The sequence below is a fragment of the Trachemys scripta genome, chromosome 2, assembly GCF_013100865.1.
Source record: "Trachemys scripta elegans isolate TJP31775 chromosome 2, CAS_Tse_1.0, whole genome shotgun sequence".
Classification (NCBI taxonomy): domain Eukaryota; kingdom Metazoa; phylum Chordata; order Testudines; family Emydidae; genus Trachemys; species Trachemys scripta.
The window spans coordinates 196285439-196357527 of record NC_048299.1 but is presented as its reverse complement, the minus strand read 5'-3'; the positions used below and the strand labels follow the sequence as shown (position 1 = coordinate 196357527).

The 72089-nt window shown below is 41.8% G+C and overlaps 1 protein-coding gene across 1 annotated transcript; it reads left to right on the top strand.

Annotated features, from left to right (window-relative positions):
• Positions 1–18700: 18700 nt before the first annotated feature.
• On the top strand, positions 18701–63347 carry VAPA (VAMP associated protein A). The gene is made up of 6 exons (XM_034762603.1): positions 18701–19065; positions 39224–39376; positions 50364–50467; positions 54140–54220; positions 58493–58669; positions 60009–63347. The coding sequence occupies exons 1-6, from the start codon at positions 18990–18992 to the stop codon at positions 60165–60167; spliced, it is 750 nt and encodes a 249-aa protein (XP_034618494.1). The 5' UTR covers positions 18701–18989; the 3' UTR covers positions 60168–63347.
• The last annotated feature ends 8742 nt before the right edge of the window (positions 63348–72089 follow it).

Genomic DNA, 72089 nt, shown 5'->3' with positions numbered 1-72089 from the left:
AAGCTTCAGGTAATTCTGCAGTTGCCTTGTAATCTCAGATTTAAATAAGAACTGGCAAACGATGCCAATCTGTGTGATATAGATTTTGTATTAAAGTGCGTAACCAGCTTTCACAGCTAGCATTGAGTTATATGTGGATCAGAAACAGATCTGAGTCTTCTTATGTTAAATAGTTTGAAATTAGAAATTGTAGAGACAGCTTTCTGGCTGACACAGACTTGCAAAATTCTAGTATTTCCAAAGTAGGTTTACATTAGATATTTTTACATTTCAGGGGGCCAAATCCTGAAGTCCTTATTCTGTTTTTATTCAGTCAAAAACTGTTAAGTCAATACAAGTTTTGAATGAATACTGTTTCAGAATTTGGGCTGTGGTCAGTTTCAGTATGAAGGCAGAGATGAGAGAATAACAGGTCACTGTAGTATACAGTGTACCTATGTTTTTTTGGATGCAAGAGTAGCTTCCAACTGTTATTCCTCACAGCCAGTGTTTTTTCAGTCTTGAAATGTTGCTTTCTTCTGTATTTTGGAATGAGGTTATGGCTTGGTTTAGGAGCGTATGTGTTCGATAAATCCTGATGTTAGCTTTTTGTGGTTGCCCTTTTTGTTTGTGAAATGTTGCCGTTCTTTTTAAATACTTGGAAAAATTACAGAATACCAAAAATTAACTCAGAGCAATGAGTCTCAACACCAACTATAATTCTTACCAACTGTTGTTTAAAAAACTGGCTGGTTTAAAAACAAAAAAAGCTACTATACAGAAGATCTGAATCTATCACTAATCTGCTCTAATAATAATGCAGCACTTCTGTGTGAGCCAGCTAGACTGGACTTGTCAAGGGATTGGTTTCAGCAGGATAGCCAGTAGCTGGGCTAAAGCATAAGCTGTAATTTGAATATGTTATATGGAATTTTTGTATGCACCATAGCTCAAGACTGTGACCATCCAGTTGCAGGTGGCATGTTTTCTGGTATGTCATGAATTACTTACAGTACTTTAGAAAAATTGTATTAAGGAATAGTTTCCATATATGCTGTGTGTATGTGTAGATATATAAATATAGTTTTATATTTTGTTATAGTGACACATAGTACTTTTTTCACTGCTATATCTGGTTCACATATACGGCATATTGTATTCTGTAAGTATGTATTTCATTAGTGATCATTTCACCTTTCTGAATTTAAGGTTGAAGATAGAAGGTAGCAATAAGAGGGAGATATATGTAGGTACATTGTTGACTTGCCATTTTAAAGCATTAAATGGCATATTACTGAATATAAGTTTGCCACGCAGGACAAGGAAATCTGGAGAACCAATTATGATCCATTAACTGGCACCAGTAGGTACCAAAGTCATACCCTCAAAAACAAGATTAATTAGCTGATTATTTTTATTCGTGGTACAACAGGTCAGTTTGAAGTGCTGCATCGTAACATAGGTCTGCATTATTTAATAACAAAAACTACCTATCATTATTTCCCGATTTTATGTTGCTCTCCAGTGTACGTGGTAATTATCATGCCTAGATAGCTTGTACATGAAAGCGCTCTGATTCGTAATCAGACCTTGATTATATATGTTACTATCCTACCCTTCATTATTTAAACCAGATCCAGTGACCAAATGTCAGTGTAAAGTTGTGCGCTAAGTACTATCACTCTGTTTGTTTATGTAAGGGCTTTGACTGGGCTGGACCCACTCGCTGCATGTATGGGATGCTGCAATCTGTTAATACTTTATCTTCTGTTTACACATTAATTGTATAACATCTAATAAGATTTTTGCCTAAAACGTAGTTTTGTTTTTATTTAACCTTCAGTGATTAATGCTAATAAATATTTTAAATACTTCTGATTTTGAAACATCTCTGGGTTCAATAGCAGAAACAAAAAAGTCACAGACAGGGCCAACTCCAGGCACCAGCCGAGCAAGCTGATGCTTGGGGTAGCAGATTGTTCGAGGCGGCATTCTGCCCAATCCTAGGGCGGCACGGCTGCTTTTTGTTTGTTTGTTTGTTTGTTGTGCCGCTCCGGCTGCCCTGTAGGGGGCGGCGGCGTGGAGGACGGGAGCGCCCTACAGTCAATCCATCCATCCATCAATCAATATATAAATATATCATAGATTTGACATAAGGTTCATTGCATTCTAGTCAGGATGTTTTAGCTAATTCTAGTTAGGCAGTTTTGATGCATATACCAGTAGTACTTTACATTATTACAGTCCTGTATTCTAGGACTTTGATGATCTGGGACCCTACACTTGTTTGTGAAGTTTACTAACTTAAAAAAAAAACATATTTCCATTTGAACACTACAGATTTTATCCCCTATGTGTTTGAAGACATTTCGTACTTCAAAAGTACTACAGCTTCAATCTCCTTTTGCAAGGAGTGTCATTCTGCTCATAGCTATGACCTTGTAAGAGATCAGAACAATAAGTCTGATGAAATACTCTGTGTTTACTTCAGACCTCCACCCCCTCAGTCTTATCTGTTAAACTGTTGAGGCTGCCACCAGGTTGTGAAACGTGCATACCCCTGAAAGGCAAACCTAAAGCTCAGCATCAGGCATAGTTTTCTCCTTGGCTATGTTTATTTTCTCCTTGACTATGTAATCTTCTTAAAAGCATTAAAACGTTAGTGGAAGGGTAAAATGGCTAAAAGTAGTTGTATAAATGCCTCTAATATTTTTTTTTTCTCTTACTTAATTGGCCTCTCAGAGTTGGTAAGACAATTCCCACCTGTTCATGCTCTCTGTATGTGTGTATATATATCTCCTCAATATATGTTCCATTCTATATGCATCCAAAGAAGTGGGCTGTAGTCCACGAAAGCTTATGCTCTAATAAATTTGTTAGTCTCTAAGGTGCCACAAGTACTCCTGTTCTTTTTTCTAATATTTAATGCAGGTCAGTTCGTAAGGACTCAGTTTTAATAATATATTTGCGCATAGCCGTGTTCTTGATCAATACTAAGATCTGCTTTTGTTTAGGTAAATTATTAAACTTCTGGACCAGTGATGACATGATTCCTTATTTGGACATTGTCTTTCACTACAAAAATTAAATTCTTTACTGGAAACCATGTTATTAGTGGGCAGGCAACAAAGGGTGTGAGAGTCAAAAAGGATATACAGTTGTCAATATACTAGTTTTTTAATGCTGAAAAGCTGAATTCAAATGTTCTCTCCATATTAAGTATTTTTCATATTGCAAAAGTGTTCATATTTCTACTCTCTTGATTCTGCAAATCTACCACGCAGTTTGGCTCAGTACGTTGGCTCTGTACCTTTCCAAACTGTGCCTGTCAGTACTGTGTGTTTCAGCCAGTACTCGGAATCACTCGTTTTATGAATAGTAATACATTATAACGACAATGATAGGGTATGGGTGTATTTTTGTTCTTTGGTAATAAGGAGTAATTATTAAGGATTAACCATAGCCAACTGACAAGATTTGAAACGCAGCAGTCCTAGTCTTCCTTAATGCTAAATTGTGTTTAACATCATGTTTGTTAACACATGGTCTAATACAATGTCCAAGGGTAGACCAGTAGGGTAATACGCTGGAGGGATTTGTGGAAGCTCCTTGGTCAATTACTGCTGCCAAATTAAAAAGAGTGTTGAGGTGATTTGGCAGTTTTTGATGGATTTTCCTTCTCTGAATATTGCTAACATGCCTCTGGCCAGGGATTACTTTTATCCCTGAGGCTCATAAAGGTGATTTAGAGAAGGATGTTTTTCTTTTGAAAAGTACCAGACTAGTTTTCTGAGCGAGGATACACCAGCTGCCCTAAAAGGTCTGTGCCCCACCGCTCATTTCCAACAGCACACGCCAAACACTGTGCTATACTATGAGTATACTCTGTTGTATATTATAGGGAAAAAATATGTTTCCAGTGAAGTGCACTTAGTTGTAAGATTATTTGCCCAGTGGTGTTGCCCCATTGGTTATGGTAAAATGATTTGTTTAAATGGGAAAATAAATTAGTAGACTCCCCACTTCCACACTCTTCTTCTTCTCTTCAAGTACAGCACTCCTGCCACACAGGATTGATTACATACTAAGAGGGGGACATTTTTGTAGGAGCTCCTTGATTCCCTCCAATTTTGTGGGAGTTTGTGGCAGACTCATTGGCAGAGCTAAGTTACAACTTTGATGCCTAAATGTTCAGGGTTGGGGAAAATAGGTATATTCTGCTTGTCCAAGCAACCTGATTTTTGACGCATAACGTTTTGTTTTTAGTAATTTTTGTCTCTGGAAATTAATGAATGAATGAGTTTATGTCAAAATTCCTGCTTTGGTGTTTTAAATATGGTGAAATTTAGGTGGAAACAACTTGTACAATTAAAAGTCTGGACTTGTGATCTTCAGCGTGTAAGTATTTTGCTGACAAACACACATTGGGTATCTGAGTGAAAGAGCAATGATCGCAACATGGGTGACATGGTGCATTTCGAAATCCTTTCCCAGTCTGCTGGCTCCGTAGAAATCAAGTCATCAGCAAGCCTAGAATTATTTCTGAATATCACAAATGTAATCCCTGCCAACATTCATCATTAATTTACAATGTAAATATGTACCACAAAAAACATTAAATGAATGCTAAGGATCTGCTGTAAACCCCAAGAAAGACATACATTCACAATAAAGGCTTAATTTCTATTGTGCTAGATATTCTTTGCAATGTGCAATATGTTCCTGGCAACATTCCTTTTAGAGACTCCATTAGCCTCCTAGGTTTTGCTGCTGCAGTGATTATTCTTTGTTCTGAGAGGGCACTTCCTCTCTGAAGGGGGAAATGTGGATGTTATGTGGCCATCTAAACCAACACATCTTCCTGTGTTGGAGTCTTTGAAACTTAAAACATAATAAGTCTATCTGTGGCAAAAATTCCTCAGTAGTGTATGAGACATTTCTTAAAGGAAGATGACATGGTTTTGTGACCATTTTGAATATAAAAAGGAATGTTAAGGTTTCCCCGTGAGGTGGATTGGTGAACTCAAAATGCTCCAGTTTTGTTTGAGTCCAGAAAAAGGGCTCTCAGCAGACACATTAGTTTCCTAACATCAGCAGGACATAACCTACTGAAGTGTTTTTTGTTAATAATGCTTGAGAAATGTTTTGTTATTTTGTTTCAAAATGCCAAAGTTTTGATTTTTTTGGTGGAATTCCTGGAGAGGGAATGCTTTGCATGGAAGCAGGACAAAATTGGAAAAGTCACTTGCTAAAAGAAAACCCTTGCACTTGCAAAGTGTTGACCTGCAGAAGAAGAAAGAAACGGTGATGCTGTAGAAGGCTTCCTGTGTTGTGTGTGGCAGTCCCTTGGAGCAGAGGATATGGAGGGAATGCAGGGGTGTTGTGCAAAATGTAAAATTTGGGGCAAAAAAAGAGAGGGAAATTCAAAGTTGAAATGATAAAAAAAACAAATGGATAAAAGCCTGACAGATAAGTGCCAAATTGATTTGCACTGACTGATTTGAAACCACAGCATGCAGTGTATTCTGAAGTGCAGGCTACTGAGGGTATAAAGGCTTAAAAGTAGCGAAATGGCCGTCACTGAAAAATAAATTGGAGGATATTTTTTTTTTTAGGGAATATCGGATGCTTTGTAAAATCAAAAAGACTTGAATCTATCGGTGTCAGCATGTATGTCCTTCATGCATTTATCTGGTATCTATTTGAAGCACAGAACAGTGAAAAGTGCATGCTAATGCAGAAAATTGCATCCTTCCCTGTGCGATAGGCATGGTTTAAAAAAATTATAGGGCCTGAAGCAGCTACCATATTGGAAACAGAACCTTTGTCAACTGACATTATTTCACATCATGTCAGAGATATGGATGAGGATATCTGAGGGCAATGGCTTTCAAAACTCAGCAAAAGTGATTACTGTACTTAGCAAATCAGCTTGATGAGTCAGCTAATGTCATTGGTGCTTCACAAGATCTAGAGTTTGTGCAGTCTGTTTCTGCCAGCTCTGTTGGAGATGACTTACTTTTTTGTAAAGCCTTGCCAAAGCACACAAGAGGAAACGCTTATTTAGGCCATTTCAGGAAGCAAAGATTTCCAAATTCAACCTGCCTTATACTGGAGATTTTCTCACCTCCTACATGGTACTGCGAGGCATAATTAAATCCTGGCTGTAAAAGTGCTAAGTAAGTGAAAAGCATTATTTAGGCAAAAGTGGCTTTTTTGATTTCACAAACATTCACATAATAGAAAATGTGCTATATGAAAATTTGTCACTTTTTTTTTTTTAATTCTCCCAAATTTTGCCATTTATGGAACTTTTAGAACATTTAAAACAGGCACATTTTTATCAAAATGTTTATTACCATGACTGTTTTGCCCAGAAACTGATCTAGTTACTAGTAAGTCTAAGGGGCCAGATCCAAAAATGTTCAGAGCAGTGCTAAGATACCTGGAGGTACGGCATAACTCCCTTGGCCCTGATTCTCAACTATGTCCAAGCCAGGGCCAGCCCTAGAACCAACTGGCGCCTCAGATGAGGAGCATCTTTGATACCCCCCTCCATTTGTTAAATATTTGAATACCTTATTTTTTATTGCATTTGTAGACCATTTCATGACTTTGATGCACAATTTGCATGTATGATTTATCCCTGTCAAATAAGACTCTAAATTTGCACACTAGGATCTGTAAATCTGTATTTATTCATGCCATATATAAGCAAATAAAAAAAATAATTTCCTCTAAGCTTATAGAAAGTTTTTAATTTTAAGAATAACTGAAATGTACTAACATCAAGAAATTGAACTGTGCACCAACATTGGGTGGACCAGTATTAAATAGTGCTTTCTATACTGGGCTCCTGAAAGCTTCTTTGGGGGCATCTTTTATTTTCTATGGAGGAAAACAGACAGAATATAAGAATGGCCATACTGGTCAGACCAAAGGTCCATCCAGCCCAGTACCCTGTCTACCGACAGTGACCAATGCCAGGTGTCCCAGAGGGAGTGAATCTAACAGGTAATGATCAAGTGATCTCTCTCCTCCCATCCATCTCCACTCTCTGACAAACAGAGGCTAGGGACACGATTCCTTACCCATCCTGGCTGATAGCCATTAATGGACTTAACCTCCATGAATTTATCTAGTTCTCTTTTAAACCCTGTTATAGTCCTAGCCTTCACAACCTCCTCAGGCAAGGAGTTCCACAGGTTGACTGTGCGCTGTGTGAAGAACTTCCTTTTATTTGTTTTAAACCTGCTGCCCATTAATTTCATTTGGTGGCCCCTAGTTCTTATATTATGGGAACAAGTAACTTTTCCTTATTCACTTTCTCCACACCACTCATGATTTTAGATACCTCTATCATATCCCCCCTTAGTCTCCTCTTTTCCAAGCTGAAAAGTCCTAGCCTCTTTAATCTCCCCTCATATGGGACCCGTTCCAATCCCCTAATCATTTTAGTTGCCCTTCTCTGAACCTTTTCTAGTGCCAGTATATCTTTTTTGAGACGAGGACACCACATCTGTACGCAGTATTCAAGATGTGGGTGTACCATGGATTTATATAAGGACAATAAGATATTCTCCGTCTTATTCTCTATCCCTTTTTTAATGATTCCTAACATCCTGTTTGCTTTTTTGACTGCTGCTGCATACTGCGTGGACATCTTCAGAGAACTATCCACGATGACTCCAAGATCTCTTTCCTGATTAGTTGTAGCTAAATTAGCCCCCATCGTATTGTATGTATAGTTGGGGTTATTTTTTCCAATGTGCATTACTTTACATTTATCCACATTAAATTTCATTTGCCATTTTGTTGCCTAATCACTTAGTTTTGTGAGATCTTTTTGAAGTTCTTCACAGTCTGCTTTGGTCTTAACTATTTTGAGCAGTTTAGTATCATCTGCAAACTTTGCCACCTCACTGTTTACCCCTTTCTCCAGATCATTAATGAATAAGTTGAATAGGATTGGTCCTAGGACTGACCCTTGGGGAACACCACTAGTTACCCCTCTCCATTCTGAAAATTTACCATTTATTCCTACCCTTTGTTCCCTGTCTTTTAACCAGTTCTCAATCCATGAAAGGATCTTCCCTTTTATCCCATGACAACTTAATTTATGTAAGAGCCTTCGGTGAGGGACCTTGTCAAAGGCTTTCTGGAAATCTAAATACACCATGTCCACATGTTTGTTGACCCCTTCAAAGAACTCTTAACAGTTTAGTAAGACATGATTTCCCTTTACAGAAACCATGTTGACTTTTGCCCAACAATTTATGTTCTTCTATGTGTCTGACAATTTTATTCTTTACTATTGTTTCAACTAATTTGCCTGGCACTGACATTAGACTTATTGGTCTGTAATTGCTGTGATCACAGTATTAGGGAGCTCAAAAGTCTATGTTCCACAGTCTTAGAAAGTCATCAAACATTATGTGGTAAGCATGGCAAAAAAAGTAACAGTATTTCTTTTATATTGTTGTATTGATAGGGGTTTGATAGATATCTCTGGCATATCATTAAATATGTCCTTTGTTAGTCACTACTTACACTCTTCAAGTTGTAAAACACAAGTACACTTTCGCAATTGTACACTAAAACAAGATTCATGATATCACAGCTGGGCTGTCACTTCAATTCAGTTCGTTCTGATATCTCATGACTGACTGGTGACGTCCCACCCCTTATATACCTACGAGGGTGTGGCTGACACTGCACTCTAGGAAGTTAGAGGAAAATGTAGCTCTCAGAAAGTCTGGAAGGTTCATGAGATTCTACAACAGTCCAGAACATTCTAGGTCAGTAAAAAATGAATCCAGACACGGAATACCTGAAACATTTTTCTTCAAACATTCTATTCTCTCGTTTGTCGCTAACAACAAGAACAGCACCCCAAGCCCTGCACTCCCCAAGCCTGACACGCCAAGTGATTGCCCGGGTCACTGCCCCTAAATCTGGCCCTTCTCCAAGCTGTAGAGGGTAGCAGCAGCAGCAAGCCAATTCTGGCTCCTTGAACCTTACCAGCCCAGCAGCAGACATGAGAGCAGCAGCAGAGACTGGCTTACGATCCCAGTGAAGGATCAGGTATAGTGGAGTCACTCTGACATACCCGCTTCTTCTTCTTATGCCTCTGCAACAGGAATACTCCATCTGCTAGCTGAGCCACAAAGTAGCCATAGTAGACAGGACAATTTGGCCTATTAGGTTTTCCTTTCCTCCTTTCTTTTATGCTGGTTAATTAAGCCTCCCTCTAATGTAGATTTTTAAAGGCAAGATTCTGATCTACAAGATTGTCTGTTTATTTTTATATAATTTCCTTCTTGATCTCTATGCCTCCTGATTTCAGTTCAGAAATTGGAATCAAGAATAAAAAGAACGAGGAGTACTTGTGGCACCTTAGAGACTAACAAATTTATTTATTTGAGCATAAGGTTTCGTAGGCTAAAACCCACTTCATCAGATGCATGCAGTGGAAGATACAGTAGGAAAATATATATACACAGAGAACATGAAAAAATGGGTGTTGCCATACCAACTGTAATGAGGGTAATTAATTAAGGTGAGCTATTAGGTGAGCTATTATCAGCAGAAGGAAAAAAACTTGTAGTGATAATCAAAATGTCTGAGAAGGGCAGTTTTAGCTGGTGGTCAGGATCCACTAGGGACTTGCTGGTGGAAGTTGCACAGGGCTGTGTTGAACTGGCACATCCCATCCCCAATCCCTTCAGACAGCAATGGCCACTTTTGGGGCTGTACTGGCAGGCCCTGTAAGTAGGGTGGGTTTCGTGGGTGCCTTATGATGGTCCAAGCCTCCCAGTAAAGCAACTGTAGAAAAATTTAGTATGGTTATCTAGTATCTGCTGATAGCAAAATGGAGTGATTGATTGGATTTCACTAACTACTCAAATCCCATTAAGGGGTCATGTGGGACCAAGACAATTACACTTTAAAAGCATAAAAGCCCATGTTGTCTTAATGTTTTAAGCTCATGGCTCTTTATCTTGGGTTCATTCCACTTGATTTACTACTGTCCAAATAAAGAGTTAGGGACCCTGAAGGTTACATTATGGTGATCCACTCAAGTGAGCCACTTCTTGGATATAAGAGGCATTTCATTTAATATTCTCCCCAGTCAGATTTCAACCAAAGGAAAGCCTCATGAATTATAAACTGGCAAGGCCTACACCTCACACCAATGGCGGGGAAATAAGAGGTTACGGAACCCTATTAAAACTATTTGAATCAGTGACCCACATGAGACATACAGAAACCTCCATTCAGCTAAATTTTCCCTCCAGAAGATGAACCTAAGAGATTTAAAATATAGTTTCTCATTGGAGACAAACTTAAAGGAAAAACCTGAAGACATGTCATATTTATTTATTTATTTATTTATTTTATCCTGTGTCACTGAATTACTAATGATTACTCACACCTTCTGAAATCGTGATCTAGGAATTTTGGAGAAAAGTCTCCAGAAGTATGGGCTCTATTCTAAATAGTGATTCTGAAAAAATGGAATAATGGGACTCTGCTTTAGGCAATCTTAATTCTGGCATTTCCTAGTTTATGAGTGCTTGACTTTGCAACCTTAATAATGATCTTTCAACTTTTTTAAAAAAGTGTAATAGGTATGTAGGCTTAGAAACAACGTAGTGTATATCACTGTATGTTAAGTAAACTAAGTCAATGTATAGGAGTGAAGATTAAAATGGTTTAAGGGGAGCATGAAGGGAACTAATGGTTGTAGACTGGGAAGCAGAGTTTATGGCTGCTATCCTGAATAAGTTTCAGAGTGGAAGCCATGTTAGTCTGTATCAGCAAAAACAACGAGGAGTCCTTGTGGCACCTTAGAGACTAATAAATGTATTTGAGCATAAGCTTTTGTGGGCTAAAACCCACTTGCATCTGATGAAGTGGGTTTTAGCCCACAAAAACTTATGCCCAAATAAATGTGTTCGTCTCTATGGTGCCACAAGAACTCCTTGTTGTTTAACCTGAATACGTGTTCCAAAGCTTTGTGCACATTCCTAATGCTTGGCCACAAAGAGATAAATCTTATGGAATGTTTTTTTTTTCTGTGACGCTGCAACACATCAAAACAAAGTCTCAGGGAAGAATATGCTAGTCCTCGCTTATGCACAATGTATCAATTGCATGTTGCAACCTAACAGGTTCTCACTGGTATCACTTGCACAGTAGCTCTATAAATAATTAAACCCAAGGTTGTCAAAGATCCCATCAATAGAACTATACAGGCTTTTTTTCCTGACTGCCAAAGGAATGAATATTTCATAAATCATCTCTCAGGTAAAAATGCAATGCCTATAAGCCTAGTCTATGACTAGTTAAATGTAAACATGGAACACATTTGCAACAAACCAAATTTGGAAAATTACAGAAACTTTGTCTTTGGCCCACAGCATATTGACTGCATAAAGTGTTGTGAGACGTGTGACGGGTTGGATCACAGAAACTCCTTTGGGACTGCCAACTGATGTGCTGAGACTACCTCTGAGCCTGTTTCCCCTGGCAGCTTAGGACTTCAGTGCCCTGCCTGGTTTGAGCCAGACTCGCTAGTCTGCTGCAAACCCAGACCCAGGTCTGAACCACGTCCCCCAACAGCTGCAGGCTTAACTGAAAACAGCTTAAGAAGTGTTCCTGTCTCCAACACTCGGATGCCCAACTCCCAATGGGGTCCAAACCCCAAATAAATCCGTTTTACCCTGTATAAAGCTTATACAGGATAAACTCATAAATTGTTCGCCCTCTATAACACTGATAGAGGTATGCACAGCTGTTTGTCCCTCCACGTATTAATACATACTCTGGGTTAATTAATAAGTAAAAAGTGATTTTATTAAATACAAAAGGTAGGATTTAAGTGGTTCCAAGTAATAACAGACAGAACAAAGTGAATTACCAAGCAAAATAAAATAAAACATGCAAGCCTATGCCTAATACAGTAAGAAAGTGATTACAGATGAAATCTCACCCTCAGAGATGTTCCAGTAAGCTTCTTTTACAGACTAGCCTCCTTCTAGTCTGGGTCCAGCAATCACTCACACCCCCATGGTTACTGTCCTTTGTTCCAGGGTCTTTCAGGTATCCTTTGGGGGTGGAGAGGCTATCTCTTGAGCCAGCTGAAGACAAAATGGAGGGGTCTCCCAGGGGTTTAAACAGACTTTCTCTTGTGGGAGACCCCTCTCTCCCCCTGTGTAGAATCCAGCTACAAAATGGAGTTTTGGAGTCACATGGGCAAGTCACATGTCCATGCATGACTGAGTTCCTTACCAGCCAGGCCACATTCCTGGGAAAGCTCAGATGTGAATTGATGTCTTCAAGTTCATTGTTGGCTTAAGTGTTTTTTGATTGGGCACTTACGGAGAATAGTCTTTTCTCAGGAAGCTGACCAACTGCTTCACTGAGGCTACTTAAATTTAAACAAGTACATAGCCAATATTCATAACTTCAAATACAAAAATGATACATGCATACAAATAGGATGAATGTGTTTAGTAGATCATAATCTTTACAGAGATATGTTACATGGCATATGTAGCATAAAACATATTCCAGTTATGTCATATATACAATCATAAGCATGTTCCCATAAAGCATTATGGGGTGTAACGTCACAAGAAGTTGCTTTATTAATGGTATGTTTTACTCGATGGATCTGTTCCCCATATATATTAGGTCACAGCTCTGCTTAATTTAGTGACAAAAGTAAGGGCTCTTTACCTTTTTTGTTTGTCTTCTCCTGTAAGTACTGCAGAGCCTACACACTTCTGGGAGAGAGGTTGTTATTCCACTCATTCTCAAATACAATCAACAGAACTGGTAACTGAATTCCAACTGCAGCTCCATATTACACATTCAAATAAGGCCTGATCCAATGCTCACTGAAGTCAATGGAAAGACTCGTTGATTTTAACACGATGTGGCACAGACCCTTGGGAATGTGCAGGCCCACCGCAGATACAGTACTTAGTTGCACCTGTGCAACCCCTTTGAGCACTAAGGAGGACTGTGGACATAATTTGAAGACAATCAAACTAAGCTGCACTAACTACATATGAAAGCAGAATGTGACCCAATGGACAGGTGAAACCAAGGGCAGAATGAGCATTACAGATTACTAGATGTCAGAGAAGAAAATCTGAAGCTTGACTTCCAGTTCCCAGTGTGAGTTTTCAAGGCTGCCACTTAGAAAAAACACAGTTTTATTTGTTAATATATCAAATTTGTTATGAAAATGATATATTTGGATACTACCTGGCACTGCAGAGTCCTTGTCCATGACTGGGGCTTCTTGGCACTACAATAATACAAGAAAAAATAATAATTAGAATGATTAATAAATAATAGAGATGCAATTAATATGGAACCCAACAATACAATTTTTACAGAGTCACGTCTCAGACTAGAACCACACTTTAGGACTGCTTGTCTGATCTGGATACCAGCTTCAATCACCTACTTATTTTACTTTGTCTTTTGGTCGCTCTATAATCCTGCTTTTATTCATTGTTAGAAATGTAAGGGTTTGGCTGGAGTCTAGTCTAGCAAACTGCTTGTCTCTGCGCAGATTATAAGAGTGGGAACTGAACTCCAGTTTTAGCTCTGTTATGCTAGCTGCCATCAGAATCAGCATTAACCTCAACTTGCTCCTCTTAATTTATAAAGGTCTTCAGAAAGTTGATCCAAACTATCTGTTTGAGCTGAGAGCTTTGATTGGTCACCCTTTAGGCTGTGTCCAACCTAGACTTATTTCCCTAAAATTTCCTGACAAAGCAGCTACCAGTAATTTTAACCCTTCCATCTAACACTACTCAGAGCTTGACATGGTGGTTAAAATACTGTTAGCCACCATTGCTACAATTGTAGTGGAACTAAACCAGTAGTAACAAAGGGAGAAATTTCAAGAAAAAAGCTAGTAAAGACAAGGCCTTAGATTCTCAGTTGCCAACAGAGTTATTTTGATACTAGTCTGCTTGTCTCATTATTACTTTAATTGGCTATAGTGCATGGCTATTTCTTCACCTATTTAGCATGTTCTCCTTGGAACACCGTGCAGAGTGCCAAGTATCATAAATCTTGTGTAATACTCATGCACTTGACAGCCCTATTGCACATTCCCACACCTCAGCCCTCATTCCCAAGTTGTAAGAGCCCAGGGACTAAAACCTGTGTCTGCAGAGCATAGGACAGTTGCTATTCCCACACAGGGGCAGCAAGTTGTAAGGGGCTGTGGTGCCCAGGCTCCAGGAATATTCAGGGCCCAGAGGCCCAGCTCCACCAATATTCGGAGCGGGGTCTCTCCCCCGGCCCTTTCTGCCACCACCATGTGCTTCCTCCAGAGCGTCCCCCGACCCCCACATGCCTCCCCTGGGCCCTGGAGCATCACTGCCTCAAGTGGGTGGCTGCCCTGCCGCTCCGCACTGCGTTCCCTCGCCACCGCCGGCAGCCACTGCTGCCTACAATACAAGAGCAGTGCCGGTGGCAGGCTGAGGTGGCTGCTGCACCTGCGGAGGTAGGAGGGGAGGAAGTGCACACATGATTGGCAGACCTCCTGTTGCCCCGGCACCCATCAGGAGGCAATGCCAAAGTGGCTTTCGGGAGATGGAGTCTGGACCTCACCTGAGCAGCTGCTGGGGCTTGGGTGAGTTTCCGACTGTGATATCCACGCTTCCCACCCCTGCCCACTGCCACCACTCCTGCCCCATGCAGGGGGCAGCCCCATTTCTCATGAGGCTACAGTGAGGGACAGCAGGCTGCAGCAGGGGAGAAGGCCACACGTGATGGCAGCCCCCTCCTCCTGGCACCCACCACAGGTGAGGCCCCTAGGAGCACGTGCAGTGTCAGTGTTAGGTGAGTGTGCTGCTGGGGGCGGGGGGGGGAGGGGAGCCCTACCCCAGAGCTTGCTGCTGCCAGCAGGGAGAGGGCTGGGGGGACTGTGGAGTCCTGGGGCCCTGGAGCCCTCACCCACCCCCCGCACCCCAACCTGAGCACCCTCCTGCACCATGAAATCCTCATCCCTGGCTTCAGCCCATACCCCAACCCTCTGCCCTAGCCCTGAGCCCCTCCCACACCCCAAACCCCTCATCCCCAGCCAGAGCCCTCATCCCCCAACACCCCAACCCTCTGTCCTAGCCCTGAGCCTTCTCCCACACCCCAAACCCCTCATCCCCAGCCCCACCGCAGAGCCCGCACCCACAGCCAGAGCCCTCATCCCCCCACCCTACCCCACATTGTGCAATATAGGGAAACTGTTAAATGCTTACTGTTTCCAGTCCATTTTTACATTATTTAAAAAAATATATATCAGCTTACAAGGCACGTGTGGGGTGTGGAACTGGGGGGGACTTGGACCCGTTCTGGACACCACCAAAAATTATACAAACCTGCTGCCATTGTTCCCACAGTGATACTGGGAGGTCATGTGGAGGTATAGCCAGGGAACACTGTGGAGAGTAGGCGCAGCAGGATGTATTGCTCAAGAAACCCAGAGAGACAGTACCCTGAGGTCCTCTGGTTGGCCAAGTGCCTGAATTAACCCCAGGAGTTGGCCCAGAAAGTTGTCTGCGAAACCACAGAGACTTTGGCCTGCTTTGTCTCCTGATCTCTGGCTCCAGCCTGTCTCTGAGCCTGATTTCTACCTCTGATGTCCAGTCTCCAACTCCAGCCTGACTCTGATTCCTGCCTCTTGACCTCCAGCACATCTCTCGGCCTGCGCCACTTCCTGCAGTCCCCATTAGCCTGGGACGGCGAACTGCGGCCATTGGGAGCCGCGATCGGCTGAACCTGCGGATGCGGCAGGTAAACAAACCGGCCCGCCAGGGGTGTTACCCTGGTGAGCCGTGTGCCAAAGGTTGCCGATCCCTGATTTAGATCTTCTTTGTGGCTACTGATAAATATTTCATGTGATCTGATAATCCATCCGGTATAGGGAAGTGGTGCACAGCTAGTAGATTACATACTCAATAGTCAATTGTCTATTTCCATCCATAAAGCGTGTGCAATATAAGCGTCAGTTTCTGAACATTTGGCTAAGAATGTATTACCTCAACAACTTTCTCCTTTTTCATTTGACAAACATGGATGTATCCCTGGCTTTCTAATGGATTTCAGCACAGTGGAAATTGACGTAGGGTTAGTGGAATAGGGTTGATTCATTAACTGTTGCTTTAGAACCAAGTTGATGGAAGCAACAAAAATGCTATTGCCTGATTTCTTCATATCTTCCATACTTTAAACAAAAATTAGCATCAAACTAATGGATTAAAAAGGGGGCCCAACTGAAGTCAATGAAAGAACTACTTTAGTCTTCAATGAGAGCAGGAGGAGGTCTCAAATATTAGAAATATTAAGGTACATTGAATTTTAGGCCCATGCTATTTGACAGAACCCCTTTAACTGTTATCTTACTGATTATTTCCCAAGTGTGTATTTTTTGTTTTTGTTTTTGCCAGTTGAATTTTAGAATTATGTTGTATGTTTATGTAATGCCACTATTATAAAAATAAATACACAGTGGTTGAAAAAACCTCAAGGATGTACAACAAACCATTTTTCTAGACTGGTAAATTTAAAAAAATTAATAATGCTATAAATCTACGGTAATAGTGTGGACTTCAGATTTATCTTTGATTTACAATACAGCTAGGCAGCTTAAAACTACACTGTGAGCTCATTAACAACCAAATAAATTACACCAATAGTACACTGTAACTCATATGTATCCCAAGCATAACTTTATATTTCAGAAGACAACAAATAACAGCAGGTCAGCAAGGCCCCAGAGATTTGAATTTTGTATTTGAACAAAAGAGAGAACATTAACAAGTAAAGGTTCTTACATAATTCCATGAATCCACCCATACTGCACCTATGTACCAATTTTGCTATTACTACAAGACTAAGTGAACCCTACAAGAATCACATAATACATCTATGCTTGCTTTGCTACATCTCCCACCCAGGCACAATCCATTCACTCACTCTTAGCATGATGATGGTGGGAACGGAAAAAAAAAATGATATTCACACATCGACAAATACTACATCTATCTCAGATGCAGCCACACATAACAAGATGTCGGTGGTGGAAACCATGATTGCAAAAGTGTAAAATCTGTAACCATATTAAGGAGAGACATCAACAGGACATAATCCCAGCCTTTCTTCCCCTCAGTGTTTTGTTTTGATGATTTGTGTCTAAGAACTTGAAAATGGAAGGTATTTATCTCTTCTGAATCTACTTATTATTACTTTGAATGTGTGTAATTTATTGTTATTTTGTACCTCTTTAAAAGGAAAAAGGATGGAATGGTGGGAATGGAATAGTCTGTGTCAGTTGAAATTTTACAATTGTTCCCCAACTCTTGGTCCTTAGAAAGTTAGGCCTTTGAAGTTCTGCAAATAGAGACAAATCTGAGTAATTGGGAGGCCATCAGGGTATTCCTCTCAGTCAAGAATGACATAACAAAAATTCTGATCTGATTGGAATTTTGAGGGGCTAGTTGTCTCCTCTGGACAGCTTACAGTATGTGTTGAGCTTTGGTAGATTAGTGAATACAAAGACGAATAAAGGGGAAAGAGGGAATGTAATAGAATAAGTATCCTTGTAAAGAAGAGAAAAATAAAAGAACATGACAGAGAAGATATTTTTACCTACCAGTCTGTGTGTAACTCGAACTGAGGGAGAAAAACACACACTGAAAGAATATAGGGAAAAAGTGGAAAACTCTTAATAGATATTGATAAGGAGACAACTTGAAATGTTTTACTGTAAATAAGTTTGGTACAGTCCTCATCTGGTTTGGGAGGGGTTGAATGGATTATGGTTGTTCACGTTATTTTAATAATCTTTTGATTTAGCCTTATTTTCTCCTACACTGTTAGTAAATAATGTTATCCTAGGTCTTGTTATCCATTGAGAGTACTATTTTTAAGTACAAGTATAAAATGCAAACCTTAGAAAGGAGAGCGGGGAAGGCAATGGTGAGAGTGAAAGGGAAAAATACATTTTCTGTCTAGGAATTTACTTTATGTTTAAAGTCAGGAGAAGTGGGATGAATTGCCCTGCTTTCTATCTACAATTAAACTGTTGCCTGTATTAACTTTAGCTATTGGACACTCTCTGATATGAATGAGGCCATATTCTTACATCCTGGGACAGTCGAGTTTTTGCCCAGCTGAGGACTGACTACACTGGACCATTGAAAAGCCCAAGCTCCAGTTTGCACATCTATAGCAATGTGAGCTTATTTTCCTTTGCACCGACCTTTTCCTAAGACAGACGCTCAACCTGCTCCACCCAGTGCTACCTTCAGCAGGGGACTAATCTCCCCCTTTTACCAGGCATCATTTGCATAAAGGAGAAGCCAATTTAAACTACCCGCCCCTTGTGCACTGATGTGGCCCTTCAAGACTACTATTCCTAGCATGCAATGCTTCCACCGCCTGCAGAGTATTGAATGCTGGGATCTATAGTCTTCAGATGGAACTTTGGCCACGTCGAACACCAACTTCCTCCGCCTCTATACGTTGCGCATGCGCTCTTCTTTCCTTCCCCCCGAACCGCTCCCCGTCTGTCTCTTCCAGCTCACGCGCCCCCTGCTGCTTCAGCAGAGGCTGCGCGTGACTGCTGGGCCGTGAGGCCAAGTCTAGCGAACTGTCAACGGACGGGGGGGGCGGAAGAAGAGAGAGGGGAGGAAGCGCGCATGCGCCGGTTGGGTTCTGCCACTGCCATCGCCGCCCTCGTGCCCGCGGCGAGGTTGGCGTTTGATCGCAGTGCGCGCGACCGCCGCGGGGGTTGAGTCAATTCTTGGAGGAAAAGGGGGAGAGGAGCACGCGCGCCCACGGAGGGGGAACGAGGCGGCGGCCGCTCGGTCCGGACCCCAGCCGAGTTCGGCCAGACCTGCTCCCCTTCCCCGGCGTGAGCGAGCGGCGCCTCTGCCCGGCTCCTCCTCCCCTCCCCCCGCGGCAGCGAGCGAGCGAGCGAGATGGCGGCCGCTGGGACTCTGGCTAAGCACGAGCAGATCTTGGTGCTCGATCCGCCCACCGACCTCAAATTCAAAGGTACGAGCGGTGGGGGCCGAGTCGCCCGGTGCCGAGAGGCTGCGGGGTGGGTGGGAGCCGGGCCCGGGTTGCCCCTGCGTGGGTATCGACTTCCCCGGGGTCGCGGCGGCGGCAAGGCCCCGTCCCGGTCTCCCTGCGGAGCGGAGAACCAGAGCCGGTGACCGGGACGCGGCTCCGCCGCCGCCATCTTGAGATCCCGCAGGGAATCGTGTGTCTCGGGCCCGGCCTGCGCCGCCTCCGCGGGCCCGGCTCCGACCCAGGCCGCTCCCGGGGAGAGGCGGGCAGGTGCCGCAGCAGCCGCCCCGCGCTGCATGCCGCCCCCACCTAGTGCCTGGAGCGGGGAGCCGGGCCCCTCCGCCCTCCCGCCGGGAGCGGCTGCGCCGCAGCCAGGCCCTTAAACCTCCCCAGACTGCCCAGCCGAGGGGACGGGGCAGCCCGGCCTCCATCGCCCGGGAACTGGTGGGGGACGCGCTGCATCTCTGCCCTGTCCGCTCTCGGGGCGGGTCTCTGGGCACCGGCGGGAGTGACGGGGGGCTCACAGCGGGGATTGTCCCCTACCCCAAACCAAAACCTGCGTGGCGCGTCTTCCCCGGGGAGCAGGTAGGAGAGGCCGGGGGGAAGGGGGATGCAGCATGTGTGAGGAGAGACGCTCCCCCTTTCCTAGGGTGTCCTCAAGTCTATTTGTTCCCTGTCCGTAGGCGCGCTCTGCTTGCGGCTGGGTTAAGCCCAGCTGTTAACAAGGGTTTGTAGCGGAGAGGGAGTGGTGCTATTTTGCACCATTATCTGCTGGTATCACTAGGGGATCTGCAACGGCACGCTCCTTTCCCAGATGGAGTTTGACCCTTTTGGGAGGGCAGATGACACGATGCTGGCGTCTTTCAGAGCAGTTTTAGGTTAATCCTTCAGAGTGTCTCAGCAGGCAGTTCATTAACTTTTGGTAATGAAGAAAAGGAATGTGAGAATTGCAAAAGCTTCTGTGTGTCAGATATTTATTTGTGGGGAGCTCGCTATGTAGTGTTACTAAGACTGGCTTAAAACAGTTCCGTTAAAATAGGTTCTGATTAATTACGCTGTTCTCTGATAAACCCCAGCTTTAATAGCGAGGGGGGTTCTGAACAGACACACATTCAGTTGCTAGGACGACAGGCCCCTTGGAAGGTGAGGACCAAAAGAAAGTTGTGCTGTGATAGTCATAATTATGTGGTAATTTTCAGTGCCCACAGATTGACAATGGGCACTAAGTGTAACAATTTATTAGTTAAAGCTTTTACTCTGAAACAAAATGGTTACTGTTAATTTGGGAAAATATAAATAAACCTAATTGCATAAATATAAATTCCTTAATTCTTCAAATAGCATCAGCAGTTTTTGTACTTCTTAGCTAATCCTTTAATCTTTCTTTGTATTTAACTTTTTACTTTTAACAGTGTTAATTTTTCACATTCATTTTCTATGTATAGTATTTTGGGGAGCAGGGCAGTCTTTTCTTGTGTTCTTTGGGAAATTTTAGAATCATTTTGGTGGCTTATTTGTAGGACCCTTTAAATGGGCTAGCAGAATAAACTGATGGGATCTTGTATCTTACAGAGAACAACTGTGTTCCTGAAAAATAGCTTTAGGTAGCCCACATTTTCTCAACAGTGCTTAAAGCTTGCTTATTAGAGAAGAGAGTTTTATAACAAACTATAATTTTCATATCAGAGATTTGAATTATTCTCTACCCATTTAGTCAATTAAAAAGAAACCTACAGGAATGCGCTCACTTTAATATTTTTGGTAGAACTTTTTTAATTGCATATTTTCTGATACACCCAAAATTGTAGAGGTTTTTTTTTTCTTTCTATATTGTTAAAATACTGCCAGGTTTTATAAAGTCTCTCTGAGTTAGCACGCCCCAGAATTGTACATGCTCTTAGAGAATGGCTGCACTGTATTATACATTTCAATACCCTGTTGTCTCCCAAGAAGAGTAGAAAGAGGGTACACGCATGCATACTAAACCAAAGCTAGTATGTACAATTGCAGGCATATCAACCTAGAATGTCTCACTTAGCCAAAAGTAAGCAACATTTACTGGGTATAAACAGAACTGTTGAGATGTAAGAGATGCTGTCCTTGAATCATCATTGGATTGCAAAATCTATAGGACAGATATGAGTAAGCAAAGAAATAGTCTCAGGATGTATCTTCAGAATGGGAGATATATGAATTATTTTAAGTGTAAACTTAAACTTTATTTAGATAAGTACAGGTGTTGGAAAGACTTTTGTGGAAGGGAATATTTAAATAGAACATGAAGCAAAATGGGGCCTTCGATGACTGTATAGAAGGACCAAACCTATTGCATTTCAGATACAGCAGGTCAGTTCACTGACTCTACATGCCATCTCAGTATGTGTACTTTTATGTTAAAATACATCAGAACAATGTGCAATTAACAACCATGTTTGTGTATTACAAAACACTGTTTCTCCAATAATATAACTTAGAAAGCTGGGGGCGGGGAAGAGATTGTAAGTAATATATTCTCCTTTTATACCACTTAGACAAGCTGATAATAGGTAATGTACCTTAAAAGAGGTTCTCTTTCAAATCCAATGTGGCAAAAGTGTATTGCGTTGGTAAAAAGAATAGTGTTTTACTGTGATTGCCACTGATTTGCTGAAGTTCTTTTGATGGGGCAGAAAAGAAAGTGGTTGATTGATATAGCATTCCTAAAATCAAACATTTGATGTGCACACTAGACATCCAGATTGGGATTTTTACAGAGTCCAGAACAAAAACAGGTTATTTTTTTGCTCCCAAAGGATTTACTTTCTGACATTGGTGATAGTTGAATGAGGGTATGATATGTGTTAACATACTTTGGCATAAGCAGTGAGTTGCATTCAAAAATAAGCATGTACCAGTCTTGTCAGGAAGCTCTGAGCAGCGTCCAGTAAAATGTTCCTGGTTTTTGCTTTCTTTACAGATGAGAAAGATGGTCAGCATCTTCGCTAACTGATTTAATTACTCAGAACCTTAACAATTGCTGCATAAGGTCTGAATGGAAAGGTGTTACCATTTGGGGTTCATGTAGGTTGAAGAAAATATCTGATGGTGGCTGATGTATGAAATATCCCCCCCTCCCCCCCGCAATGAATGAAAGACTAGCATCCAGTATTTGTAGCCCCTAGATATTTCAGTCTTAATAGCCTCTTGCTTGCTGAGGCAAAACTAGTTTTCTCTTCTGATGTAGTGGGCAATAGTTGATCCTATGAGATTTTGGCAGTCATCAGATTTACTCATTACATGGTTGTTCTCATAAGTAGATCTCAAAACACTTGATGAAAGGAAGTATAATTAAAACCTTTTTTAACAAATGGGGAAACTGAGGCACAAAGTTGACGTGATTTCCTGAATGAGCCACTGACAGTGCTGAGAATGGAACCCAGGTCACTTGCCTCTTAGTCAGATGCTTTATCCACTGAACCATACTACCTTCCTAAACCAGTGTATTCTTCCATCTATCAGCCTAAAACATTTTGTTTATAACTTGAGATCCGAGAAGGTACAGCTATAGTGCCTTGGTATTTGATCGGAAGATTGAAAATATATTATTTGCTTAAAATCCACTAGTTTGGAAAGTGGAACAACTTCACTGTATAGTTAAGGCTCTTTCACGTCAACCATGCAGATACTGATACATTTAGTAATTGTTGTTAAAGCTCTGAATTGCCATGGGATCTCAGCATGGTCTTCATTAAATTGATAAAGGCTTTTTTTTAACCTTTAAAAGGTATTTATGATTGTGAGAGTTTAATTGGAGTTACTTTTTACGTGTCAGTCCTTTTTTTCTTATCTAAGAGCTGCTCCAGCTTTTAAAAATATAATTGTCAATAATAAACAAAGTATGTGTTTTGCATACACTACCTACATTTCTTCAAATGTTGTGTCAGGGTTCACCATTAACAAGTACATTTCCCAGACCTGAAGTAGAGCCCAGTGTAAGCTCGAAAGCTTTTCTGAGGGTACGTCTATACTTACCTCCAGGTTCGGCGGTAAGCAATCGATCTTCTGGGATCGATTTATCGCGTCTTGTCTAGATGCGATAAATCGATCCCGGAAGTGCTCACCGTCGACGCTGGTACTCCTGCTCCGCAAGAGGAGTAAGCGGAGTCGACGGCGGAGCCTGCCTGCTGCGTGTAGACCCGCGCGGTAAGTACCTTGTAGTTCGAACTAAGGTATTTCAACTTCAGCTATGATATTCACGTAGCTGAATTTGCGTATCTTAGTTCGAACTGGGGGGTTAGTGTGGACTAGCCCTGACTCACAATAGAAGTTAGTCCAATAAAAGATGTTACCTCACCCACCTTGTGTCTCTTAATATCCTGGGAATCACTTGGCTACAACACTGCATTAACAAGTCACTCGTTTTGCTAGTATTTAATAGCTGTGCTCCTGGCCATGCTGGTAAAACATTACTACTTGTTCTAAGTCTTTCAAGTAACAATGGAATATTACACACATTTAATTTTGAGTAGTTTGTATATTTATATCACCAAATATTTTCTCACTCCTTTTAAATTTTAAAAAAATCCTTTAGTTACTAACATATCAAATTATTAAAAATGAAAAAAACCTAAAATTCAGATTTTATAATGAAGATTTTTTACCTTTCCTCAATTTGGACAATGAAAATAGATTAGTCACCTTCATTTTCTGGCTCTCTTACATTAGCATAATACTGCTCTATTAGTTGCAAACACTGCAGAGGAGTGTTTAAATATAGTCTCTTCACTGGAATTTTAAAAAAAAGGTATGAACATTTCTGTTTACTGAGCCTGAATTTGGGAGTAATTGACTTGATAGTGGCCCTTTAAAGGATTATCAACCAGTATCTTATTTAGGGTGTATATTTAAAATAACTTATTGGCATTGCATAGGAATATTTTAAGATTTAAAAAAATGTTTTCTTTTGAGTAGGGCTTATTCTTGATTCATGTTCTTCATTGAAGATCTTGTTACAGGAATGTGAAATCCAGTTGTTTTTATTGAAAAGGTCACTTACTGGAAAGTGTAAACAAAGTATCATTACAAATATGAGCAAGAGTACAGTGGTGGTGTTTTTCCATTTTGTTCCTGATTTTGTTATGTTTCGGGCTAGAATAAAAACATAAATAAATAGACTGAAATCACCCAGTTACCAGTAATGATCAGTATAGCAGATCAAATTTCATTTCTCATTATCAGTCTGATTTGTAATCTAAACTCATTAGAAGAGTGTAAAATTGCCTCCTGTTATAACCAGTATTCATGAAGATTAACATGTTCAGGTTACATAAAATATTGCAAGGAAACACTTTCTAGTTTGACAAGTATAGATGTCCTTCTGGGATTTCTTATGATTATTAGAACCATATCAAATAAGTATTGGAGTTCAATAGTATGCTTTGTAATCACTGCCTTGCTATTGGTAATGTTGAAAGCTACAGGATATGCATTACTGCAAATCGAGAAGGTTGAATTTAAGAGTAAAAATAGCTCACTGTTAAATCCATCCCCCTGCCTTCAAGATGTGTTGCCAAAATTGGCCCAGGCTATTTCTTTTTGTGTAGGCAGGATTTGAACTCAAATGTAATATGACTGCTTTTTTGAGTGTGCCTAGATTGGGTCATCTTTTGGCTCTGCCCAAAGTGCCAACAGGATTTGTGGCGGATTAGTATTGAATTGTGCAGTCTCAGACTTCACTGTGAAGTAAATGTTCCTGAATAAAAATAACAGAAAATAGTCATACTAGTTGCATTTTAAAAAATCAAAATATTAGATTGCACAGGGAAAATTTGATGAAAATGGTTATGTGCACAATTGTGATTTTATTATTTATAAAATGAACTCTTTTATGCTTAATGTGTTTGTATGCTAAGTGTTAGTAGTGTGTACTGAGATAGATATATCATTCAATGTGAAGTTGAATAAAGTTCAGTGAATAGTCACTGATTTTTTTTTAAGGCCAAAAATGTGACACCTCATTCACAACACAGGCTATAGAGTTTCACCAAGTGATTATTGTCCCAAAATAATCTTTAGTAAGATGAACAGACACTCTTTCCTTAACCTGTGCATTATAGAATTTTAACATTAGCTTTAATAAAATTCTATAATTTTTTGTAGTAGCAATGAAATGAAATGTATGATAAACTAACAATGATTTGTACAGATGTGTTAAGAAAAAATAAAATTCAACATTTAAAAAACTTTGACCAATCAGTATTTACAGGGAAGTGTTGTGACCATTGTCATCTCATAATCACACAATTAGGACAGAACTCAAAATTGAGTAATTGATGGGTTGTACTGCTTTGTCAAGTTAGGAATACTGTAGGTGTATTTGATACTGACTGCTGTTACATTTATTAAAGCTGAAAATAGTGTGACAAGTTATGTTTGTAATAGTGGTATGTCTTACTATTTATTCAGATAGAAAATTTTATCAATAAATATTTAGAGTATTTGTTGTCAAAGGGCTACCTTCTTCTTTCATTGGAATTAACAGGAGTTGTGTTGCTCACTTTATCCCACCTCCAGATGCTTGAGAAACACTATCTATACATGATCCTAGATTTCTCTCAAGTTCTCCTAATCATAGTTTGGGAATGAAACTGACCTTTTTTACTGTTTAAGGCCACTATGGAAAACAGAACCTTGAAGCATAGTCCAAAGAGAGCACTGTGCTGGGAATCCTAGTTCCTTAGCTAAGGGAGTGGCTGTTTCAATGCAGCGCTGTCCTCTAATGGTTCGTTGCTGAATGAGGTGGTTGGTATCCTTATAAACTTCTGGCCAGTTTAGTTATTTGATTGATAGCTGTCTTGTAAACTTCTAAAGCACTAGCCATTTAAAGGATTGAAATATACTCATCTTGCCAGTTGCAAAATCAAGTTGGAAGAAAAGGCTGAGGAGAGCTTAGTTCATACTAAAATAGTAAGGAAAATTATGAAATATATGAACCGTTAAGGGACTAATGATAGATTGGTATTAACTTTCTCCACCCATACTGGAAGTTCTCAAATGAGACAACTGTGATCTTAAAGTAAACCAAACACAGACACATTAATTTCACACAAAATCAACAGAAAGTTTGCCGAGTAATACAAGTTGTAGCATTTTGCACAGTTCTTACTGAAAATAGGAAGGTAGAAACACGAGTATGGTATATTGTAGTTAAGAAATTCCACTTTTTTTCCCCCCTTAAGTTATAAAACTTAATTTCTGATATAACAAAGATGCAATTTATTCTTGGGGTGGTGGGTATTTATAACAATCTTTGATTATAACATACTTGATTATAATGTATTTGGGCATTGATTTCTGAGGGGAGAAGAGCTTTCAGTGAAGCTTTCTTGTGCTTTTTAGCCCAAAAGTGAAAGTTTTGATAAAATTTTGTTTTGTAAAATTCATTTTGCCTATGTTTTGAATAATGGGATGTGGGCTTTCGGGGAGGGAGTCCTTCCCCCTTGACTTTATTATGCTTTAAATCATTTAATTTAGAAATGAAACTACCAGCACATGGTATTCAACTTGAATACAGTTGGCAGCGAGGTTTGGAGAAGTCTTTCTTGTATGCAGCTGTGGTGGCAAAAAAAAGTATATTAGATACTTGAGTGAATTTTTAAAAAGATAAAGAATAACACAGAAAATATATGTTGGCATAACTGAGTATAGTCTTGCTTGGAGTAACATCTAGTTTGACACTTAAGAGCCCAAACATGTCTGGAGAAGGTGGCTTGAAGTATGGTGATAGTTAAAGATGCCTAGAGATCATAAAAAAATAGGTTTTAGCTTTGAAAGAAGTTGGAAAAGCTTGCCTGAAATATTTAAAATTCTAGATTGTATTTCTACATTGTCTTGTAATACAAAGTGTGGGCGGGGGGCTCTCAGTGAAATCGGTCATGTAAACTTAGAACAAATCAGAAATACTGTTCCATGCACATAGCCCCTGGAGTTGAATTCATTGCTTCAAGAAGTTACAGTCAAATACCGGAGCTAAATTTAGAAAAGGATTAGATAATTCTATTAATGCTTTTGATGTTGTTCATGCTAAAATAGGGGTTATAATTTTGATTGAAATGGAGGTTCTTTTATCTTTGCGGTTTTCATGATATCTAGCATATGCCATTTCACTTCCTTGTCATAATTTTGGTTAGGGTTTTTGGGTATGGAGATGTGTGTAATATATAAAATTAAGATACCCAATTTTGAAATAAACTGTGGTACTATTGTGCAGTATAGACCTGATTTTTCCAAAATCTTGTTATCTGAACCTAGTCCCTCATGCTGGGAAGGGATTTGCATACCAGAGCATCTGGTAAATAAGCACCCTGACTTTCACAGTAAGCCAAAAATCAAGCTAATCCCATTTCAAAATAAGACCAAAACAAGCCAATCCCTAAGAACCCCAATAGTTTGTAACTAGATCCCCCGGTGTGCAGTCTGGGACTGTGGTGAGCCCGCTATGCACCCCGGAGTCTCTTTGCCCCTTTGCCCCTGCTTGCCCCCCTTTGCCTCTGCTTGCTGGGAGCCAATCAAAAAAGAAACAACAAGCTAAAGACTAGCCAACAAGCAACTCACAAGCCAATTAAGCCAAAACCAAGCCCAATTTCATGCTTTTTTCCCACGGGTTTGGCATGTCAGCTGCAGGGAAGGCTATCTTACTGTGAATGGTTCCTGCAGCAGCGCAGGTACCCCCCTCTGGGGCTATTTGGAGGTGCAGGAAAGGCTGTGGTCCTGGTGGGAAAGAGCAGAGTCTGGGCTGAGGGTCTCGGCTCTGCTCTGCCAGGACCTCAGCCTCCCTCCTGCAGCTTGTGCCTGCAATAATGGAGAGGCAGGAATGGCAGCACAGTCTTCTGTAGCTTCACTATCACTGGAGTGAGTGAGCAGACAGACCTGTGACCGTGGAACTGTAGAGGGCTTCCTGTGCTGCTGCTCCTACCTTATTGATAATCTGAACTTCTGATTATCTGAATAAAATCCTGAGTCCCTCCTGCTATTTGGATAATTGGGAGTATGCTGTATTAGTTTTACTTGATGGAATGTGATTTGAGGATACTGAGAATTGTTTCATAGTTCTATATCAGATGGAGTAAGTTGCTAACAAGAGTACTATTTTTTTTTTTTAAAGCAGATGATCTAGCACTTCCCTGAGTAACTTAAAGGCAGGTTCCATCAGTGCCCTAAAAACTAACTGTTGAAGACATGAGTATCAGTCTGTTTCTTTACACTTCGAATGAATCTTTGCACCTCTGGGTGAAAACTCACAATGTGTTTGACTTCTGCCCATGAGCCTGCAGTAAGATATTTGTACATTTAGAGAGCTTGTACTTAAATGGCCTATTGGATAGAGCACTCAACTGGGAGTCAGGAGACCTGAGTTTTATTCCCAGCCCTGCCACTCTCCTGTTTGTTGACCATGGGCATGTCACTTCACCTCCCTGTTTCCCCAGCTGTAAATTGGGGACAATTATACTGACCTCTTTTGATATCTTTGATATCTACTGATTGAACATGCTATGTAAGAGCTAGGTATTATTATCTAGGCCTGCATTTAAAAGATATGACACTGAAGCCTGTTGAGAGTGGACTTTGTGCATTGTGTCAGGTGGAGGTTGGAGAGCAGCAACAAAAAATGAATCTCATTTGATTTAAAAAAAAAAAACAAAAAAAAACTTGCATGGGCTACTTGCTGTTAGAGAGCAAAAAAATCTCACTTCCAAAGTCCTCAATAACATAAATGTATACACGTGTCTCTGTTCACAGCAGGAGCAGAAATATGAAACTTGCAAAAAGTTGCTTTCACTCTGTTGCTGAAACTTAACACATAAGGGAAGCAGTGATGACCCGGAGAGTGCTTTTTGAGTTCTTGCATTAAGTTCAGTACTTTGAATGTTCCTTGCTTTGAGGCTGGTCTCCTTGATAGCAAGTTTTTGTAGAATGCTAGTCCCCGGAATAAGTGTCTTGAGGTACAGTAGCTGATTTTGATTAGGCTTTTTGTGGAGAGACTGAGTAGTTTGGCACCAGGGCCATAATAGTTGGTAGTCTGAGATGATTAAAATGAATTTTTCTGATTCCTTCTATATCATTTTAAGAATAGTTTTCCTGTTGCAGCAGAGGCTAGAAATATGTATGAGAACTAGCCTGGAAGTTCCATTTTTGAGAAGGCACTTATGCCTTGTGGTGCTGCTTATCGGACATGTTGAATAAACTTGAAACCTTCGCTGTGCTTCAGCCCCACCAACGGTTAGTAGTATATCAGGTGAAAACCTTATGGGTCCTCTCTTTCATTCTCAGTGGTTCATTCAGTTTTGTTATACCAGTCTGGCATTCTGTGTGTGGTTTCTAGAAAAAGAGTTCCTGGGAGTATCTCTGCTTAGTTCATCAGTTATTTGGTTTACTTGGATTAGGCAACATGTTGCAGTTCCCGTGGTAAAGGATCATGCCGTGGCCAGTACACTACCGAAATATAATGGTTGATCACATATACTTAGCAGTAGCTGACCTGGCCTTGGAAATCACTTGTTTTATTAAACATTCACATTTAGCAGTCCTAAAATATTTCTTGCCACTCTTCTGTTGTCACAGCAATGAGAGAGCTTTTGGAAGGGGAGAATATTTTATCAGTGTAAAATTTTGAAAGACTTATTTTCTCTCTCCCACTGTACCCTGGGAGGAATAAGAATTGTTCAAAATGGTAAAAGTTTACAATAGATGTGGAGTCATACTATGCAGTAGGAGTAACATTACCATCAAGTGAAAGTAGGATGTGAGTTTGGAATTAACAAAAAGAGATGTGGACCTTTAATATAAATAACTGAAAATGAGCCTCAAAGAAAACTTGTCACTCTGCTAAATGGATATTTGAGGAATATCTTTCAATAAAGCCGGGAAGGTGCAGCAATTGAATATAAATCAGGCTTACTGTCTTGGCTTTAGAATTTAAAAGCACAACTTAATTTAAGACTTAAGTAGTTCTCGCAAAAAGGTACTTATTTTCTTACTAGGTATTGGTTTGTTTGGCTTATCACCCTGTCAAATTACAAATTTGAATTTGAATTTCAATTTTAAAACATCATAATATTGTATTTACACAATAAAGCATAACTGTTGATTGTGAGTACCGAAGCACTTCATTAAAGTTCTGTTGAAGTGTAAGCATGCATAGTTATAGTAATATAAATATTTCACAGCTGGGATAAAGGAGTTCTCCCCAATGATGTTTCAAATTACCATCAACTATACAGAGTTGTTTTGAGTACATATGATCTTTTGCGTATTAAGTGGTTAATGTTGTACTTATAGGATTCATCATGCCACTGACACCATCAACTGAGTGTCAGGTTTTTGGACCAATATGAGGTTATAAACAAGGATTCTTTGAATGGGAATTTACTGCTCTGTCAGGTTTGAAACTGCTAAGCTTTTTTCTGGCTAAGAAGCAGGCAAAAAGTTTCCCTTTTAGATTTTTCTTTTTCCCCACCATGTGGCCTGTCAGTACCCCCTACAGGCATGCCTGGTAAACTGCACTGCTGTTGCTTCTCAGTTTTACCTCTGCCAGAGGTAGACAGGATCTTTCTGTGGGTTAAAAATAGAGCTTGTCCCCCTCATAGGGAAAATCTTTGGCAGATCTACTAGCAATCTGCATGATGACTGACAGCCCGTCAGGATGGGGAGCTAGGTGGAATCTTATATAACACATGGCAAGTGGTGTACTCTTCTGGAGTCCTAGTCTAGACTCAACCTTCTGGAATTGTGTGGATGCAAGTGTCAGGTTGTTTTCAAAGGTGCTCTGAGTCACACATTTATGAGGAGAATGATATAACTACTACCAGAGCTTAGCTCATGTTTAAGAAGAACAAACAGCAAAAGATTGTATTGCAGATGTTGGAATACCTGGATTTGTGACTCAGATACCGATAGGCTGAATGTCAGCCATAATGAGCTGGAATTGGGAGAATCAGAGCTAACCAGCAAGTCTTCAGGCAAATTATATAGAGTCGGTTCCTTCTGCAAGTGGAGACTCATGTTGCAATCCAGTTCAGAGGGAAGATAACCAAATTCTGCAAATATTTTCACTAAGAGGCTACAGTGGATGCACTACCACTTCCCTAATTTGATCTGCGATCATGCCTTTTTGCTGTTACCCTTTGCATCCAGATGGTCAAAGGGGTTAGCTTGGTAATACTGATTTCCTCTTCTGTCCCACATGCCCCTGCCTTCCCAGATAGAGTGTCCTCCGTAGGTTAGTACTAATCTCTTGAGATCTCATCTACTGCACACCTTTGACCTACCCAAACCCGCAGTGTGTGAAGCTTGCCTTGTGGAAACTGAACCACCGTGCCTCCTAGAGTAGACTGTGAAATACTCTCAAGTTGCTTGATTTCCTTGTTAGATTCAGAAAATTTTCTACCATTTTGGCCATCCATGGAATTTCAGGAGGAAGACAAATCCCTGGAGATTGTCCATGAAGGACATTTTGGACATCTCTTTAAATTGTTTGCAGAAGGATCTGAGTTCCAGTTTCTTGAAAGTGCAAGTCTAAGCAGCAAATAGTAGGTATCTCATTATTTCCTGTGCCATCAAGCTATTTCACCTGTATGTAAGGCCCTACCTAACTTGTGATATTGCAGAAAATAGATAACGAAACAAAGAAATAACAATTACAAAAACCCCAAATGCACTGGCCATCTCTATTTTTTCCCTTAGAAGTGAGCTTTCTTCCAAACTTTACATGCTGTCCAAACAAACAAAAATCCACATCAGACTGTTGGGGTCTCAAAACTATCAGTTTTTCCACAAACATACATTCCCTTCCTTCATCCATCTTTTCATCCTTCCTTGCTCTGGGACCAGCAAACTGGCAGTGAAGAACAGCACTGCAAGCCTCATTTCTCCATAAACATTCGCTCTTTTTCCTGAAGATATATATTTTTTTGGAGATGCTCATTCGAGACATTTTCTTAATATTGGTCTGGCCCTATAACTAGTGTGTAAGGTGGGATCTTTGTGGGGGATAGGATGTGTTCTGTGGTCTTTCCTGGAAACTCCACACAACTAGTTTGTCTGATGTGATCGAGAATGGGGAGCCAGTGGAGGGACCCAAAGAGAAAGGTGACATGGTCAAGCAATGAGTCAGGAAAATAGTCTTTGCAGCAGTGTTTGGAATGAATATAAGTGGGGCAATATTGCTTAATGATATAGAATAATATGACCTATTACTCTGTTTTGCTTAAAGCAGTACATCTAATCATGTTTTTTAATAATTCTGTACTGTATTTAAAACATGATATACAGTATCAATCCTTTGCAGATCAAAAATACTGACTTTACATTGATTTGAAGTCTTATTTTACTATTTGAAAAATGTTTACAAAATGATAGAATGATGCCATAATCGTTTATGGGAAATGATTGTATTCTTTATACAGAACCCCATTAGTGGGATCCATCTGCACTAAATCCAGGAGCCCTCACTGTTTTGTATTTTTGGTTCCTTAGGAAACATCCCTGGGAACTCTGTTACATTAGTTGTTGCCGGGTGCAATGGCAGAAACTGGGGGAAAAAAAGATCAGTTTTAAGACTTACCTGCCTTGTGGGAAAAGAGTATGTATATCAGACCCCTGTGCCCAATGACTTAAATGTTCGGGTGACGAGCACTTGTACAAATGATGCTCCATCTTCCTCCAGTTTGTTTATTAGAACCTGAGAGGTGAAGGAATACTCTTTCCCAGTTCGCCATAATACAAATCTTCTTAGGTTAATGGCTCCAAAAGGGACAAGAAAAGGCCAAGGAAATGCAGAGGATCCTCATATTTGTCTTCTGGGAGCAAGGGCAATTTTCTTTCAGACTTGGGACTAGAACCTACAGAGAAGGAACCTCAGAATCATTTTTTTTGAGTAATTTGGAACTATTCTCAAGAGTATTATGTGGACCTTATATACTCCTCCAGATAACCCTCTGAAAAAAGCATTGGAGGAAGTGGTCGAGAAGAAGAGTCCACTACAAGTTAAATCTGTTCTGATTTATACTCCCTAAAGTTGATGGGAACCCTAATGTCTGGTTAAAGAAATGGCAATAATAAAGAATAATATAGTAATAAAAAATGAGGTAATGTCAGCAGCCCTTCATACATCCACTACCTTTACATCTTGTGCTAGAGCCATGCAGGCATGGTCAGACTCCTGTTGCCTGTTGTCATTCAAGATCATAGATTCCAAGGCCAGAAGGGACCATTACGACTATCCAGTTTGACCTCCTGTATAACATAAGACAGAGAACTTCCCCCAAATAATTCCTAGAGCATATCTTTTAGAAAAACATCGAATCTTGATTTAAAAATGGTCAGTGGTGGAGAATCCACCAGGATCCTTGGCAAATTGTTCCAATGGTTAATTACTGACCATTAAAAAAGTGTGCCTTATTTCTAGTCTGATTTTTGTCTACCTTCAGCTTCCAGCCATTGGATTGTGTTCCACCTTCCTCTGCTAGATCGAAGAGCCCATTATTAAATATATGGTCCCCATGTAGATACTGAGGCTGTAATCAAGTCACCCCTTTACCTTCTGTTTGTTAAACTAAGTAGATTGAGCTCTTTGAGTTTGTCACTGTAAGGCATATTTACTATTCCTTTAAATCAGTCTCATGGCTCTTTTCTGAACTGTGTTCAGTTTATCAACTCCTTCATGAATTGTGGGCACCAGAGCTGGACACAGTGCGAAATAAAAAGAGGTAAAATAACCTCTCTACTCCTTCTCAAGATTCCCCTGTTTATGCATTCCATTATTGCATTAGCTCTTTTGGCATAGTATCACACTGGGAGTTTATGTTCAGCTGATTATCCACCATGACCCTCAGTCTTTTTCAAAGTCACTGCTTTAGTCTTGAGAAAATATGCTACAAATGGCATCCTCAGGGGCCTGGTCTGAGTTTATGGCATGTGTTGTTAGCATGGATGGATCCAATCCATGCAAGGGCAAAGCAATTTTTTGAAATTTTCAGCATAAATTCTTAATATGGGCCTCACATTCTAATCCAAGTGGTACCCATATGCACTCATTGGAGACAGAAAATGGGTGTAGGATTGTTTTATCCAGATGCAAGAGGCATGTTTGAGTTGTTGTGCTGCTCAAATCCCACACCAATTAGAAGAACTTGCTCCTGGAAACTACTGTAAATATTAATTTTGAACTTCCTATTGGGAAATAGTCCAGACAGTACAGAATTAAAAGTTTACTTCATCTAATTATCAGTGTCAAAGACAACCATGTTGTAAACAGTTTCATAATTTAGACTATTTGAATGATGGCAAGAGGGGCATGGTGGTGTGATTTCTTCCCACTGCCACCCCTGCCGGATGAAGTGTGCATCAGCAAGATAGACAGCACTGGAAAGATGTGTTCCTTTCATTGATGGTGTACTTAAAATATTAAGTATGTAGCAACCATCATAGTTATTTCATTGGTTATGACAGTTATCCTACACTTTGTCCTTGAGTTTTTCACATTTATAGACATCTGTAAGACCTACATCTTGTAGCTGGTAACCTCCTGGAATTATCATTCTTCACTTGAGTGTTAAGCAACTGTCATATGAAAGGATGGCTTGCTTTAGGTAGTCATATATTTGCACTGGCACAAGTTTGTGCCCTGTCACAGATGACATGTAACCACTTCTGTTGTGTAGTTGTAGTTGTGCTGAAACATGTAAAAATTGTGCGCTGCATTTTATGACATTGTCCTTGCAACTCAGCCTTTCTCTTTAAATGCTTCTGTGATTTGTAGTTATTTCATTTCATTTCATGGTTGAGAATGTTACATATTTTGCAAAAGAGTTTTCCTCTGTCTTTTAAATGCCTCTCTAAGAAAATATTTTTTGTCTTTTGCTGATTTATTTGCAAGATGAGACTTTTGTTGTGGCTTTTTTTTTTTTTTTTTCCAGAATTGTTTTTTCACAGCTGGGCTTTTTCTTATATAGATCCCTATTACCCTCCACCCCCATCCCGATTTTTCACACTTTCTATTTGGTCACCCTAGGAGAGACCAAATTTAATGGTTCTGCAGACTTTGCCGCTAAAAAGATTTTCCTCCTATCCTGTGTCTCTTTCACCAGAATAGAGTGGAACCAGGTGGTGCACAAGAAACTTTTGCTGATGTAGCTTTGTGGTTTAGGGGTGTAAATTTTTGAGGGGTGTTATTTCAGTACGGGCAAAATCCGAGTGTAGCTGCAGTTTATGCTGGCAAATGTACTTTATGCCTATGTACCTTATTTTGCTTGCCAAACCAGGATAAGTGTTTTTTTGTTTGCAGATTGGATTGACTTAAATCAAAGTGGTTTTAATCACCCAGCAGGAAACCTTGATTTTAAATAATCAATTTTAATAGTTTTTTGCATTTGTAATTTTTATTATTTTCCTAAAGAGAGAATGATTCTCATTAGTTGGTAACCATTAGAACATATTGATTTGCAACTAAATATAGCCTTTATACTACATTTAGTGCTCTTTTTGCTAGTCAGCATGATACGATATGCACATTTACTTCATCAGTTATATAACATAACTTATATTCATTCAGATTCTTAATTTTTACTCTTTTATTATGTTTAGAAAATGGTGAATGATGCATTTTTTATTTATTAGATTAATTTTTTAATTGTTTTGTGTCAAGCTCTGGATGGAAATTCAAATTCAATTAAAATTCACAAAAAAAAAAATTATTAAATAAAATGACTTTAAAAGTGCTGGATAAACCTTTTGTGTGTGTATCAAAACGTTTTGCATTTAATATGGCTTATTAAACAAAGGAGGTATTATCTGTAGTTAGTGAATTGAACTGTTTTGTTTCTGTTCATAGCGTCCTGCAAGGTTTTAGAACTAGAAGATCTCATTCTTGCATCTAGTTTTTATTCATACACTGGGAGAGAAAAATAAACTTTCCTGCTTTTTCAATTCCCAGTGGTTTCTTAACTTTGAACAGAACTAGTTGTGTAAACTGAAATGAAGAAAGCATTCTCTTTGACTCTGCAGAAGAGGCTACTGCTATCAAAAGCTGGTTTAGGACTTCAGCAAACTTTGTTTCCGGTTGCTTAGCAAATGACTTCCATGAGTTCAGCGGTTTGATTTGCTTTAAAACTTGGCAGGAAATATTTATTGCTTAATATTAAAGTTTGTAATTAATTTAAATGATTTTAAAAGATTATAATTTTAGGCCTTACGTAGGTCGTCAATTTCAAATTTATTTTTAAGTGGGTTTATTTTTAAAAAATAAACTTGTGTTTAATTTAAAAAAATAAAATTTATTCATATTTTTTTAAAAAATCATCAATTTGTATTCACCCTCTTTCTGCTATAACCTGCATCCGTGCTAAGATGGTATGCTCATATAACTGTCAGTGTATCTTTTCTAGTGTAGATATTTAGAACCAAGTCTGACCAAAACAGTTACAGGTGTGTTCGATCTTTACAATGCTAGACTAGCCCAAGAACTGAATATCTTTCTCAATGGAAATATGAATCCCACCCAGTCTACCTTGGAGTAGTCCTAGATCTCTCTCTCTCTCGATAGGTAGGTAGCTATATTTCCATATCTATATCTATTTCATAGAACTGGAAGGGACCCCGAAAGATCATCAAGTCCAACCCCCTGCCTTCACTAGCAGGACCAAGTACTGATTTTTGCCCCAGTTCCCTAAATGACCCCCTCAAGGATTGAACTGGGTTTAGCAGGCCAATGCTCAAACCACTGAGCTATCCCTCCCCCCCAGTCTAAACCACATGAGGACAGCTGTGGCTAAGGTGAGGTTGCGTAACAGCCTTCTAAGCGAATTGGCTGGCATTTCATGGGGAGTAAATGCACAAACTCTCTGATCATCTGCTTTAGCCCTCTGTATGTCTGCAGCAGAATACTGCTCCTGTCTAAATCCATTCATCTTGTGTCAAGTTGATTGATGCACAGCTATTTTCAACTGTGCGCATTGTAACTGTCATGATTCGACTCATACCAATACCATGGCTCCCTGTGTTAAGCAACATCACTCTTCCGAGCACCTGTGATAAGTATGCTACAGCCAGAATGGTTGAGAAGATCAGGGCAATCCTGGTCCTACCACTATACGCAGACTTCTTTAACCACGCAAGAGTGCACTTGTCATCGATGCACCTGTTGTGGGCCCACTTGCCCTGCCCAGATTTCTCTGTGATGTCAGTGTGGTATGAAGAATGATCTTCAGCTGATGTCAGAAACCAATCTCTTATAACTGGCCTGACCACATGTATACCTAGCTTTGGTTTGCCAAACTGTTCGTGGGCCCTTCTGAACCGATTTTGAATGAGCCAGGGACAATGTGCAGCCAGCCGTCACGCTTGGGGCTGGCCAGCAGGAAGATCCCAGGTGAGCTGTGGACAAAGACCGAGAATGTTTCACATCACTGACTGCCCTCTTACCAATTTGATGGTGATCTGAGGGTTCTGCACTTTGCTGCTGCGGCAAATTGGCTTGGCAAGCTCCGCATCCAATAAGATGAAATGTAGACATGGTTTAAGTGGAAGCCTCTGTCCATTTTTCCCTGTCCTAACCCTTGTCTTCAGCCAGTTATCAACTCCTCTCCAATCACTCCTGTGTAGGTTGGTGCTGATTCCCTCAGAACCAAGGATTCAGATTGAGAGTTCACAGGATTGTAGAAATGAAGGAAGTGCCATACTGACAGATTAGTGGGCCATCTAGCCCAGTATCCTCTCCAGTCGTGGCTAATACCAGTTACTTCATCTAGAGGTGCTGGGGAATTCCTGTTACAGAAGAACCTACACACAGGGAAAGTTTCATCCCTGATCTCAGGGCTGGGTTATATCCTGAAATTTGAGGGCTTGTATCCTTTTACTTTTTGTTTTATTTAATGAAAACATTGTTCTTTTTGTGCGTGACTTTTCGTTGTAATTTCAACATTTTCACAATAAGATGCAGTAGGATTTTTAAAATGCCATTTAAGAGCTCCAAAGTAGTTGTGATATCTAGAAACTCCGCATGTGAAATTCGGTTAAGAGCAAATTTCATATATATAAAACCTTTTCAATAAAACTATAAGCAGGCATCCTCCCATTCAGTGCTTTTGCTATCTTGCTTACCCACAGCTTGGGGCCAGTTAACCTCTTGGAACACTATAGCTTGGAACACTATAGCTTCCTCTTCTTTCCTCTCTTCATGCCATTGCTACTAGGTGCCATCTGAGGATGGGCTCTGCTTGAAGAGAGGAGCTTATATTGCTGACACTGAAACTATCTCTCTTTGCTTGGCCAACTAGTCTAGTCGCTTCCCTCATCTAGAACTGTAGGGTGTTTTTTTTGTTTTTTGGCAAACATAGTGTTCATCAAGAGCTGTGTGGATAACCATGGAAACTGAATTCTCTTGTCCACAGAATAGGTACAATGTGGGCAACAGCAATTTAAACATTTCTATCTTCTCTGCCAGTTTTTTTTTCTGCCCACATCTGGAAAGACCACTTGAGAGTTAAAGGATTAGTGTGTCTGCCCATTTTGTCCTTGGCAACTCTATCAACAGTCAACCAGCGAGCAATTAATGCATCTCAGTATCACAGAGTTTTACCTGTTATGACTTAAACATTTTACTACTCAAGTATAACAAAGCTATAGAGAGGTTTCTTAATCTTAAATATGCGTTTCTTCTGTTTCTAAGGAAAAATAATGCCATAGTTATTTTAACACTTTGACTATCATATGGTATTTCAAGAAAATTATGGGAAAATAAGCATAGTAACTTTGCTGAAAATGTTTTCTTTTCTGTATTGGCTGTACTATTTTTAAATAATTTGAATCCAAACTATGACTAGTTTGTACTACAGAGGTGTGCACTGGCGTGTGTGTGTGTGTGTGTGTGTGTGTATATATATACACACACACGTTGTCGTGTAACAGAGTACATGTGGGGTCTGGACATTTAACAAGAAGAATATGTACCTTGTTGCATGCTTTGTAATTGTTAATGTTCTCAGGAGATAACAAAAAAAAACTATCAGAAATTGTATTTAAGAGTATTCAGGACTGCATAAGCGAGTTTTTTTGTTTTTTTTTTTTTCCCCCCACCCCTAGAAACATACCTTTTTCTTTTTTTAAACAGGTCCCTTCACAGATGTAGTCACTACAAATCTTAAACTACGAAACCCATCAGATAGAAAAGTATGTTTCAAAGTGAAGACCACAGCGCCTCGTCGATACTGTGTGCGGCCAAACAGTGGAATTATTGACCCAGGATCATCTGTAACTGTTTCAGGTAAAAACAAGTTTGTTGTGCGGCTTTATAGTTCTGATTCTCTTGTTGCAAGATACTACACAAAACACTTTGCCACCTGTCCCTTACCGAAACTATTGCATAACATCATAAACTGTTTTTTTTTTTTTTTTAAAGGGTTGTTGATAATTGTTAGTACAGTCTCTTCAGTATCGTTAAGCTTGCAGGTGCCACCACAACAACTTGTACACCAAAAGTTAATATATGAAAATGAAAATCCTAGATACTGAAATATTTAGCTGTCTTTTACAAACTATTATGTTTCTGACTTAATTTGGACAAGTTAACACATTCAATTTGCCCTTTTTGTATTGACTTTTAAAAAAAAATGTGGTTCAAGATCAGATTATACAGTAAGAAAGGAAATGGGAAGGTGGTGTGATCGGCGTTGGCCCACCTACCCGCTAGGGGGCGGTGGGGAGCTATGAGGTCACTGGCCGGCCTGGGTCACGCCTCCGTCAGCGGGGAATTAGCGGCGGGGCGGCCGCCAGCCAGAGTCTGTAGCGCGCCCCTCAGGCAGGGGAGCGCCGGCAAAGGTCAGTAGCGCGCCCCTCAGGCAGGGGAGCGCCGGCAAAGGTCCCGGCGTGGCTCTGCCGGGTAGGGGAGCGCAGGCCCACCCTACACCACTGCGCTCCAGCCCAGGGCCCTGACAGTGGCAGAACGAGGGTCCCACCACTGGGTCAGCGGGGTCGTCCCGCTACATAGACTCACCACTGTGCAGCTCTGTCCCTGGGCTACTTCCTATCCGATTGCTCGCCCGAATCCCTCTGGTCCCGTGAGTGCGTCGGGGTAGTCCGCTGCTGGCAGCTCCGGCTCCCCGTCAGGCTCAGGCTCCTCCAGCTCCTCTGGGTACTCGGCTGCTGGCAGCTCCCGCTCCCCCTCCGACTCCTCCAGTTCCTCTGGGTACTCGGCAGCGGGCAGTCCTGGCAGCCCCAGTCCGTCCTCCAGGTGAGGTTTCCATGGGTCCAGGGCCTCCCCTGGTGTGGCAGCAGGCTCTGAAGGGAGCAGCCCACGGTCTGTATCTGCCTCCCTCCCTGGTGCTGCCCTAACTGAGCTAAGGGCCCCGCCCTTTATACTTCCTGTTCCACCCCTCCCCTTCCGGGGTTGGAGCAAGCTTGGGCTGGCCCCGCCCACTCAGGCTGAGGGAAAGGCCCTTTACCCTCAGGTTCGGAGGGCAGCCACCCTGGCCCCCTACAGTGGGATAGTGAGGAAAAGATATGATGGGGGATACTGAATTACAATTATAATCTGTTATAATCACTATGATGAGTGTACGGAAGCAAGAGGGGAAGGTGGAAAGGGTCAGAGAAAAATTAATGATGCCCTTGCCCAAGAGAGGCATATTTTTGTTTATAATGCACCCTCAGCTTGTAGTGGGACATCACTTTATGGCTGTGAAGTAATTACACTGTATATGATATCTAATATAGTTAATGATACTTTAAAAATTAGATGAAAACTTAGTTGAATGGATCATATAGTACATTCCATATTTAAAATGATTAAGTGGACCATATAATTAGCTCAATCACAGCATCACAAATCCGCTATTCAATACCTATCTTTTCCAGATTATTTAGGTAGCCTAATACTTTCCATTTATAAAAGGTTCTTAGTCTTTTTAAAGAAGCTCTGACATGTCCATAGTTTGCAGCAGGCCTCTGAAATTCAGCAGAGGGAGCCCTGGGGACTGACAGTGCCTTTTCTTTCTCCCATGAAAATTTGTTTGGTTTGTCTTGGACAGGTTTATTCTTTTTATTTTTTTTATTTTTGCTGTTGTTGTTGTTTGAAAAATTGCCATTGCCTTTCTGCCACTTATGTTGGCAGCAAAATGTTGGCAGCCTGCCAAAATAACTGGACATATGTATTTTAATCTAAGACTGGGCCCATGGTACTGCCAAAGCAGCAGCACACTGTACTGAGAATACTGGGTGCAGGCTGCCTCTCCCGGGTCTGGGGAAAGGGCTGTACTCTCCCATGAGTGAGCAAATGGCTCTGGTAGCTCATCCCACTGCCCTATGGGGAGGGCCACATGGGGAAGGAGCTCCCCCACCTCCCACGAGCGAAGGAAAGAAGAGCCAGGTTGCCTCCTGACCACTTCCATGGACCCACCATATGGATCCAGCTTATCATTCTTTCCCCCTCTCCTAGACTGCCTTGGGTATTTGGAAGGGGTAGGGAAGTAATCCTTTGCTAGGTGGTGCTCTAGGCTCAGGCAGAGTCATTCAGGCTCCTGTCTTGCTCTCCTTGGGGCTTCCACAATGTAGCAGGGAAGCTGCCAATGGAACAACCAGAGCTGCTGTTTTTCTTCTTTCTTGTGGTGTGGCAGGAGCCAGTGGATGAGCTGCTGAGAAGCAGCAACAGAGATGTGGGGAGCAGATACTCAAAGCACTCCTGATTCACATTGATACTTATCTTGAGAAGTGGCTGAAGGCGACTGGGAAGGCTGATTGAAACAATTCTGTTTAAAAGTTGCCGGGCACAGTTCATGGAGCAAATTTTTGATTTATAGTCAAATGCAAATTTTCTTCTTAACAGTTGCTGTTGAAGAGAACAAGTTGGGCCACTGTTATGCAGGAGGTAGATCACAGTCCAAAGAGTTTCTACAGTGATTCCTACATCTAGACCAACAATTTCTGGTTGAGCTAGAACATTTCACTGAGAGACACCTTGAATTAAAGAGACTCTAGGTACATCTGCTTTGCAAAAAAAACCCAAAACCCCGGATCAGGAGTCTGAGAGCCCGGGTCAATTGACTGGGCTCATACTACAGGACTAAAAATAGCAGTGTAGATATTTCCAGCCTGAGTGGGAACATCTACACTGCTACTTTTTAGTCCCATAGCATGAACCCAAGTCAGTTGACCCAGGCTCTGAAACTTACTGCTGCGGGTTTCTTTGGGTTTTTTTTGCAGTTTAGACATATCTGCTAAGAGTAATGGAGAACTTATCTTGTTTCCAGCAGAACTTTGCTAACTTCACCTTTCAGCCATTGTATCTCATTATGCCTTTGTCTGCTAGGTTAGAGTCCTCTAGTATCAGATATCTTTTCCTTGGGTAGTCAGTTTATAGATTTGTGATCAAGATTCCACTTGACCTTTTCTGTAGTAAATTAGGTTGAGCTCCTTTAGAATCTCATAGTAAGGTGCCTTTTCCAGGCACAAATCATCCTTCTAATTCTTCTCTGAACCTCTCCAATTTTTCAACATTCTTTTTGAAGTGTAAACACCAGTACTGGACAGTATTCCAGCAGTTGTTTCGCCAGTGCCGAACAGAGGTAATATCACACTTTACTCCTGCTTGATTCCCCCAGTTAATACAGTCAGGTATTTTAATAGCCCTCTTTGCCACAGAATCACACTGGAGGATCATGTATAGTTAGTTATATACGGTGACCCATAAGTACTTTTCAGAGTTGCTGCTTTCCAGAATCCAGGTTCTGTAAGTATCTGTAAGTATCGTTTGTGTTCTTGTCCCTAGATGTATTGTCTAGCATTTGTCTATGTTAAAAGGCAGATCACACACCATGTTTCCAAATGACCCAGATCATTCTTTATCAATGACCATACCTTGTTATTTGCCACATCACCAGTCTTTATCATCTGCAAATGTTATCAATAATGAATTCATATTTTCTATCTAATCAATAGTGGTGGGCTGAGAGCGCTTATTTCAAGATCTCATTAGAAAAGCCCCACTGGTTAATAGGTCTCAAGTTTAAATGGGGAGTTGTCATTACTTTTAATCCATTTAACATGTGCCATATTGATTTTTGAATTGTGCTAGTTTTTAAATCAGAATGTCATGCAGTATTGAGGACAAAGAAATCCAAATGTGTATATTGTGTTATTTGTATTGTATGTTACATCAACACAGTTACCTTTCTCAGCTACGCTTGTAATCTTGTCAAAGAAAGGTATGTTCATTTGACAAGACTTGTTTTCCATTAAACCGTATTGACTCAGTATAGTTAAAGGACAAAAATATACTATAGTGTGGCACATCATTCCATTGTTTTGCCCAGGCTTTGTTATGCTAATTGGCTTATAATTACCTAGGTCATCGAATTACTTTTATAAGACTATTGACACATTGGTTTACCCACTCTTCCAAGACATAAATGATCCAGAAAGTTCTTTGGACAACTCTGTGGATTTTGAGGTATTAATAGAGCTTTGTTTTGGAGTAGGCAAAGACCCCAGTGGGTCAGGTTCTCAACTCTGAACTTGTTAGAGCTTTTTACCTTAAAGTCTCAACTGTTTTTCTGGAGTTCTCCTTGGAGAATTAGATATCATCCACTCTGGTAATACCAGGCCTCAATTGAAGGGGCCAGGCATGTGTTAAAGATTGAAAGAGAGCCTTGCACCCCACTCTGTCAGAAATTTTTATTTAAATAGGATTAAAAAAAACCCAAATATTTTAAACAGTCTGAACAAAAATTTCTTTACTTCTCAGTTGCTCTAATTTCAGTCGCTTATCATTATTCTAATCCTGTTAGGTTTTCAGTCATTCATGGAAAAACAGGGTGGTGAAAACTTTATTTTTCTATATTAGAAACAAGAAATGTCATCGTCCTTTTTTGGGTGATAGGAAAATGGGAAACAGTCATTCAGACTTTTGTGAGCCAAAGATTTCTTTTTTAAAATGTTATGCAAGCACATCTGTTTTTTTTCCCCCGTTTACAAGACATTGGTGACATAGCCAATGCCAGAGAGCATCTGGATAGTGCGGATCCTCTTTTTACATACATACATTTTTTTTTTTTTTTTTTTTTTAAATCAGCATTTTGATTCTAGGTATGGAACATGGTAGAACTTACAGGTAACCAGCGTCAAAGGAGAATGGGCCAGTACCTACTTGTCTGTCATTGTACTGTCCTCTCCAGAGAGGAAGGGGAAAGCTGGCCCAACTAGCACCTGTCTTCAGAAAACTCTTTGGAGTAGTACTGATTGTAACTACCATTGTTTATATTTGGGGTCTGTTGTCTTCACTTAAATCACAATATGTGTTTTTCTTCAAGTGATTGCTCCTGTGTATTCCACAGTAGGAGTGCGTGCTCGCCACGTGCACTGGTGCCGGGAGTTTTTCCCTTAGCAGTACCCGTAGGAGGGGAGCACTGCTGCGACCCCTGGAGTGGCACCTCTATATCACGCTATAAGGGGAGCTGCGCACTCTCACCCCCCCCCCCCCCCCCCCAATCCCTTTTGCCGCTAGTGAAGGTAGTTGGAACTTTGTGCTCCATCCTTGCTGTAGACCTTCTAGTAGCCTTAGTAGTACTCATCTTCTCCATAGTTGGATAACTTCTTTAGTTAGTTGCCTGGTGTGGGACATGTCCTGTGCCCCAGGCTTCAAGTCGTGCGACTCGTGTCCCAGTTCTATGCCAAGAAGCGACTGGCACGCTCAGTGTCTTCGCTGCTTGGGTGAGACTCACGTAACCGATCGCTGTAAGATCTGTAGGTCGTTCAAGCCTCGAATGAAATGGGAGACAGAGATCCGGCTCTGGGCCCTGCTAATGGAATCTGCGTTGGCCCCCGGCACCGGCGCACTGATCGGACTCGGCACCGGGTACCACGTCCTCGGTGCGGAGCGAGGCGCCCTCCACCAGTCAGCACTGCTCACCTGCTAAGAAGCAAGGGAAGACTCAGCAGCGCCGACAAAAGGACAGGGTGAGGCCGGACCTGAGTTGGGCAGCCCATGATCCCCCTCGAGACCCAGACCTCCGACTCGCGCAGAGCGGAGTAGCCCGGTCCCATCCGCGTGTGCCTCTCCCACGGTGAGAATGCCGTCGATGCTGGAGGCTGCACAGGCTGCGCGTGACATCCTCTCCCTCCTGGTGTGGGGTGCGCTGCTCGAGACGGGCCCCCGGTCCCGAGGGAAGCCGCCATTGGGAGCACACCAGCCCTCCCCTACAAGACACAGCCTGTGTTCCGAGGACCGTGAGCCCCGTTTGACGAGGTCCTCACGTAGCTCGTGTCTGCCTTCCACTCTGCTCAGACTGGCTGACTTGCCCGTGCGGGAGTCTCGAAGGTCCTCCACTCCCCATTGGGAGCACAGGCACCAAGACAAGTGGCATTGACACTCCTCTTCGGATAGGAGCTACAGGAGCAGATCCCAATGCCATTGTTATGGACGCTGGGGCTCGAGTGCCCGCTCTGCCAGACACCATGGACGGAGCTCTCCTCGGGCGTTACTGGCACCGAAGCGTCGTAGCTATGATCGCTGGGACGACTATGAGAGCAGCACTTCGGTCGAGCATCGCTCCTCATCGTCGTCAAGGTCCAGATCTCGAGGTCGGCACCGGCACGACCGTAGACACTCCTGCCGCTCCTACGGCACCGTGTGGTCAATGGCAACCTCGACCTCGGCACTCAGCCGCCCGTCCCCGAGCCGCACCGGGCCCCAAGAGCAGCCTCCACTGCTCGGCACCCAAGCTGGTCAGTGGCAAGGGGCACCGTGGCAGGGCCAATGGTGTCAGTGGGCACCGTGGCCGCAATTGCCTGCCTAGGCGAGACCCCGCTCGGTAGCCAGGGCATCCCAGACCCATTCGGTGTCCCCTCCTCGACAGAGTCAGAAGTCGACGGGCACCAAACTGGCGGCACCGGGCCCGGACTTGGTCTTGGAAGGTGCCGCTGGTTCAACTCCCGAGGCCCTGGTAGCCAGCCCGGCCCTCTCGCCGGCACCGGAGGAGACCATAGCGGCAACTCCGTCTGTTATAGAAGAGGACTTTAAAGCTCACCAGGAGCTCCTCAAAAAAGTAGCCTCGAATCTCCAACTCCAGGCTGATGAGATGGAGGAGCCGTCGGACCCCCTTTTCAATGTACTGTCCTCCTCGGCATTGGGCCCTGTGGCCCTACCTCTTCACCAAGGTGTGACCAACATATCGACTGCCCTGTGGAAGACCCCAGCTTCCTTGGTGCCTATCTCCAAGAAAGCGGAGAGAAAGTACTTTGTTCCGACTAAGGGACATGAGTACCTGTACTCCCACCCGGCACCTAACTCCCTGATGGTGGAGTCAGTCAACCATCGGGAACGCCACGGCCAGCCTGCATCCATCCCCAAGGACAAAGACGCCAAGATTCTTTTGGCAGGAAAGTTTATTCTTCTGCGAGCTTTCAACTTCGGGTCACCAATCACCAAGCCTTGTTGAGCCACTATGATTTTAACTTGTAGGGGTCTCTACCGAAGTTCAAGCCTCTTCTCCCGGAGTGGGACACGAAAGAGTTCAAGGCTCTGGTTGAGGAAGGGGCAGCAGTGGCGAAAGCAGCCCTCCAGGCCACCTCGTACGCAGTGGACACGGCAGCCCGTTTTATGGCGTCGGCCATATCCATGCGAAGGGAGTCGTGGCTTCTCCTGTCTGGTCTGTCTGCAGAGTCTCAGTCTCTGATGCAGGACCTTCCCTTCGGGAAAGTGCAGTTTGCGGACCAAACCGTTGTTCGCCTGCATGGGATGAAAGACTCCCGTACCACCCTGCAAACTCTGGGCCTATATGTCCCGCCAGCGAGGCCGCAAACCTCCGCTCCCCCCGCTAGGGGCAGATATGAACCCCCTCCTAAGCGACTGAGGGAGCAGAGACACAGGTCTCAGCGTCGGTCCTGCTCGGCCCCGCGACCAGGCCCCTCGAAGGGCAAGAAGCAGGGGAAGAGGCGATTTTGACTCTTTGCGGGGGGCCACAGGGCCTGTTGTCACGGATGACCCCCAGTTAATGAAGTTTGTGTTCTGCAACCGGTTATCTGCGTTCCTAGTGCAGTGGTCCTGTATAACATCGGACTAGTGGGTCCTCAGCACAATTTCCAGGGGCTACATGTTGCAGTTTGCCTCACTCCCCCCCCCCCCCCCACCATCCCCTGCCCCAGGAGGACCCCGGGGACCGGGAACATGCCGCCCTCCTAAACCAAGAGGTGGCGCACCTTCTCAACCTAGGTGTGGTGAAGAGGGTACCGGCGGAATTTCAGGGCAACGGATTTTACTCCCGGTACTTCCTGATGCCAAAGGTAAAAGGCGGGCTCCGGCCCATCCTGGACCTGCGGAACCGCAACAGGTTTATGGTCCGCTACAAGTTCTGCATGGTATCCCTGACCTCCATCACTCCCTCCTTAGACCCGGGGGATTGGTTTGCGTCCCTGGACCTTCAGGATTCGTATTTCCATATCCATATTTTCGAGGGTCACAGGCGCTTCCTCCACTTCCTGGTAGGGCGGGACTGTTACCAGTTTGCGGTCCTCCCCTTCAGCCTTTCCACGGCCCCCAGGGTTTTAACCAAATGCATGACAGTGGTGGCAGCCCACCTCTGGAGGAATGGGCTGCAAATTTTCCCTTACCCGGATGATTGGCTCCTCAAGGGCAGCTCCCGGTCCCAGGTGCAGGCCCAGATTCAATTCCTGCTGTCCACATGCGCGGGTCTGGGTCTAGTGGTGAACGAGGCCAAATCCACGTTGGTACTGGTTCAGCGCATACACTTCATAGGGGCTCTGCTAGACTCCCTAGAGGCCGCAGCCTCTCTTCCCCGGGACAGATTTAAGACACTCAAAGCTCTCTTAGCCTTGGTCACGGCCTTCTCTGTGATGACGGCAAGGGTGTGCCTTCAAATCCTAGGTCACATGGCAGCATGCACGTCCGTGGTGTGACATGCCAGACTCAGAATGAGGCCCCTCCAACTTTGGTTGGCCACCCAGTATTCCCAGTCCCGGGACAGCCTGGACAAAGTGGTCACGATGCCTCCCAACGTGGTGGCCGCTCTGCAATGGTGGTCCCTCCTGAGCAATATGCTGGACAGGGTCCCCTTCTGAGAACTCCCTTCCTCTCTAGACCTGGTGTCAGATGCCTCGGACCTGGGCTGGGGAGCCCATACAGGGGACATTCAAGGCAGATGGTCGACCTTGGAATTGTCTCTGCACATAAACATCAGGGAGCTCAGGGCAGTACGCCTGGCGTGCTTAGCGTTCAGTTTGCATCTTTGCGGGAAGGTGGTCAGAGTCCTCACGAACAACTCGACCGCGATGTATTACATCAACAGGCAGGGGGGCACGCATTCCTTGGCCCTGTGCTGGGACGCCCTGGACCTATGGGAGTTTTGCATAGCCCACGATATCTCCCTACGGGCCTACCACCTACCTGGCGCATGCAATGTGCGAGCCGATCGCCTCTGCAGGGTGTTTTCCCACAAATACGAGTGGTCACTCCACTGGGAAGTCGCCCAACAGCTCTTCTGAGAGTGGGGAGCTCCCCGGATCGACCTCTTCGCTACCGCCCAGAACAGACCTTGCCCCATTTCTGCTCCAGGGCAGGGGCAGAAAAGGGGGCGATCTCGGATGCATACCTCCTCCGGTGGTCAGACCAACTGTTCTATGCCTTTTCACCCTTCCTACTGATAGGCAGGGTTCTGCAAAAAGTAAAGGCAGACAGATCGAGGGTTATCCTCATAGCCCTGGATTGGGCCCATCAGCATTGGTACAGGACTCTTCTGCAACTTTTAGCGCCCCCCCGCGGAGGCTGCCGCTTCACCCAGACCTCCTCTCCCAGGAGAAGGGATGCCTTCTCCACCCCAACCTGGCTGTGCTCCACACTTTCCTCTCATGGAAAGTGGCATTTTTGGTGGCTATCACCTCAGCCCGTCGGTTCTTGGAATTTAGGGCCTTGACCTCGGAACCCCCATATACGGTTTTCCATAGGGATAAGGTCCAGGTTCGTCCACACCCCGCCTTTCTCCCGACGGTGGTCTCCGCCTTCCATAAGAATCAGGACATTTTCCTACCAGTACTCTGTCCTAAGCCCCATTCCGCCAGTGAGGAACGCCACCTACACACGCTAAACATACGTAGAGTGCTGGCCTTCTACCTGGACCGAACCAGGCCGTTCAGGAAGTCCTCGCAACTATTCGTTGTGTCAGCCGAGCGTATGAGGGGCCACCAATTTCCACCCAGCGTCTTTCCCGCTGGATCACCTCGTGCATATGCATGTGTTACGACTTGGCAGGGGTTCCCCTGCCTCCTATCGTAAAGGCACATTCTACGAGAGCGCAAGCCTCGTCGGCTGCCTATGTAGCCCACGCCCCTATCCAGGACATATGTTGGGCTATCATATGGTCTTTCGTCCACACCTTTTCCTTGCACTATGTGATTGTCTCCCAAGTACGGGATGCCGCCGGGTTTGGTAGGGCGGTACTTCGTCCTGATAACCTTTAAACTCCTACCCACCTCCATCAGATATAGCTTGGAGTCACCTACTGTGGAATATACAGAAGCAATCACTCGAAGAAGAAAGGACAGTTACCTGTTCCGTAACTGGCGTTCTTCGAGATGTGTTGCTCCTGTCTATTCCACATCCTGCCCTCCTTCCCCTCTGTCGGAGTTGTCTGGCAAGAAGGAATTGAGGGTGGGGGGAGTGCGCAGTTCCCCTTATAGCACGATATAGAAGTGCCACTCCAGGAGTCGCAGCAGTGCTCCCCTCCTACAGGTACTGCTAAGGGAAAAACTCCCGGCACCGGTGCACGTGGTGAGCACGCACACCTACTGTGGAATAGACAGGAGCAACACATCTCGAACGCCACTTACGGAACAGGTAACTGTCCTTTTCTGACTATACAGATAGCAAATTATGATCCGTAAGTTCAGTTTGTATTGCAGAGGAATTAAAAATGGATTAAAGGAAATTAAACTTGTTTGTTCTTTATCTTAAATATTTTCTGGTACTGGTAGAAATTAAAAAATGTTCTGCCTGTTTGTAGTGTTAGATCAAAACAGGTTATTATAAATATGGGCTTTAAGTGTTGTAAATTCTAGGATTTATACAGCTGCAAGATTTGTTCCAGTTGACAGCTGTTGCTACAGTGTATTCTTCCCCTTCATTTGCATTGTGGCTTTGTTAATGGCTAGTCAAGTGAGAATTGAATTAAAGCTAAAATGATTAATATGCTTGCACTAAATGATCAGTTGCAGAACCATGAATAATCTTATATTTGTTTTTTGTACAGTAATGTTACAGCCTTTTGACTATGACCCAAATGAGAAGAGTAAACACAAGTTTATGGTACAGACAATCTTTGCGCCACCAAGCACTTCAGATATGGAGGCAGTGGTAAGTAAACATATTAACATGAATATGTTGCCTGCTTAAAATTCAGTTTCTGCTGTAATAGGTAAACATGTTATGTTCAAATTTAAGAAGCAACAGAAGGTCCTGTGGCACCTTTAAGACTAACAGAAGTATTGGAGCATAAGCTTTCGTGAGCCACGAAAGTCTTAAAGGTGCCACAGGACCCTTCTGTTGCTTCTTACAGATTCAGACTAACATAGCTACCCCTCTGACACGTTCAAATTTAAGTAATTCTTACTCCGGAACAAAACTCAACAGACATTTTCTGAAGAACTCTCTGACTACTGTGAATAAGTGATCCAAGGTTTTGAATCACAAATGCAAAATCATGTCATTAGTGCTTCTGACTTGCTTAATGAGTTTTGTTTGAAAGTTATTTATGGGGCTTGGTGAATAGCAGGCAAATTGAATGTGAATGATGCGCGGATGAATTAGTTTTGGGTATTACAGCATGGGCCTACTGATCCTTGCAGTCAGTTAACAGATAGTAAACCGGGTTAGTGTGAAGGAGTTCAAAGCAAGAGTGAAGTGGCAAGTTCTAACATGAGACTGGCATTACTGGATGTGAAAGAAGTTCAGCTGGGACAGAGTCTAATGGGAATCAAAATAGTCTGGTGGAGAAGATAAGCCGCTTTCTATAGGAAGACCCAAGAAAGCAAAAATATGCACAAACTACAAATTCACTTTCCATTCTTGTAGAAGTAAGCACATACCTGAGGTTGAGCTGACAGATATGATTGTTGGGATATGTACCCTTTAGTCTTTGAAGTACAGGTGTTTTCTGGAAAGCATTCAGAGCACAGAGTATATAAGGGCTGTGTGGTCCCAATACCTTAGTTATTGTCACATGTAGCTGTTAGTGCAAATGATTTTGCCCCATGCCTAAAGATCTCAACTTGAATTTTCCCAAGGCTTTCTCTTGTATATTTCATGTGTATTTGTTCAGTTTAGTTTAGTTATTGTTATAGTGGTACTAGGAGTTTTAGGCTTCTCATCCAAATTTTTTGAACCATTGCACAGGTAGGCTTGATTCCATTGCATTCTTGGCATCAGGAGTCTTCTAGCCAATGCAGTTTTCAAAGACCTGGAGAAGATACACCAGTTAAACCTGGTCATTTCATACCTCTCCAATATTCCTAGGGGGCAGGCTGATGTACAATAGCAGTTTGATTTTACATTGGGGAGGTCCACTTTCTAGATAGATGCTTCATGTACAGGACTTGTATACCTGGGGCCTACCTTGATATATCGACACACAATCCAGGCTTTCCTCATGATGCAGGAATTAGGATTCAAGGACCCACAACTAACTTCAGATCAAACAGTTGGTTGTGCTATTCAGAAATTCCCAAGTTCTGAAAGCTGGCTCAAAAGACAGATTACCCACTAAAGCCATGTACAGCTGGTGCTGGAGAAAGAACTGATCTGAGCTGGTTGATTCTAGGACCCCATTTATACTGGAATGTTCATCAGTACTGTAGAAGCCTCTTTTCAAACATGGATTCCCTGCAGTGACTGGATCCCTAAGTATTAGGGATTCCCTCACTGCTAAGGAACCCCGAAGGTCAGGGTCAGTGCCAGGATCCCGTTGGACCCATCTGAGTCCTCAGCCAAGGCTCAATTCCTGTAGAGGTGTTTATTCTGCTCTCTGCTCCCTTTAAGAGTAAAGATAAGAACACTAACACTGAGAGATCTTGTGTGCTGGAGCACTGTCTTCTAGGAAGAAAAGCTACCATCACAGATCCAGGAAGTGGTGGATGGTCCATGTTTCTGGAGATATTTGTTCCACTACTGTTAGTTCTGAAGGGTGCTCTAACCTCAAGGCCTCAATGTCTCCTTCAGGAGGCGGAGAGAAAGAGAGTCCCCCTGGCCCCAGGGATCTGGTAACCATGTGCCTTCAGATTCAGGGAATGGGTCCAAGAACTTGCTTGGTTAGCCATGGTGCACTCCCAAGATCCTCACCTGGGTAACTCAGAGTAGACAAAAGGGCAAAGGCCATAAACCAGGTTTTACAAAAAACTAAATTCACTGAAGCTCAGCAGGCTTGTAACAGAATTGAGTAATCTGTAACTGGTTAATATTTTATTGTTTTAAATGTTGTTCCCTTGGGAATAATTTGATCTCCAATTCAGGGGGAATTGACTTTCGGAGTGTTGGGCCATTTTTCTGCAGCAAAGTGGGTCAAGATATGCCCATGCTGGAACCAGCAGCTCAAAAATTGAGCCTAGAGAATTGCTCTGTGTCCATACACAGGAGCAGGAGACCCAAGGGCAGTTATTTGTTGAGGTGTATATCTTTGTAGAACAATTACAGATAAGTAATTTTAAAAAAGTGTTTCAAGGTGGAGGGACATGAAGTAGCCGCCAGAAAGCTACGTTGTTGTCTGAACCCCTTTTCTGTCTGGCTAGGATTATAATTTGTTTGGTATAAAGTAACTTTGAAATATTAAATCTATTCCCAAAAAATCAAATGGCTTATGAAAGACGCACCATGTATTTAAAATGGACATCCAAAAAATTATATCTTACATACTACAATTTTCCTCAACTCATTTATAGAAAATCTTGATATATCACAGGGTTTCAATATCAGATCAGTGCTGAGTGGTGCTTAATATTATTAGTGTCCTGGGATGCCTTTATAAACATTCTTTATATTCTATTTAACAGATAAGACAATATGTAATACCTCTTTGTGTTCATTAGTGTGTCATGGAAACACTTTTATTTCTATTTGGGAGTGATTTGACTAAGCTCTGCCCCCTAGTGGACATATACAATTTTTGTGGCTGTTCTGAATCTTAAAGCTTGTAGGGGGCCATTTTTGTTTACCATTCTTAGGAGGAAGTCTTGTGACTGTTTGTTTTTTAAACTTTAAATGCTTACTTAGCCATAAAAAGGGTGTTTGGCAGCAGGAGAGGGTTGGGAATAGTTGTGGATGTTTTCAAGAATTGCAGCTGACATCTGGAACTCAGTAAGCCTAAGACATATTTTAAGTGGCAGTATTTTAAATACCAGTTATCTGGAAGGAGGGGATATTCCAGCCTTTCTTATAGTTGGGTATATTTGACAGTGTACTATAATTCAGAATGTTTGAGCTGCTATGAAATATTTCTATAGGCCCAAACTGTAATGTATTAAAAGCTGCAAAGTGGTAATTAGTTCAGAAATCTAGGGTAAGGAGAACTAATTGATTCATAGATTCCAAGGCCAGAAGGGACCACTATGACCCATCTAGTCTGATCTCCTGTAGTAATAAAATTACTCTGAAAGGTGTTTTTGAAAATATAGGATCATGTTAATGAGATAATACTGCCATTATAAAATACAGTACAGACTTTTCTGTATCTTAGCAAAACATCTTTTAGTTCTTTGCTTTTAAAATCAAAAGTTGCTTCATAAGTTGCATTCCATTTTTCATTTTTATTTACAGACTTTAGTTTTACACATCTCTAGCTTCCATTATTCATTATAATTTGTAGAATAAAGGTGATGAGAATTGTTTAAAAGCTAGAGTCTGAAAATTGTAGCTGAAATAAAGGCAATATTCAAACTTGAGTATTGAGAAGGTATAAAAGCAAATCACCTAGGAAATGTCTGGATTTGGTTTGCATGAACCTTGTATGTTAAATAACCATAAAAATTGTCATTTTAGTGGAAAGAAGCAAAACCGGATGACCTAATGGACTCCAAATTGAGATGTGTGTTTGAAATGCCCAACGAAAATGATAAACTGGTAAGTCAGAAACTAAGTGATGTTATATTAACCTTTTAAGATCTTGCAGCAATTTCAGTTTATCTGAGTGTTTTTAAAGATGCTATGATAATAAACATTGTGCTGAATGTCCCAGATACCAAAAGTAAGAAAATTAGCAAACAGGTAACTTAATTTAAAAAAATAGTTTTTTCTTAACCCCTAAACACATTGCTAGCTGGCTTTTTGCTTTTTGCTTTCACTACATGATATGGTTTTACAAAATCTGAACATGCTCTTGAGATAAATGGTTAGCTCTGAAATATTGGAGCCATATTTTTTAAAAGCAACCAAACTTACCCCGTACTATTCTCCATTGGGGTTCCTTGTATTTTTATACCTCAGTATAATACAGGCTATGTTTTCTAATGCAGAGTGTACTTGCCATCTAACTTGAATAGACCTGGAAATAGGGGAAGGAAGGCAAATTTAACATTTATTTGACAAGTGTCCCTCTTTTATCCTGTAGCTTTTATTTCATATTCCCACATATTCCCCTTTTACCTTAATTAACTTTACCATTCTGGTGATGAACTGAATTACCGTATATACACAATTATAAGCCGGTTCGTTTATAAGCCGCCCCTTCCCCCCCATGCCTCCAAGATGGATAAGTAAAAATGGAAAATAATTCAGGGGTCAGCAAACTTTGGCTCCTGGGCCATCAGGATAATCCGCTGTTGGGCCAAGATGGTTTGTTTACCTCGAGCGTCCGCAGGCACGGAGGTAAACCTAAGTAAACCAAGTGTCCTGGCGCGCCAGCTGCTTACCCTGACGGGCTGGGACAGCAACTGGTGGGGAAATTTTTTGGGGGGAGAGGCTGGGAGTCAGGGGAGTAACCCCTGTGACCACCCCACATATGACCCCACCCCTAGCCTGGGACACCCACACTCTCCCCATCCCATCCCTTCCCACCTTATCTGGGGAGGGCCAGGGGAGGATGTCTCTGGCCTGGCTGGAGCTGCTCCGGCAGGCTGGGCATCGCAGCTGCAGCCTGCTCCGGTGGGCCAGACCGGGCAGCGCAGCCACAGCATGTTCCAGCGGGCTGGGCCGGGCAGCATGACCGCAGCGTTCTCCATCAGGCCAGGTGGCGCGGCCCAGCCTGCTCTGGGGGGGCGGGGCTGAATGGCACGGCTGCAGCCTGCCAGCCCCGGAGCTACAGCTGCTTCAGAGGCTGGGGGGAGAGCAGTGTGGCCAGAAGTGAAGAGACTCTAGCCCCACCTCTTCCCTTCTGGCTCTGCTGGCTGTGCAGCCTCTCCTGGCTCCCTCTGTTGGGGAGAGGGGCTGTGTCCCACCTCTCCCTCTCTCTATACCCGTTCATAAGCCGACCCCCTTCTCTGGTGCTTCCCTTTTTTACAAAAAAAAAAAAAAAATTCGGCTTATGAACAAGTATATTCGTACTCTACAATTAGAGAGACAAGGTGGGTGAGGTAATATCTTCTATTGACAAACTGAAGTTGACCTGAAGTAGAGGTCGGTGTAGCTCAAAAACTTTTATTAATTAATTAATGGAGCTATCCTATCTCCTAGAACTGGAAGGGACCTTGAAAGGTCATCAAGTCCAGCCCCCTGCTTTCACTAGCAGGACCAAGTACTGATTTTGCCCCAGATCCCTAAGTGGCCCCCTCAAGGATTGAACTCACAACCCTGGGTTTAGCAGGCCAATGCTCAAACCACTGGGCTATCCCTCTCCCCAGTGTTATTTCACTAACAGAAGCTGATCCAATAAAAGAACACCTACCTTGTGTCTCTAATATTCCTGGGACCAACATGGCTACAACAACACTGCAAACATGAAACAGGAAATTGTTATACCATATTAAGTGAACATACTGGTGTACAGTTGGTGAACTGTGCTAAATACGCCTTTGCCTCGGAGGAATAACTTTCTGTGGATAGTTATTACAAATTGTGGTGTGGCCCTTACAGATGGTACAACATTTAGAATTTGTGAGTTTTAAGAATATCAATAGATAAATATTGCATTAATTTTTAGCCCTCATTTTGATACTTTAATATTCTTGGCTGGGTTTCAACAGATTGGGTAAACAAATGAGACTCTTCAGTATTATGTGCAAGACTTCTTTCATACACTAAACCTTTATTTGAATATTAATGAAAGTATTGATGTACATTTAAAAATGAACTTTAATCAGTCATTTCAAACCTGTAATTTTGAGTTCAGCTTTCCTCAAAAAGGAGGTGCTGCACTTGGGCTTAGTACAGATACTCTTGGGCTCTATGTCCATCTTTCAGGTCAGCAGTAAGGAAGGGAAATACAGATTAGAAAGATGCAACTTTTTATCTGTCTGCACCAAAATCCATTCAAATTGTGTGGCAGATGATAATTTCAAGCTGTGTAAATTGAAGAGGCCCTGTCCTCTCTGCACTGTCTGACATTCAAAATAACAATTTGCTGTCAGTTACTCAGAAATTACAAGGGAGCAGGACTTTGAAGAGTAGAACTCCCAGGCCTGTGTATTGAAAGCATGCTACCTCAATATTGTCAATTCTGATGTCTCTGCATTCATAAGCCTAGGCAGGGGTCTTGCAGACAACAACCTAATTCACTTCAGAGCCCTAAGAACCATCCATCTTGTCCACGGAATGAGGCAGAAGTTCATTCGAAAAAAATAGTATGTGGTGATGTAATTAAAGTCTGCATTATAATGGATACACACAAAGGGGTCAAATGAAGGTTGCAATTAATTGTATAAAACTTTTTGTACTTGGTACCTTTATATTACTGCTTGTACATAATGTTTATGTTTTTCTGAGTAGCAGCGTGGGGTTGCAGAACCTAATCCTTTAGCCGTTGGTTTAGTCACTCCCTTAAATCTTGCAATGAGAAAACTGCCGAGTACTGAGGGTATGGCTCACCTGTCACCTCAGGATTTACCTACACCAGGATACAAGTATTTCACTCCAGTGAGCAGCAACTTTCTTCAGACACCTGTCAGTTATAGCCAGAAGATTGACACGAAGGAACCAGTCAGTGAGGTCAGACAGCAGAAGAAGCAGGTTTGTTCCAGGGAGCTAAAAGCTATAGGGCTCTAGTGGAGTTTGTGTGTTTTAAAGCAATTCCTAGTTAGCTCGCAAACCAGCAATAAACTAAGTGCCATATCGTGCTCTCCCACACAAGTAATTTTGTTGAATCTAATGGATACTACCTATGGAAGACAGCAGGATTTGGCCCTTAGGCTCTTTATGACCATACAGTAGAATATGTTGTAAAATGTAAGCAGGTGTAATGAGATAACCAGTAGCAGCTTGAATTGTTACTAATGAAGTTCAGTTAATTATAAAGAACTTTGTTTTTTCTGCATATTGAAATCAAGATATCTTCTGTTTTTACATAATTGCCATATTAAGTTTAGTTATTTATAATCTTTGATTTGGTATTTAACTTTCAGACTGCTTACTTGCTATTTGAAGAGGTGCAATAGAGTGGTGACCTAAGTAAAAGTAACTGCATAGTTAATCAGAAAAAAATACAGTAGTGCTAATATAATTTACTATGATATTAATTACTATTATCTCCATTTGTTTTATAATTCCATTTAACTGTATAGTTAATCCAGGTCACCACTGTATGGAATGGTATTTTTAATGTCCACTGGAGATTGTTTAACGTCTAGAGCAGGGATGTGGGAATCTAGACTCCTGGATTATATTTCCAGCTTTGTCACAATCTTGTTGCGTGACCTTGTGCAATCACTTAACCTCTTTGCTTCTGTTCACCCATATTCAAAATTAGTGGAATCCTTCCTCTCAGAGATGCTTTGAGGTTTAATCAATATTTGTAAAGTGCTTTGAGCTCCTTGCATGGGAAGCACTCAAAGTTAAAAATATTTTTATTTCCTTATCATACCTCAATCGTTAACAGAACTTGTGTATCCTGGATTTCATCTTTCTAATTTTAGCCGTTTTTTATTGCTATTCCTATTAATTTTTTTCTTTTCCTTTTATATAAAAATGGAAGTTCATGTTTTACGTTATCATTTGGATGCCTGTTGGGTCAGTGTTAACTCAAGAAGTATAAGGATTGGCTTTTTTCTCAGTGGCACTGTGCTAAATGCAAACAATGCTATGTTCTTGTGCCTTTTAATGCTGTGTTTTGGATGACCTCAGATATGAACTTAATTTGAAATACATTGTAGCAGTAGTTTAATTTTTTCAATGTTTATATTAAGCTGTAAATATTTCTTTGGATCTAGAAAATTAAAATTCTCAGGTTATTCTTAATATTTGCAGAATGATGTAGAAGCAAGCAAATCTGCCCCAGTCCTGAATACATCTAAACAGGATGGACCGATGCCAAAACCACATAGTGTCTCTCTTAATGATACTGAAACAAGGAAACTAGTGGAAGAGTGCAAAAGACTTCAGGCTGATGTGATGAAACTGTCAGATGAAAATCGGCACCTGAGAGTAAGTTCTGTTGTAATGAGTTTCCTATTAAAATGAGTTACTCCTAAACAGGTGATTAAAAGACATGGATTTGTATAGATGCATGCAGATAAAACTTAACTTTTGAAGTTTTATCTGCATAAAACTTAAAAAGGGGAAATACTTTGGGGAATACTTCTTAGAATGAACAAAGTAGGTACAATTATCTGTATAACAAGGATCATGTGCTATATAATTTTCTTGTTCTTCTAAGAAATAGGGATTGATCAAATGTAGCTATTTCTTTAGCAGCACTGTTAGCTAAGCTATCACTTCTCTCCTCATCTTAAAAACTCCACTTCTGTGTCAATTTCAGAAGTAAGTGAGCTTATTTTTAAACCTGTTTATAAATCATCTAGGAATTATTATTCCATGAATGTGTGGAGCACAAGTTAATGTTAAATGTAAACACTCATCAGTTGTTTATGGTCAGTATCTTTTTCTTTCCACTGATGAGAATTTGAAACTAAACCAATTATATATATTTTTAAGATGCAGTGAAATAAGAAGTGCCGTTTTCCAAGGTGGTACTCAAACATCCTGGGTGTCTTTATAGTTTCCACTGCATTACAGCTTTTCATAAAAACTTATCTGTTTTCACAATATTTTGGGTCTGTTTATTAGGTACTCCGGTGCATATAGTTGAGAACCAATGCAACAGCATTGCAGATCACAGAATTTTAGCTTACAAAATCACTTGATTGTTCACTTGCTAGTTGTATTCAATGTGTGGTGTTGCTTTCTGCAAGCTTTGTGGTGTAGTAGTAGTAGTAGTACTTCCATAATTATAACTTATCAGTACACAATTATATGTTGTCATTGTAACTGTTGGGTATATGACAGTTCCTATATTGTCAATAATAACATTTTAATGTATAAAGAAATCTGAAATAAAGCTAACTCCTAAACAGTAGTTGTGATATCAAAGCACATGGGGAAATCACAAAATATAAATATTAGCTATTGGGGAGTTGTTTCATTTACTTAAAATTTTTGTGTAAATTAAAGATGGATTTTTCAGTGTGCAAGATAAGAGTTTTATTACTTTTACTAATAGTTGTATTCCACCCTGTTTGTGTATATATGTGGATTAGGTATTGGAAAAGAGAAATTGTAACTTGATAAATGTACTCTTATTTTGAATCTTGTAGTATCTTGATTTTTTTTCAATTTAAAAAGTAATAGTACAGCTACTTCTAAAATGATTTTGTATGACCTGGTTGAAATACTTACCAAAGAGATTCAGTCTCCTGGTTAAATTTTCACCATTAAGAAGACTATGATTCCATATTCATGAATTTCTTCCATGTGTTCTTTTCAGGAGGAAGGCTTGAGGCTCAGAAAGGTAACACACTCCGATAAATCTGGATCACCCACAGCCTTGGCCCTCAGAGAGAATGGTTCCAATCCTCTTCCTTCACTTCTTGTTGTAATTGCAGCCATTTTCATTGGATTCTTTCTAGGGAAATTCATCTTGTAAAAAGAGAGAGAGAGAGAAGCATGCAGAATGCAGCTTCCTTTTTTTTTCTTGGCCAGAAAAAGATTTGTTTACCTACCACTTCATTGGTAGTATGGCCCAAGTGACCATTTTTGTGTACAGCGTCATACAGGCTTTGCCTTTAATGATCTCGCACGGTTAGAAAACACAATTAAAAAAAGACAAACTGTTCGGCTACTGGACAAAATTGTACATTAAATCATCAATAGCAGGTGTCAGTTGCACATTCAGTCCTTTATGAAAATTCATAAATAAAGAATTGTTCTTTCTTTCTGTGGTTTTAATAAGAGTTCAAAAATTGTTCAGAGTCTTGTAAATGTTATTTTAATAATCCTTTAAAATTTTATCTGTTGCTGTTACCTCTTGAAAGATGATTTATTAGATTGCTAATCCCACTTGTTCAGGAATATGACAAGAGGTTTTCTGGGGAGAAATGGTGCCTCTTACTGTGTAAATTTTCTCCTTTACCTTACTTTGCTAATATCATGGCAGAATTTCTTTCTTATCCCTTGTGAGGCAGTTATTGGCAGTTTTTCATCCTTACAATCCTGTCCCATGATATTTAACATTAAAACAGAAATAAAATTAACAGATTTTCTGCTGGGTAGCCTGTTTGTGTGTGTCATACTTTTAGAGGGATTCCTAACAAATTCATTGTTCATGGTAATTTGCTTCTTGTAACAAATGGATATTTTTCAGTTTACTTTCAATCTTTGGCTTAGACTGTTGTATTTGAAGCTTGGAAAAAAGCATTAAGGGTTCCCATTCTATTTATGAAGTTCTGAACAGTTTTTTTGGCTGCTTTCAGCTATAGAACAGATAATTATCTAACTTATTTTGAGACATGGAGATAATGTGGGTATCCAGCAGGTATAAATATTGGGAGACAAATGTTTTCAGTATCTGGTTTTTAAATATTTACTTGGATTGTGTGGGTGTATAACAGTCAACCTTCTGTTGCATCTTTGGGTCTGTTGGGTATCTTCCAGGGGCAGATTCTCCTTTGGTTTCATAAAGGGTACACCATTCAAGTTTACTAATCTATCAGTTCTCTTTGTAACTCCATTTTAACTGATATTTTTAAATACATTTTTTTTCTATTCAAACACCCATAATGAATTTCCATGATGCAGAGGAGTTGATGTTTGCTGAGCAAGCCTCAATTATTTAACTTCCCCCCAAAAAACCCCAAAAACCAGTAAACAAAAAAACTTTCATGCAACTCTTGGCAAATTTACCTGTTATTAACCATATATATCTAAGTTTTAGAGAATGCATTTATTGGGTCTGAAATGCTTCCCTGCACTTAATCTTACATCTTGCCTCATTTCTGATATACAGGTCATAAAACCAAGTAGATGGTAGTATTGGAAAAAAATATATCCATACTTCTGACTAAGCATAATCCAACACAGGGAATTACTTGTAAAATGACAAATTCTGGAAGGGATATACTCCTGTAGGCAAAATTGTGTATGTACTTGGACAGCTTGACTTGATGTGGTGCAGCTAAGTGTGTTAGACCTTGGTGTATACACACATTGTGTAGCTGAGAAAAATGTTCTAGGGAAACATTCATTATCTTGGTTGCCTTTGATTTCTAGTGCTTTTTAATGAAAAATATAATTACATCATGTTCTGTCATTGCTATCTGTGGTAAACTTTTATAAAAACATCTTGCATATGTACGAGGAAGACAACAAAGAAAATACAAATAATGCTTATCCTTTCACTTAAAAGCATGCAAGTACAGATGTTTCCATTTGTATGTTCCAGTATCTGCATTCAAGTCTCCTCTCAGCTTAATGACTGGAAAAATATTCTAAAGTCTTGATTATTTTGATTCCATTGATTCAGAAACCAATACAATTCTCCAACTTGTGCTCTGTCAAAATGGTGATACATTTGACTGTATAAGCCTGTTCCTTAAAGGAAAGCTGATAACCTGTAAAGTAACAAAAAAGCTATAGTGTGCAGGATGTAGTTTGCTTCAGACAAAGCAATCATAAACTAGTGTATGCAAAGATTTGTAATAATGCCCAGCATTTTCAGGGCTATAGAGCAGAGAAAGTCATTTCTCAGTGCCGCCCATTTATGTTGGATGTCTGGCATCAGTACTTTAGAATGGAAAAGGGCACCTATATTGAGATAAAAATGATTATAAAATCAGCAATTAATATGAATTTTTATAAATACAAAGCAGGTGGAAATTGTTATGCTTGAAGTAATATGTGCAGACTAAAAGTGCAAACAGGCATCGTAACAATATACATAACACGAGTGCTCCTGATATAAGGAGACTCTTTTGGTTTCCAGTAATCCTTCATAGCTGTATATAAAATGTAATGCTAAAACTATTTTGCTCTCAGGAGTGACTTTGGATGAGATCAACTGTATTCAGTGAATTATGTAATATGGATTAAATTGTTTGTCTGTTCCTGAAATGGTTAGAACTTCTTACTTTGTGTGCCTGCTTATTTGTGTATGTCAGCATGGGGAAATATAATCCCCACTGCTAATAGTGAGAGTACGGTTAAATGATAAAGGCCATAAAGTCATGTATGAAGTTAAATGCACAATTTCCCCAACTTTTTTTAGTTTAATGGAGAACACAGATTGCATTTTTGCTTGCCCGCTAGGGCAAGATGTTAACAAAAACCTCTTGATCCCAAATCCATAGTACAGTATGTTAAGTTTTTTATGGATATAGCACTTTAAAAAATGTATAACACTTCAGAAATTCAGTTAAACAGAAAATATTTCATTGTCTTTTAATGCATTTCTGTAGTAATTTAGTTCCCAAATTTAACCTACTTCAAAATTACTATAGTAAATAAATTAGTCTACCACTTTATTGAGCACATTTAAAAAAAATACTCTGCAACCTGCACCAATGTGCAATCTTTTTATGCATTCCTACTGCTTCTCTAAAAGCAGTTGACAAGTGCTGTCAGTCAGTCTTGCATGTTCCTGCTATGATTGAAGCGGATGTGCATACAGGAAATAAACCAACAAAACACTAGCTTGAGCTCTGTTAGTGTCTCTCAGGGGGCAAAAGGCCTTTGCCAAATGGGAAAGGATAACAGCGGTAAGCAAAACTTATTATAAAGGTTTTAAGGGTATTACAAAGCATAAAGTGTTAATAAACTATTAAAAATGTGACAGTGTCTTTTTTGTTTTGAGACTTACTGATTCAAGTTTATACAGTAGATCTGTATTTCTGTGCCAAATAGGTGTACCTAGTTTGCTGTATAGCTTGCCATACTGCCTTGTTTGTTGTAGCTAATGTTGATAAATAATTTAAGCATAAAGTTCGCAGTAAACTGTTAGTGATCAGTTTTCACATGTTGGATAGTCAGACACAGTAAACAAACTAAAAATATTCTGAGTGTTGTGGTAAAAAATAACATACCTTCTTTTGTATTTATATTGGAGCCCTCTGGGCTTATCTGTTTGCTTTTATACTCATCCAACAGCCTTCTGACCAAGGAGGTGAAGATGGAGTCTACTGCTTTAGTAAATAGCAAAGTCCCCTTGTAGCACTTTCTAGGAGTCTAAATTGCTTCATAAATCCAGACTGCCTGTGATTTACTCCAGAATATACCACCTCTCACTGTGAGGTATTATCCTCTTATTTCACAGAAAAGATCATCCGCAGCCAGGCTAAAATGATAAAGGCCATGAAGTCAAGTATGAAGTTAAATGCACAATTTCCTCAACTTTTTTTAGTTTGATGGAGAACACATATAGACAAGCAAGACCAACAAGCAGAATCTACGAACAAAAACACAAAACACACTTTTCAAAAATTAAATCAATTCCCACAAGTAGAAATCATTATTTCACTATTGATGGCAGTTGGCATATAATGTTTTGTAATTGACCCCCACCTTTCCTGGATGTTAAAAGATAGAACCCCCATTTTCTAAGCAAGCAGATCAAAAAGATAGCAAATAATCTCCGCTGTCACATGTCAGCTGTCAGTCTCTAAGATCCTTCAGTTACACTTCAGGCTGGGGCATAGTACAGAGATAGCACTTGTTACTTTGGATGACCTATCCATAGCCAAAGGAATTAACATCCATACTTAACCTGCTGGACCTTTGTGGCATTTGGTACGATAGGGTCACCAAATGTAAGTGGCCTGTCTTCAAGAAGCTGTATGGTTGAATGGAAACATCCTGAAATTGGGTCCCTCCTTTCAAATGGAATCTAGTGAATCATTATGAATTACTGGTCCTCCACCTTCACAGTGCTTGCCTGTTGAGTCCCACAATGCAGGTATCTCCTCATCTTATTCTTAAGCCATTGGGAGAGCTGGTGAGACAACAGAGGCTGATGTGTGGATAGTACACAGGTGCCATCCAGCTCCACAGCCCTTTTCAATTAAACATAAACAGCACCGTTTCCCAGCTTTTTAGATGCTTTGCTGAAGTCTTATCACCTGGATGAAAAGCAGCTGGCTACAGCTGAACTCATGCAAGATGGAGGTGCTGCTATGGTGTCTCATCGCCCATGACCAAGGGCATTTGCCCTTATATTGTAAAACCTGTGGTCCTCAGTGCTACTGGATGTCTAAATAGCCACTTCCATCTATGGCAAAAGATTGTATCTCATTTTATCTGATACAGACCTAGCCATTGTGCTCTGCATTCATGTCCTCCTAGCTTATTTGTTGCAATTCATATCTAGGAAGGAAGCCACGTGCTCTCATAGCTACAGCTACAACTAGTACAAAACACAGCAGCCCATCTTAGCAAGGACACTGAACAAATCACTCCCAGTGTTCGTATCTTTTCATGGGGTTGGTCACAGCTTCTTGAGAGAAACCACCTCTCCCTTTTCGACTGACTTGCTGTCACAGCTATATTCTGCTAGTATAGTATAATAAGCTATTGACCACTACAGAGAGGCTGAGTGCAGGTGACCAAACTTCCACAGTTCTGGAGTCCTGAAAGAAATAAGTATGACCATGAAATTAACCACAAAAGTAAATGCAAAAAATTTTTTTTTACTGTTTTCCTTCAAATGAGTTCTTTGCACATGCACAAAACCAACTAACATAACCACACTATAATCAAGCTATTTCTTATATGAGATAAGGAAATAAAATTATTTCTATTTTTAAATACTTGAAAGTTGGTCACGTTTTGAGGGCTATATTAAAAGTATGTAGGTAGTGGATGGGTTGTCTTTGTAAACATGTCCTAAGTGTAGATTTAATCAGAAAAGTGGGTATGTGAAAATGACATCTTGCACAAAGAACAGTTCTTAGTCTATTGATTCTTATCTGCTAGCTTTGGCAACTAAGGGCTTGTCTATGCTTCCCTGTGGTTTGGATTGTGGGGCTGTGAATGACAGTACACACCAAAGTGCTGAGCTTTTAACTGCTCTGTATGGAAACTGCAGACATCATAGCTCAAACCTGAGGGTATGTCTACACTACCCATCTTTTAATTTGTGCATGCAACATCCACACAGAGGCATTACACCCCAGCATTGTGGACAAGTATGGATCGCATAGTGTAGACGTGATAAATCGATCCCCGATTGCTCTCCCGTCGACTGCTGAACTCCAGCTCGGCGAGAGGCGGAAGCAAAGTCGATGGGGGAGCCACGGCAGTGTGAGGACGTGAGGTAAGTCGAACTAAAATACATTGACTTCAGCTATGCTATTCTCGTAGCTGAAGTTGTGTATCTTAGGTCGATTTCACCCCCAGTGTAGACCAGGCTTTAGTCCTCTTCAAACAGGCCTACATTAATGAAAACTAGTAACCTTTTAATTTGTGCATGCAACATCCACACACAGGCATTACACCCCAGCATTGTGGTCCATACTGCCATTCATGTTCCTATAGTCTGAATTGCAGGGTAGTGTTACACATAGCTTATGTTTCTTCTGTACAGCTAAATGTGAGCTGGATTCTATTTCTTAGTGTGCATTAACAGAATCGTTTGTTACAATCAGCTATCCTTGTTACAAAGCTACTGAAAACAGTTGATTTGCACATGTAAGTACTACTTTTGCCCTCAGTAGTATAGGTCTTTTTGATTTTAGCTGATGATGCGTGAGAAGAAAAGGACCACTCTTGGCTCTTCAATTCTAGGCTGAATTTGCAGAAAATGACACCATTAAAAAAAAAAAAAAGCAGTTTTTATTTCCATTCTTAGACCATTAATTTGGAAATCAGTGACAAACTTGGGGAGCCACCAAAGCTATGTTTCGTCACTTTTTCAGAATCGAGTGGTACTTGTGGTTAATGCTGAATGAGAGGTACTTCCATTGTAATCTAGGAAATGCGACCACTTGCTGTATGACAGGATGCATCCGTGCACTGGTCATAAATTTCAGGTTTTGAGTCTTGAGTGAGTTGGTCTGAAGTAAGATGGTTCTCACAAATCATACTTTCAATACTATACTCATTTATTTTCTCTGTTTACCTCAGACACTGAATTACTTCTACATACAGATTTTCATAGTGATAGCTATATATTCTTAGAATAGTAACAGCACTACTACCTCTTGTGAGTTTTTGGGGAAAGTCTTGAGTTTTAAGGAAAACCACAAATCTTCAGATACTAGTCATTTGAGTGAGAATTTCAGTTTTCATTTTTAAAAAGTTTCTAGCCTTCATAGTTGCCAAGAAAAACATGCATGTTACCCCTAAAGGCTCAAAAAACAGATGGCAAGTAACCATCCCTCCCCACGTTTTGACATACAAATTGAGTGGTTTTTTTTTTAAATCATGAATTTTTAGGGCCTGACTCATTATTTTTGAAATATGGGGGTTGGTAATGCTGTATTAGTGCAATTAAATGCTAGCTAATGAATTACAGAACAGAGGTCTCAGCAATTGTTAAAGTGAGTTCTGTTCCCCTCCCCCTGCACACACTGTTTTCTGAACATTTTCACACCAGCACAACCAGTGAGTCAGCTCCACTGGTGTTAGCAAGGGGGAGCATTTGCATAGAAAGGCTTCTGACAGATGCAGATATTTTAATTACCATGTTGTCTTAACTACTGTTCAGTGCAAATCATCACAACACTGGTAAAATTGCCATCAGATCTTGCTGCCTTGTCTATGCTAATACTCCCACCTGTTGGTAGCAACAGTGGAACTTTTTCATGAAAAACTAGAGAAGTTTAAAGGGTGATAGTTGGGTATATGTGCATGAGGGTTACGGTTACTACTTGGGGAACAAAACTGAAATCAATACATTCAGGAAATAGAACAGTCCTGCTATAGAAGTAATACCCTTTTGGAAAGCCACTCAAAACATATTTGTATGATGGAAGATTCTTACCACGAAAACATCTCTCTATATAAATTAGGCAGCAAGTTCATTTAAAAATGTGAATGGGATACTGTCAACCTGGTTAGGCCCCCCCCCAATCTGCTTTTCCTTGCACTAATGATAACTTTAATTGGGGAGCAATGCCTCCAATGTATTTTTAAAATATCTCCAAACTATAGCCAGTCATCTATGTATGTGAAACATGTTCAGTCTGGTTGCTGCTGCTGATCTCCACCCTCCAGTCTGCTCTCAGAGTAGAGCTCTCATATAGCACTTTCCAGAAGTAGATCTCAAAGTGATTTACAAATGAGATCAGTGTAATTATCCCCGTTTTACAGATGGGGAAACTGAGACACACAGATGAAGTGGTTTGCCTGAAGTTAGTCAGCAGGCCAGTCACAAAGCCAGAAATTAACCCAGGTCTGAATGCTCAGTCCACTATGCCACATGGTCTCCTCTTCAAACCTCTTTGGGTTCTTGCAGATACTGCTCTATGGGGACTCCAAGATGCTGCTATATGTTATTGGGGAAACTTATCTGGTGGGCACCATGAGAACCTTCTTGAAGAGGAGTGGGCTGATACCTTCTTGTTCCTGAAGTCATGAGGTGAGCAGGTGGAATGTGGATTTGAGGAAGTCTGGAGGTGGTGAGTTGCTTTTATTGTAGAGTGGCTCATCACGTCAGTAGATAGGCATACTGTACAGAGATGATACCACCAAAAGTAGTTGTTAAAGGTCCCAGTACCCTGGTGATGGTGGTAGTATTAGGGCATAATGCTGATCCTGTGTGGGGGAAAGCTTTCGGTGGTGCTGATGGTGTTCTATATCTATCTGCTCTACAAAGTAAGGACAGGAAAAATAAGTATGTTCTGTTCAAAGTCATGTGGGCAAGTAGCATAGCTACTGTACCAGTAGTATCGGGAAGTGGGGAATATTTTTTCAATTGTTATTTTCCTAGTTCAAGTAAAGTTAATATAAAATAATGCTGTACACCTTACACTCATATTTTCTGAAGACATGAGAGCAGTCCTGCATCAAGCACTTCCCGTAAAGTCTGGAAGAGATTGAATATATAGCTTTCCAGGGCAGTTAATGACAATGACTGAAAGTATGTTGAATTCTGCCGTTAAAGTAGTTGAGGAACATAGGAAGGAGGCTCTGAGGAAGGTTAATACAACCCATTTTTAATGTGTAATAAGTGGTCAACTTTAAAAAATCATAAACCCATTGCTTTTATCAATGGTTCCCAAGTGGTGGTGTGAGCTGCAAGTGGCTGGCATGTTGACTGCTTTAAAATATATCAGAGGAAGAATCTGTTATCACATTGAGTACAAAATGATAGGGGGTGTGCTAGGTCAGTGTCTGAGAAGCACTGACTGGAATAATTACTGTACAGTACCTTAATGCACTGTATTTACTGGGGGAGTTTAGGGAGCCAAAGTGTGAGACTAATGGTAGTCTCCTTTAAAAAAAATAAAAACCATCACACTCAGCCAAACACCAAAATAAGCCCAACATGTTGTAACCTGAAATACCTACTAGAAGGTGGCTGTACTAATAAAGAGAAAGGGAGCCCTCACCTGGAGTAGCAGATCACTGCACATTTTGCTGAGGCTAAACAAAATTAATGTATAGGTGAGCAGATTGTCATTATTTAAAATCAAGGCATCTGTAACACGGGCCAGGGTGGGGGTAGGAAGAAAAGGTGACACCTAACCTGGGATTTCAGAGGAGGTTTGGAAAGCTAGGGGGAGGGCAAGGCAGGTGATTGATAGGACTATGAAGTCACTGGGGATGCACACGCCTGCTGCCCAGCGCAAACATTTCAAGCCCCAGCAGCAGCAGCAGTACCCGCCCTGCCCAAGGCAGGACTCCTACCACCGTAGGAACAGAAATAACAGGTGCAGGCCTTCAACTCCACCTTCAGGGCAGGGACAGGGCCTGACTAAGCCACCGTCAGGCTCCAAACAAGGCTTTTGAAGGGATGCCTGAGGACGGACCCCCCACAATCCCCCCACTATCCCGTATTCTTCCCCATGCTTCCTGAACCGTCTGTCCCACTTCTACCGTGCGTGGTCGCACATAACATCGGATTGCTGGGTGCTTCGCATGGTAGAGGTGGGATATTCTCACCAGTTCTGCTTCTCCCCTCCCTGCCACCCCCCTTCTCTGTCCCTCTTCAGGGACCCTTCTCACAAGCAACTCCTTATACAGGAAGGTGCAATTGCTTCTTGCCATAGGGGCAGTGGAGGAGGTTCCTCAGGAGTTAAGGGGCAAGGGATTCTGCTCCCGATAATTCCCTATCCCCAAGGCAAAGGGGGGTCTCAGACCAATTCTAGACCTACGAGGACTCAACCAGTTCATGGTGAAGTTGAAGTTCGGCATGGTCTCCCTGAGCATGATCATACCTTCCCTGGATCCGTGAGACTGCCTTCAATATGAAAGATGCGTACTTTCACATAGCCATTCGTCAGGTGCACAGACGTTTCCTGAGGTTTGTAGTCAACCACAAACACTATCAGTTCATTGTGCTCCCATTCAGTCTCTCGACAGCCCCCCTAGTGTTCACCCAAGTGCATGTTGGTTGTCGCAGCCTTTCTCAGCAAGAGGAAGGTGCAGGTGTGTCCCTACCTTGACGACTGCCTGCTGTGGGGGTGCTCCAGGGTGCAGGTGGAGTCCCAGGTCCGGTTAGTCAGAGATTCCTTTGAGAGACTAGGACTCCTCCTCAACATGAACAAGCTGATGCTGTCACCGGTCCAAAGAATAGAATTAATTGGGGCAGTGCTGGACTCGGTACAGGCAGAGAATTTCTGCCGGAGTCCCGATTCCAAGCAATGACAGATGTCATCCTGACTCTCAGGTGATATCTCACCACAACAGCAAGGGGATGCCTGAGCCTCCTCGGACACATGGCAGCCTGCACCTGCATCATCAGGCATGCCAGACTGAGACTCAGGCCACTCCAGGCATGGCTCGCCTCAACTTATCGCCTAGGTCGAGACAGCTTGGACTCAGTAGTGACAGTGCCGGAGCGAGTTCTAGAATTCCTCCACTGGTGGCTAGATCCTCGGATGGTCCACGAAGGAGTTCCATTCAGCACCCCTCAACCCTTTATGACTCTCATGGATTCATCGGGGGGACCCATCTAGGAGACCTACAGACGCAGGGTCGGTGGTTGCAGGCCTAGCTCTCGCTCCACATCAACATCTAGGAGCTCATAGCTGTGCGAGTAGCCTGCCAGACCTTCCAGTCCAGAATGCAGGGCCAGTGCGTGGTGGTGATGACTGACAACACCACTGCCACGTTTTACATAAACAATCAGGGCAGATCTCGCTCCTCCCCTCTCTGTCGGGAAGCTCTCCATCTGTGGGATTTTTGTATAGCCCACTCCATTCATCTGGAGGTGTCCTATCTCCCTGGAGTACGGAACGAGCTTGCAGACCACCTTGGCAGGTCGTTTCACAACCACGAGTGGTCCATCCGTCTGGATGTCATACATTCCGTCTTCCAAAGGTGGGGGTTTCCCTGGGTAGAGCTATCTATTAGGAGCAACAGGAAGAGTGCAACATTCTGCTCTTTCCAAAAAACAGTCTGGGCTCCATCTTGAACTCGTTCATGCTACCCTGGGGACATAGCCTCATATATGCCTTCCCGCGGGCCCCACTCATCCACAAGGTGCTGCTTAAGATTCGCAGAGACAAGGCAGAGGTAATTCTGCTGGCCTCAGCATGGCCATGCCAACATTGGTACACCATGCTTCTGGAGCTGTTGGTGGACACCCCGGTCACACTGCCGCTATACCCTGATCTGATCACACAGGGTCACAGTCGCCTCCTTCACCCAGACCTCCAGTCCTTCCATCTCATGGCTTGGAAGCTTTATGGTTAAACCCAATGGAGCTCCAATGCTCAGATTCGGTGAGGGAGGTGCTGCTTGATAGCAGGAAACCTTCCATCAGGGTCACTTACCTAGCTAAGTGGAAAAGGTTCTCAGGCAGGTGTGAACAGCAGCGCGCATCTCCACTTCAGGCATCTCTACCACTCATCCTGGAGTATCTACTGCATCTAAATCAGCAGGGATTGGCAGGATCATTCATCAGGGTGCACTTCGCAGACATCTCGGCGTTCCACCCGGGAGAGTTGGGATGCTCTGTATTCGCCAACCCTATGGTAGGACATTTCCTGAAGGGCTTGGAAAGGCTATATCCACAGTCCCGACCGCCGCTACTTGCTTGGGATCTCAATCTGGTCCTCTCCAGACTAATGGGGCCCCCATTCGAGCCACTGGTGATATGCTCTCTTCTGTATCTCTAGTGGAATGTGGCTTTCCTGGTCACCATCACATCAGCCAGGAGGGTGTCTGAGTTAAAAGCGCTAACCTCTGACCCCCCCTACACATAAGGACAAAGTACAACTCAGGCCTCACCCAGCGTTCCTGCCCAACGAGTTATCTCAATTCCACATTGGCCAAGACATCTTTCTGCCAGGCTTCTATCCCAAGCCGCATGCTAATGCACAGGAGCAGAGGCTTCACTCACTAGATGTCCGGCTTGCGCTAGCATTCTACATCAAGTGCATGAAGTCTTTCAGGAAATTGAACCAACTGTTTG

Coding starts and splice junctions, on each gene's coding strand:
- VAPA (XM_034762603.1), top strand. CDS start 18,990: ATGGCGGCCGCTGGGACTCTGGCTAAGCACGAGCAGATCTTGGTGCTC. Junction 19,066..39,223: donor CACCGACCTCAAATTCAAAG/GTACGAGCGGTG, acceptor TTTTTTAAACAG/GTCCCTTCACAGATGTAGTC. Junction 58,670..60,008: donor ATGAAAATCGGCACCTGAGA/GTAAGTTCTGTT, acceptor TGTTCTTTTCAG/GAGGAAGGCTTGAGGCTCAG.